General features: G+C 49.8%; 2 protein-coding genes and 1 long non-coding RNA gene across 3 annotated transcripts; 2 read left to right on the top strand and 1 right to left on the bottom strand.

Annotated features, from left to right (window-relative positions):
- Window positions 1-27,821: 27,821 nt before the first annotated feature.
- On the top strand, window positions 27,822-30,536 carry LOC147584872 (uncharacterized). Its single transcript, XR_015253968.1, has 2 exons — window positions 27,822-27,923; window positions 28,224-30,536. It is a non-coding gene; the product is annotated as an uncharacterized LOC147584872 (long non-coding RNA).
- A 10,188-nt stretch (window positions 30,537-40,724) lies between these two features.
- On the top strand, window positions 40,725-53,264 carry GTF3A (general transcription factor IIIA). Its single transcript, XM_086717654.1, has 10 exons — window positions 40,725-40,834; window positions 40,930-41,131; window positions 43,352-43,452; window positions 47,298-47,394; window positions 47,789-47,877; window positions 49,522-49,595; window positions 50,812-50,892; window positions 51,411-51,640; window positions 52,711-52,770; window positions 53,002-53,264. Exons 1-10 carry the CDS (start codon window positions 40,725-40,727, stop codon window positions 53,164-53,166), a joined length of 1,209 nt encoding a protein of 402 aa, XP_086573780.1. The 3' UTR covers window positions 53,167-53,264.
- Window positions 53,208-70,321, bottom strand: MTIF3 (mitochondrial translational initiation factor 3). The gene is given in 7 exon segments (XM_025924838.2): window positions 53,208-53,352; window positions 53,354-53,467; window positions 54,415-54,569; window positions 57,421-57,881; window positions 61,440-61,552; window positions 62,638-62,713; window positions 70,230-70,321. Coding segments are annotated over 5 exon segments (849 nt in total). The 5' UTR covers window positions 61,502-61,552; window positions 62,638-62,713; window positions 70,230-70,321; the 3' UTR covers window positions 53,208-53,295.
- Window positions 70,322-70,660: the final 339 nt, after the last annotated feature.

The following is a 70,660-nucleotide window of genomic DNA, read 5'->3' as shown; positions in this document are numbered from 1 at the left end:
TTCAGCTCAGGTCATGATCTCGTGGTTCGTAGGTTCGAGACCCGTGTCGGGCTGTGTGCTGACAGCTCAGAGCCTGGAGCCTACTTCAGATTCTGTGTTTCCCTCTCTCTTTGCCTCTCTTCTGCTCTCTCTGTCTCTCAAGATAAACTTAAAAAAAAAATTGCAGTAATATATGCACAAGATAAAATTTACATTTTAACCGTAGTTAAGTGTATGATTCCGTGGCATTAAGTCCTTTCACACTGTTGGGCAACTGTCATCACCATCCATCTCCAGATACTTTGGGTCTCTGTGAATTTACCTCCCCTAAGGACCTCCTAGAGGTGGAATCGTACAGTATACTGGCCTTTTGTGATTGGCTTGTTTCAATTAGCATAACGCCTTCAGGGTCCATCTATGTCCTAGCAGGTGCCAGAATTCCCTTCTTTCTTAAGACTGAGGAATAGGGGCGCCTGGGTGGCTCAGTCGGTTAAGCGTCTGGCTTCAGCTCAGGTCACAATCTCGGGGTCCGTGAGTTCGAGCCCCGCGTCGGGCTCTGGGCTGATGGCTCAGAGCCTGGAGCCTGCTTCTGGTTCTGTGTCTCCCTCTCTCTCTGCCCCTCCCCCGTTCATGCTCTGTCTCTCTCTGTCTCAAAAATAAATAAATGTTAAAAAAAAAAACATTAAAAAAAAAAAGACTGAGGAATATTCTGTTGTAGGATTGTCTATTCATCCAGCCATGGACATCTGGGTTGCTTCCTTTCGGCTGCTGTGAATAATGCTGTTCTGGACTTCGGTGAACAAACACCTCTTCCGATCCCTGCTTTTACTTCTTCTGGGTGTACACCCGAAAGCTGTGTTGTTGGGTAGATTCCTGAGCGGAGAGGACTCTTATTCAGCTCGGTGTCTCTGCGAACCAACTTCTCCATTGAAAATGTTATGTGCCTGGTGAGCAAAAGAATGTTTCACCTTTGCGTCCTGATGCTAAGCACATAAATACAGTGGGAAGTGAACATACCGTTCAAAGCCATTCTTGAACCAGGAGAGCCAGCAAAAGCTTACGCAGAAGTAAGTACACAGTACTGCACCAGAAGTGACTGGGAACCACACAGAAACATCCGGTAAACCCAGATAAAGGTATCCCTACTCAACTTCTCCTTAGCAGGACCCTCAAAGTGCCTGTCCCTATTCCAGTGCTACCCTACATTAGGGGGCCAGACAAGTGGTCTGTCTCTTCTTGTTGATCCGTGGGAGTTCTTTATATATTACGGATACATGTTCTTATCTGTTATTTGCTTACAAATATCATCTTATACCCTTGGCTTGTTTGCTTTTTCACTCTCCGTTATGTTTTGATGAACAGAATTTGTTTTTTTTTTTAATTTATTTAATGTTTGTTTATTTTTGAGACAGAGAGAGACAGAGCATGAACGGGGGGAGGGTCAGAGAGAGGGAGACACGGAATCTGAAGCAGGGTCCAGGCTCCGAGCTGTCAGCACAGAGCCCAACGTGGGGCTTGAACTCACGGACCGCGAGATCATGACCTGAGCCGAGGTGGGACGCTCAACCCACTGAGCCACCCAGGCGCCCCGAACGGAATTTCTTAATGTTAACATAGTTCAACTTATCTATTTCCTTTATGGTTTGTGATTTTCCCTTAGGGTGTCCTGCTTACAATATTTTTCCCCCTAGCTCAAGGTCAGGAAGATGTTTTCCTGTTTTCTTCTAGAAACTTTGTTTTATTTTTCACATTTAGACAGCCAATCCATCTGGAACTGATTTTTGCGTATGGTGTGAGACAGAAGCGAAATTTGTTCTTTTTTTTTTTTTTTTTAAATATAGATATCCAGTTGTCCCAGCACTGATTATTAAGAAGACCATCCTCTCCACTCTTCTGGGCTGGACCTTTTGACATAAATCCAGTGACTACTGATGTGTAGATCTTTTTTTTTTTTTTTTTGGACTCTATTCTGTGCCATTGGCTAGTTCTCTATTGTCCCATCAATCCCACATCATCTTAAATACCGTATGTTTATAATAAGTCTTGACCCTTCGTAGCGTAGAAACTCCAATTTTGTTCTTTATCATTGTCTTAGCTATTTGGGGGCCTTTCTATTTCCACATGAACTTTGGAAGCATCTTGTCGATTTCTAAAAGAAAATGAACCGCTGGTGTTTTTGTTTCGATTATACCGATCTATAGATCCGTTCGCGGAGTGACTCGTTTGCCTTTTCTTTTCCCAGATCCCTCTTCTACAAAAACAAAACGGAAACTCAAAAACCAAAACACAAGCCAACAATACTCACGGAGCAATCCTGAGCGTGACAGGAGACCATGCATTCGCCAACTGAAAACAACAAAACTACTACAGAAATGCAGGGCTTTTCTTATACCAAGAGAAGAAACGCATGCAGGCACTGGGGCAAAATCAGCCTACATGGGTTTCAAAATGTTGGAGCAACTCTGGAATCTGGTCACGGTAGGCTCCTCCTTCTTCCTTGACGCTGGCTTCCAACTCAGGGGCCGCAGTTCAGGGAGAGGGTGAGAAGGGGCCGCAGAGACGTTCGTGTGTTCGCCTGCTCACATCTTTCACTTCGTAGCCTGGACACTGAGGACGGAATCGCATGACGATTTAGTTTTCAACCACGCCTGCCGTGTGCCGGGCCCAGTTCTGGGTAGATCTGTCCTCGCACGGGTTCCGTGGAGAACGTCCCAGCCGGAGAGAAGGGGACCAGGCACTGCCCGTGGGGAAAGGACTTTCTTTTCCCACGTGACTGTCCCTCTTCTGTTCCCTGGAGCGTGTTCTGAGTTGAACGGGGGCCGTTTGTGTGTGTTCGTGGGACTGGGGCCCACACGACACAATCCTCTTTCTCTCGGAGTCGAGCTTGGTTAGAAACCTTGCGGGTCTGAAGCCTCCTCTCCATACCCTCACCACCCTCAGCCCTAGACCCTTCTTACAAAGGCCCTCTTTTGGACTCTCTTGAACAAATACTTTCTGCTAAAGAGGAATCCCCAGGCTGAAACAAAGGGAGGTCGATGGGACCCTACAACCTTTCCTTTTCATGGGTCATTGCCTTTCCTTCCGTCTGCATCCTTGGGGCCCCGGAGGGCCCCCCCCCCCGCCATCGGCATGGTGGGAGGTGTCCCCCAGAGCCACAAATGTTACCCGGGTCCACTCTCCCAAGTGCTGGTGAGCCCAGCGACCCCAGGGAACTTTCACATCCTCCGACCCTCAGGTTCCCTCAGTACCTTCTGCCCTTTCCACCTCACCAAGAGGCAGCCCAGGAAAGGGAATTCGCACTGACCTGAAAGAAATCGTCACAGCCAGTTCACGACTGGAAGGATGCCGGCTTGGAGCCAGTTTGCAGCTCACTCCGGGGGGAGCCTGTGCCAGTGTCTGCGACAGAGGCTGGGTGTCCCCGCCATGGGCACAGTCCCCAGCTGACCTTGGGGCAAGCAGCTGAGGGGAGCGTGGGTTTGCTAGGATAATGAGGGGACCGCATGGGGCTGGGATGTCTGTTTATGCAGGCACGTCTGGGCTCCCCCAGGCAGCGGGCAGAGATGCCAGAGGTTCCCCCCCCCCCCCCCCCCCCCCCCCCCCCCCCCCCCCCCCCCGCCTACCTCGACTGGGGGCAGGGTGTGCTGGAGCCTGACCTCGGAAACATTCAGGCTCCGGGGCCTTTTATCCGCCACGTCCTGTCACAGCCGCCAGCCTGCAGCTGAGGGGAACCAGACGGGGGTGGTGGGAACCCCCTGGCCAGCAGCTGCTGGAGGCCTCTCCTTAGAAGACCGGGTACCTGGCGGTGGGGGCTGGGGAGGAAGGAAGCCGGTGGGGGGAAACTGAGACAAAGGAAGGCCACCATAAAACCAGCAGCAGGCCTGTAATCACGAGAGCCCTTTGTTTAGAGCTGGTTTAAACAAGTTGCGGTCCCTTGGAAAGAGAGGCCATAAACCCAAGTGAAAATAAAAGTGTTTACAGCGAGGGAGAGCGGAGGGCTGTGGGGCTTGTTTGGCCAGGGCCGGCGGGGGGAGTTGTGGCCTGGGCGGCCCGGCCTGCGCTCAGAGAAGGGGCTTCCGTGGGCCCCTTCCAACATCACACACGGGAACGCCAGGCAGATGCTGGGGAGGGGGCGGGTGCTTCTCCCCCCACCCCGGGGGGCTGGTCCCCCATTTCGACCTAGGGGAGAGAAGAGGGCAGGGTGCCGGGCCTCTGTGACCTCCAGAGAGTCATCGCCTGGGGCCAGGCGAGCTCAGTCAGCTTCTCCACTCCTCTGCGACTTCCTTTATAATGGACTCGAGGGGGTTGCATTAATAAGAGGGTTGCAGGGCAGTTCTTTCTGGAAGAAATGCCTCTTGGGCCCAACGTATCAGGCAGGAAAGGCGTAAGGTGGGGAGTGTGGCCCCAGGGAACGACATTCCTCAGGGCAGTCTCTCGCAGGCTGTGGGCCCTGAGGCCCAAGCAAGACGTGTTTGTGAAGGCAGAAGGTGGCGATGCCTGAAACGGGCTGAAGGACCTCAGCCCGGAGCGGGCCTTGAACGCCTTTTGGGCCTTGAACACCTTTTACCGGCTTGCATCCCCCGCTCTGTGTACCGGCCTGCAACACATACACATCGTGTAGTCATTCATTCACCAAATGCAATGGCACACGAACCGTAGGCCAGGGAGTCGGGGCGGGGGCCACGCAGGTATAGGACGCGGTCCCTGACCTGAGGTGGGCCATCCCCCGCCCATACGCATCCCGGGTTTTTTCGCCCCAAGGACACTTGCGTCCCTGTCATCTTCTTTTTGGAGAATGGCAGTGCTAGACAAAGCCAACATGGTTCTTGGCGGTCCACCGTGCTGTCACACTCACAAGGGAAGGCCGCCCGACTCTTCTGCAGAAAAACCACGCTAAGGGGGCGCCTGGGGGGCTCAGTCGCTCAAGCGTCCGACTTCGGCTCGGGCTGTGATCTCGCGGTCTGTGAGTTCGAGCCCCGCGTCGGGCTCTGTGCTGATGCCTCGGAGCCTGGAGCCTGTTTCCGATTCTGTGTCTCCCTCTCTCTCTGCCCCTCCCCCGCTTGTGCTCTCTCTCTCTCTCTCACAAATAAGTGAACATAAAAACAAAATCACACTAAGGTCACCTTCATACTAAGGAAAATGAGTCACCAGGAAGATCCATCGGGTGGGTCCTTTTTCCCTTTACACGTTTGCTGTAACCCTTCAGCTGACAGCATGTGTTGAAGCTGGGTCCTCCCGAGTGCAAGAGGTCGGCTGAAGAGGTCTTTTCTTTTTTAATTTTTTTTTTTTAACATTTATTTATTTTTGAGACAGAGAGAGACAGAGCATGAATGGGGGAGGGTAAGAGAGAGGGAGACACAGAATCCGAAACAGGCTCCAGGCTCTGAGCCATCAGCCCAGAGCCCGACGCGGGGCTCGAACTCACGGACCGCGAGATCGTGACCTGAGCCGAAGTCGGAGGCTTAACCGACTGCGCCACCCAGGCGCCCCTGAAGAGGTCTTTTCTGACACTCATGTACTTTCTCCTCCATTCCTGGCTCAGTCCTGCCACTTCAAGAGGGGAGCCTTGTTCTGTGACACTCAGGACGTTCTCCCCATCAGGGGAACTGGCAAAGACAGTGGCGACGAAGCATGTCCTGTCTGCCGAATGCCTTCGTTTTCTGTAAATGGATTTCAGACGCTGCGATGTTTTCCCCAGGACTGCCTTTCTCACTTGTAAACTTGGCTGTTCTATGATCTGTGGGTTCCCTTCCAGGAAACAACCAAACTGAGCAAGGAAGATTCAAGGAGTAATTTATTTACAAGGAGTAAATAAAGGAGCGAGACTGACTGTACTGGGGGTGGGGTGGTGGGATCACCGTATGGCCACTTGCAGGAGGCATTTCACACCCTCTGGGCATTGGGTAACACACAACTGTCCCCGGGGGCCTGGCGGAAGCCGGCCGGACGGGTCCCCACGTCTCAGGGCTTGATACAAATTGTTTTGCTCTCCCAGAAGTCAGCTACCCCAGGGGGGACAAGGCCCCAAGACCCTCCCTCCCTAAACTGCGAGGTCCAAAGGGTGATAGCAGCTGTCTCTCCGGAGGGCACCGTCCGGTGGGTTTCATGAGGGGCGGCTCCCGCGGGTCCTTCATCCACGATGCCGAGTCATCGAGGTTTCCTACGAAAGGTGTGCGGGGATCCAGGACCAGGTGGCTCAGGCGGAGAGCCACCGACCAGGGAAGGACGCCACCATCAAGAGGCCCTGATGGAGGTCGGCTCACCGGGCTCAGATCTTAAGAGAAGCAAGTCCGTGGGGATCGCGCCCCCTCAGTGCCGACAAATCAATTCTCTGTTGGAGGAAGAAACAGGCAGGGGCTTTGAAATCAGAGAGCCGGTTTTGAATCCCATCCCCTGGACTTAGCAATGGGACAAGTTACTTAACATCTCAAAGCCTCTGTTTTCTCATCTGTACCAGGAGGGCAGTCATACCCTCCTCTGGGACCCAAGGTCTCATGAGGATTAGGTGAGATGATGTAGGTGAAGCTCCTGGCGTTATGGCTTCTCCCTCCCCCCCCCTGGTTCCCTCCCTCCCTCCTTCCCAGTGAGGGAGAACTTAGTGTCCCTCCCCACAGATGGTAAAAAATGAAAAAAATGATGGTAATCGAAGTACCAAATGCAACAAGGTGAGCCCTTCTTGTCTGTTTATGAACCCTTCAAATTCCTTCATCAGTGAGATCGAATTTCACTCTCCCATAAAATCCGAATGGAATTGGTTTGGGACGTTGGTACCTACCTTGTGCTCGCCCTGATGTAGAAAGTGGAGATACAGAACCCTGACATGGCCCCTAACCACAAGACAAATGAACACAGAAGCAAATTTTCTTTAAAAAAATTTTTAACGTTTATTCATTTTTGAGAGAGAGAGAGAGAGAGAGAGAGAGAGAGGGAGCATGAGTGGGGGAGGGGCAGAGAGCGAGGGAGACGTAGAATCCGAAGCAGGCTCCAGGCTCTGGGCTGTCAGCACAGAGCCAGATGCGGGGCTCGAACCCATGAACTGTGAGATCATGACCTGAGCCGAAGGTGGACGCTTAACCGACTGAGCCACCCAGGAGCCCCAACAGAAGCAAATTTTAAAGGCACAAAGGAATTTGGAGGAATTGGAGCAGGGGGCCACTTTTCCTCGCTTGGGGTAAAACTGGGGATGAGGAGAGGGGGCTCCTGGCTAGGAATCTTCTGGAGAAAATGATGCCTTCCGTGCAAAATAAATCTCTAGGGATGCCTGGGGGGCTCAGTCGGTTAAGTATCTGACTCTTGCTTTCGGCTCAGGTCACGATCTCACGGTTCGTGAGTTGGAGCCCCGCGTCAGACTCTTTGGTGACAGCGTGGGGAGCCTGCTTGGGTTTTTCTCTCTCTCTCCCCTTCTCTCTGCCCCTCCCCTGATCACACACTTGCTGTCTCTATAAATCAATCAATTACTTACTTACTTAAAAAAAAAAAAGAAAAGAAATCTCTAAAATTTCAAGGTGTGTCAAATACATTATCAGCAAGACTAACTTAGGAACACTTATTGGGAGATTGGGTAGGAATTATTTCAGTTGTAAGTCCTCTTGACAAACGCTAGCCGGATTCCTAGTTTGGAAACTGCCCAGATGTGGAGATGTGGTGCCGAGAGAGGGAATAAGAAAGTGACCTTTTTCTCATCGGGGCTTGAGTTCTAATAAATAAGTAAAAAGCTGACTGGAGAGCCAAAGCTGTTGGTGTTGTGTTGGCAGCACCTAAAAGGCATGGCGAGGATACGCGACTTCTCATTTCCAGAGCTCCTAGTGTTGGAGCCACTAAATTATTTTAGGGGGCACCCTCCTTTGCAGGCCGGTATTCCTCCGCTGACCCTACATATAGACCATCAGGGCGACAACATTTGGGTCTCGTGAGGCAGCAGCGACCTTTCTCTGGGGAAGCTTTGGACTAGTGCTTAGCAGAGCAGTGAAACTCTCTTCCTACAGAGTTGACGGGGAAGTGGGGTCAGGATGAGCAGGTTAGATGACAACTTTCGATATTCTTTTTTTTTTTTAAATATTTTTAACGCTTATTTATATTTGAGAGAAAGAAGGAGGGAGACACACACACACACACACACACACACACACAGTGTGCGAAGGGGAGAGGGGCAGAGAGACCCGGACAGAATCCGAAGCAGGCTCCAGGCTGAGCTGTCAGCACAGAGCCCAACTCGGGGCTCGAACTCACGAGCCGTGAGATCACCTGAGCCAGAGTCAGATCCTCAAACAACGGAGCCACCCAGGCACCCCCGATGTTCTTTCTTTTTTTTTTTTTTTAAGTTTATTTATTTATTTTGAGAGAGAGTAGGGCAGGGGGAACTGGCACAGAGAGAAGCCCAAGCAAGCTCTGTCCTGTCAGCATGGAGCCCAAAGCTGGGCTCGAGCCCACACACTGCGAGATCACGACCTGAGCTAAAGTTGGATGCCCAACCAACTGAGCCACCCAGGCGCCCCAGCTTTTGATATTCTCAAGGATGCTCGAGACCCAGAGGCCTTGCCTCACGTTGGCCAACTTTCTACCATGTTTCGCATGGTGATTTCTTTTCTTGAGCCTCCTCTGGGGGTCCCGGCCTGTGCTTTGACCTCCGATGAGCTGCAGGGGATAGAAGGAAACGAAGAGATTCAAGATTTAGTGACATCCAATATCTACCTACCGCAAGCCAGGTACGATCCCGCTTAACTGTCACATGGACCCTGGCGATGGGGGTGGGCCTTCCTATAGTCAGCGAAGCTGGGGCTTGGAGAGAGCTGTCCCCAAGACCTGGTGCATGAGGGGCAGCCGGGGAGCCAAGCCCAGACCCTGCCTGCACAGCCTACCCAGTGCTTCCCGAGAGGGGCACTGCCTACTCCTCAGGATATTTGTGCCGTGGGGTACTGTGCCGGGGACCCAGAAGCCAGCCGGCTAATGAGGGGGTGAATTTCCACGAACGATGTGTAAAATTAACTTTTGATCGATTCTCTTCTCATTCTGGCACATGATGTAAACTTACATTTTATACGAAATCACACGTGCCTGAACGTGGCTGTTAAAAGTGAAACGTAATCTTTCTTTTTTTAAAAAAAATTTTTTTTTTCAACCTTTATTTATTTTTGGGACAGAGAGAGACAGAGCATGAACGGGGGAGGGTCAGAGAGAGAGGGAGACACAGAATCGGAAACAGGCTCCAGGCTCCGAGCCATCAGCCCAGAGCCTGACGCGGGGCTCGAACTCACGGACCGCGAGATCGTGACCTGGCTGAAGTCAGACACTCAACCGACTGCGCCACCCAGGCGCCCCATGAAACGTAATCTTTCAAAGACAGTTCGAGTTCTCCTGACGCCCTCCCAGGCTGTGTCCTTCTCTGTACCCGAAGTGTGTTCCTGGTCCCCCGCTCCGGGACCTCTGAGTCAGAGCCATCGACCCACACGCTCACTGGGCCCTGAGCATCGCAGGACACACACATCAGCAGGGATCAGGCGTGGAGGTGACTTAATCAAGAGCTGAATGATGTGAGAAACATTAGCAAACCCCAGGGGACTTTGGAGAGCAAGAGATCTGGGGGTCAGCAATCATAAGAGCACCCCCCAGGGGAGGAGGGTGATGCGAGGACAGGCGGGTGGGCATTCTGGGTTGGAGGCAGCCTTCTCATCGTGTAATGTGTGCCAGGGACCGTAAGAGGCGGGCTGCAGGGGAGAAAGGGCTGTTTTGCAGGGGATGGGGTGGGGGGACGGGGGGAGATGAACGGCTAACGGCAAAGTGGGGAAGCCGGGCACGGAGCCGGATTTGGTGAGGGCGGCAGTGGGGACCCGCCTCTGGCCATGGGAGTAGCGAAGGGCTGGGAGCCTGAACTCTGGACCGAAGCCTGGTTCAGACCTTGGTTCCGCCACTTTCTGGCCATGCGACCTTCCAGGACCTCCCTGGGCCTTACTTTCCTCGTTCCTCAAAGGGTCCCTCAGAGGCAGGCTTGTGAGAATAATGAGTGCTCATTGCTCTGTGGGTTAGCAATTCCGCGTAGTTTACTGAGTTGTCCAACGTCGTCGAAATCGCATGATGTGTTGCCAGCTTCGTGTCAACTTCCGAACCGTGCGTGGCCGATGTGTCGTCGTGTTAGCCGGCTCGGGCTGCCGTCACGAGGTGCCACTGGTCGGATGGCTGACACGACGGACATTTGCTCTCTACACAGTTCTGGCGGCTGGAAGTCCAAGATCGAGGTGCCGGCATGTTCTGTTCACGCGAGGCCCGTCTCCTCGGCTTGTAGGTGGTTGTCTTTTCGCTGGGTGTCGTGAGATCGTTTCTTGGCTCGCATCTGTGCCCTCGTCTCATTAAGACATGAGTCACATGGGATTGGGGCCCCCTGGTGACCCCATTTAACTTAATCACCTCCTGAAAGACTTATCTCCAGATACAGTCACATTGTGAGATACCGGGGGATAAGACTTCAACGTGCCAACTTTGGGAGGACACGATTCAGCCATGTATCCATAAGCTCTGTGGGTTGCAGCCACCAGTGTGTGACTATCAAGGAGCTGGGGCAGGGGAGGGGGGAGTGTCATGTGGGTTGTTTTTTTAAAAATCTTTATTTATTTTTGAGAGAGAGAGAGAGAGACAGAGCACGAGTGGGGGAGGAGCAGAGAGAGAGGGAGACAGAATCGGAAGCAAGCTCTAGGCTCCGAGCTGTCAGCACAGAGCCCGATGCGGGGCTTGAACCCACGAACTGTGTGATCATGACCTGAGCCGAAGTTGGATGCTTAACCGACTGAGCCACCCAGGCACCCCTGTTTTTTGGTTTTTTTTTTAAGCTGCTTTCTGCCTCTTCCCTGCCTGGCTTCTTCTGCATGGACAGCAGTGGGTGTCTGCAGCCCAGAAGCCAAGGGTGGTCTTGGGGACACATCCTCACGGCCTCATGCTGCTCCCTTAGAGCCCACGGGGTTCCACTCCAAGTCCTGAAGCATCTCAGCGTGGCTTTCCTGATAATTTGTAACATGCCCGTCCCAGCCACAGTAACACCAGTGGCTTTAAACGCACACTCACACACACACTGGAATACTACTCAGCGATGAAAAGGAATGCAACTTTGCCGTTTGCGACAACATGGATGGAACTGGAAGTTATTATGCTAAGCGTAATAAGTCAATCAGAGAAAGACAGCATATCATAAGATTTCACTCATATGTGGAATTTGAGAAAGTCAACAGATGAACATAAGGGAAGGGAAGGAAAAATAAGACAAAAACAGAGAGGGGGGCAAACTATCAGAGACTCTTAACTACAGAGAAGAAGCTGAGGGGTGATGGGGGGCCGTGAAGGAGGAAGGATTCAACGGGTGACGGGCATTAAGGAGGGCCCTTTTCGGGATGAGCACTGGGTGTCATACATAAGTGGTGAATCGTTGGTTTCTATCCCGAAGGCTACACTGTATGTTAACTAACCTGAATCGTAAAAGAAATAAAAATAAAAATAAAAAGAGGGCGCCTGGCTGACTCCACCGGAAGGGCACCCGACTCTCGATCTCAGGGTCTTGAGCCGGAGCCCCACGTGGAGTGTAGAGACTACTAACACAAATGAATAAACTTAAAAAAATGAATACATGAAATAAAAAGGGGAAGGAAAGAAAAGAGAGACAAACAGATGCCGGAGCTGAGGGGCCGAGGCGCCGTTCCTGGACAGCAGAGTCCTCCCCTTTGATCTTGGACCCTCAGTGAAACATGCTAAGGAGAAACAGATACACAGAGAGAAAAAGGCTGAGGAACAGAGACCTGCTCTCGGGTTTGTGAAAAAGGTCCTTGAATATGTTTCCCTGCTGCCATCTTGGCTCAGGACCCGGGTGTGGAGGAAGGAGGGGAGGGGGCCGGGCTATGGTGCCCCTACTGATGTGGGCAGGGGGTGTGAGTAAAGACTGGGGGACAGAGAGAGGGGAGAGGTGAGGTGGGGGAGGAGGGGAGGAGGAGAGAGAGGAGGAAGAGAGAGAGAGGGGGAAGAGGAGGAGAGGGGAAGACGAAGGCACAGTGGGGAAGACGGGGAGTGGGGAGAGGGGGAGGGGGAGGGGAAGAATGGAGGGGGAGGGGGAGCACAGTGGAACAGGGGCAGAAAGTGCTGTTTCTAGCACCTAAAAGCTGAAACCGAGTTTTTGGTATCTATTTCTAAGGCAACTTTGACCTATTTTACCTCATCTGTAATCAGCTCCGGTATCTAAATAACGCATCTCAGTGGCTGAGCTGAGATTGTTATCCGAGCAGTTAAGGATCTGTTATCTCTTGATTGAAATATGCTAAGTGGGCTTCCCATCTCCACCCCCCCCCCCCTTGAAGGTCATTCCTTCATTCAATACTTGTTTGTATGTGTATTGATCAGGCTCTATGCTGGTCCCCAGGGAGCTCATCGTTTGTAAATATTTTAATAAGTATTTCTAAATCATAAAGACTCTCCAAGAACATAGCTACAGTAATATTATATCTACATCGTGAATAATAATCCCCCAGTATCTTTCAAATAGGCAGTCAGTGTTCACATTTCTCTGACTCCTTGAAAATTCGTTTACAGTGTGTTTGGTTTGGGATCCACGTGAGGTCAGTGCATCGAGATACCTCTCTTAAGTAGCTTGTAATCCGTAGGTCCCCACAACCTCTCCTGCCCCTCATTTTCTTTTCTTTGTGAAATGTCACTAACCATCGATGACCACTGTCTAGACTTATTAACTTATTTGGAGTTGTAAAACGCTGCTGTTCAAATGCTGTCTTTCCTTCTACATCTACTGGTTGGCGTACTACGAAGCAAAACCTCCCTCATCAACTCTTTGGTTATCCTGAGGTCCAGCTTATGTAGGAAATAAAGGACAAGTTACCGCTTTGGGCTTTTGTGACTCTGTGAGCTCAGGGACTTAAGCATATGGGACCTACTTCAATCCACTGCACTTTTCATCCGTGCCAGAAATATTTAAACTGTCCGATCTTTGGCCAATGAGAGCCTTTTCAACCTTGGTTCCAAGCACTTTGATGTCACCTGAGTAGACTTTGATAGCTTCTTTGCTTTCTGATATGAAAGAATAGGGTACATTTTCTGTCCCAGCCCTGCAGTGGGGTTCCTCAAGGATTCGTGGTTATTTTTAGTGGGTGAGTCTACTAGAGATTAGAGTCTGAGTGCTGGGAAAGCTAATCCCCCCGGGGCAGGTTTTTGTGTCCAGACCTTTCCTATGGACAGAGCTGGAAGACTTGTACTCTTTATTAAAGATTAACCACGGGGGTGCCCGGGTGGCTCAGTCGGCTCAGCGTCTGACTTCAGCTCAGGTCATGATCTCATGGTTCGTGGGTTCGAGCCCCGTGTCGGGCTCTGTGCTGACGGCTCGGAGCCTGGAGGCTGCTTCGGATTCTGCGTCTCCTTCTCTCTCCGCCCCCACCCCTCCCCCTTCCACTTGCACTCTGTCTCTCTCTCTCTCAAAAAGTTTATAAACATTAAGAAAAAAATTTTTTTAATGACAGCACTTAAAAGTCCCTTTGGTCCTCGTTCCCTTTTACTTTTCAGTTTCTCAGCATTGGTTTTTGATTTGTTTTGTAAAATTACATAAAATATTTATAGCTCCAAAATAAGTTTTGTAGAACTTGGCGTATGAAAAAAGTCGACCTTTATCCCTGCATTCTATAGCTTATCCTCTCCCTGCCTTTATTGGTAAACGTTGAAAATCGATGGCTTGTTCTTCCATTAAAAAATTTTTAAAATGTTTACTTATTTTTGAGAGAGAGAGACAGAGCGAGAGGAGGAGAGGGGCAGAGAGAGAGGGAGGCACAGAATCCGAAGCGGGCTCCAGGCTCCGAGCCGTCGGCACAGAGCCCGACGCGGGGCTCGAACTCACAAACTGCAAGATCATGACCTGAGCCGAAGTTGGACGCTTAACCGACTGAGCCACCGGGGCGCCCCTATTCTTCCATTTTTACATGCTTTTATATATATGTTTTGGTTAGAGCTGTATTGAGATATAATTTACATGCCACAAAATTCATTCTTTTATAATATATGTGCGTCGCCTTTTCTTAAGCGGCGCCATATAACAAACACTTCTCTCTGCCTTGTTTTTTGTGTTAACGATGCACCCTAAGGATCCTTCTGTGGTAGGAGGTACGGAACTTCCTCTTTCATTTGCATGGCTGCGCTGGCCCAGGGTACCATAATTCCATCAACCAATCTCCCACTGGCGGACATTTGGGTCATTTTTAGATTGCTGCTGTTACAAACAGTGCATATATATTTTCGTTTTTTTTGGCCGGTCTGCTCTTGGGATAGATTCGTAGAAGGGACATTGCTGGGTCAAAGGTAAACGCGTGTCATTTTTTCCCCACACATTTCCCGAGCCCCTCCCGACATGAGTATAGGAGAAGCTGTTTCCTCACAGCCTTGTTAGCATTGCATAGCGGCAAATGAACTTCTGCTAACCTGCTGGCCGAGAGATTATATCTCAGCACCACTCAACTTTGAGGTTCTCTGCATACGAGGGAGGTTGGGGGCCGCTGGATGACTGAGAGCCTCTTGAGGCTCTTGAGAAACGAGTTCTAATTTCCCCTCCATTTTCCCATAGACTTGTTGGCCTCTAAACCCTCTGGGATATGGGTGTAAATGTTTTTCCTTTTGTCTTCTTACTTTATGACAGGGTTTCATGCGACGTAAAAAGTATTTTGTTACTCCTGTTATTTTGTATAAGCAAATCTACCAATCCTCTAGTACTTCTGGGTTTAAATCAGAGTTAGGGAACTTTCTCCCCTTTCTGGTTTATGGATGTGAGATGTCTCCGTCACAGTTGGCTAAGTTCTCATATGCAGTTGGATCCGTGTCTGAATTTTCTTTCCTACTTCTTTGGTCTGCCCACCTATTCTTGGCCCCAAGTTAAAACTGTTTTATGATAGAGGCTTTATCATATACCCTACTATATGGTCAGGCTACCCTTGTCTTCTCCCTAGTGTGGATCTTTTCCAGCGTTTTCCCAGTTATTACTGCCTGTGTACAACCATATTTTTAAAAGTTTTAACAAGGATTTGCATTATTGCAATACACGGATCTTGGTTAGACCCTCACTCGAACAAAAAAATTATTAAAAAAAAAGCTTTGTATCAAAACCAGGGGAACGCCCATGCTGTGCATTTAATTAAGTTAAGGAGTGTGTGTGTGTGTGTGTGTGTGTGTGTGTTTGATAATGGTACTGAGAAGCTTTTTTTTTTTTTTTTTTTTAGTTCTTTTCCTGTGATGACAGATTAAATCATGATTTACATTGGCTTCCAAGTAATCCTGGTGGTGGTGGGAAGGGAGATACATGAAATAAGATGGCCATAAACTGATGCTTATTGAAGCTGAGTGATGGGTACTTGGAGCTCACTTTATCATTCTATTAACGTTTATGTTTGTTTAAAATTTCCCATAAAAAAAAGCTTTAAAAAGAGAAAGGGGTTTCAAGTTCTGAATTTTTTGAAGCGTGGAACAGTGTAAGACTTTTTTAGGGGCGCCTGGGTGGCTCAGTCGGTTAAGCATCCAACTCTTGGTTTTGGCTCGGGTCGTGATCTCACGGTTCGTGAGTTCGAGTCCCACATGGGGCTCTGGGCTGACAGTGCGGAGCCTGCTTAGGATTCTCTCTCCCTCTCTCTGCCCCTCCCCTGCTCATGCTCGCTCTCTCTCTGTCTCTGTCTCTCTCAAAATAAATAAATAAACTTAAAAAATATATATGACTTACAAAAATCAGATTTAGCAAAGAGTGGGCACTTTGTCTAAGGAAATTTGCGGTCAGAAGTGGGTACGACAGAAGTCGCAAGAAGAGAGGAAATGCTTTGCAGTGGGCAGAGTACTAACATGGCCCAGGGTCAGGTACATTTGCTAGTCGTTCTTGCCATTAAACATTTACCTGTAACTGAACTACATCCTCTCCTGGGACTTAAAGGTCCAATACAGGCCTGCCAGATGCACACACCCGATGAGCTCCCGAAAAGCTGGGTTTAAATATTCTGTTAGCCTAGCATGTGGCCCAGACGTTTGCTTTGGGTGGTCCTTGAAGTTTGTAAGTGTTTCAAAAGGACAGAACAAATAAGCATGAATGGGGGAGGGTCAGAGAGAGAGGGAGACACAGAATCGGAAGCAGGCTCCAGGCTCCGAGCTGTCAGCACAGAGCCCGACATGGGGCTTGAACTCAAGAACTGTGAGATCACGACCTGAGCCGAAGTCGGACGCTCAGCCGACTGAGCCACCCAGGCGCCCCAATTTTTGTTCAGTGCTTAAAACCAGCATTTAATCCCACTGATTGGTACCCTCTGTCCATTGCATAGTCTGGGGACTGGGAGATTGAGGTCTTAGCTCGCCAGAAGTTAGCACTTTGCCAGTCCTTTTCAAAACTTAAGAGATTGTGTGAGGAAAAAAAAAATACAGATGGAACTGGATAGTTGGAATTAGGGAGGAGGGAAACAAATACACTCCCTTTGATTCCTTTTTAAATTTAATCCTGGCTACATATATTACCTGTTAAACAGGAATAGATATAACTGCTTTGAGAAATAGCTCTGTATTGCCTGATAGTAAAGACAGAGATACGATGACCCACAAACCCAGCTCCGGAAACACACTTTGAAGATGCAATATAAATGCAACGAAAAGGATAAATACATACTTGAATATTGATGCATTGGACAAACACGCAGCAATGAGGATGAATAAACCATGGCTACACTCGGTAACACGGATCAATAGTACAAAAGTGATGTTGGGGGAGGAAGCGAGACAAACAAGAATATAGTTGAATTATTTCTGGACCGAGTTGCTGGCGGATCACGCAGAGATGTTACAGTAGGGAAAACAGTGATCAGAATACTGAAAAATAGAAACGTGTTAAACTCTATAAGTAACTACAAAGGATGTGATCATCATAGAAGACAGGATAGTGGTTGACTTGTGGGGAGGGGGAGAGAAACCAGAAAGGACACATAGACACATCTGGGGTTCTGGAAAGGTCCAACTGATCATCCTGGTTGGTAAATGCATGGGTCTACAATGTAGAGACTTATTAAACTGAACATTTATTTATATGCACCTTTGTGGATATGGTTTGCCTCTCTCAATTAAAAAGCTAAAATAGGCAGTAGGGGCACCTGGGTGGCTCAGTCGGTGAAGCGTCCCACTTCGGCTCAGGTCATGATCTCACAGTTCACAAGTTCGAGCCCCGCATCGGGCTCTGGGCTGACAGCTCGGAGCCTGGAGCCTGCTTCGGATTCTGTGTCTCCCTCTCTCTCTGCCCCTCCCCTGCTTGCACTCTGTCTCTCTCTCTCTCTCTCTCAAAAATAAACATTAAAAAATTTAAAAAAAAAATAGAAGATGAAAAAGCCAGCTACAAAGTGGGAGAAAATATTTACAAACCTTAGATCTAAACAAAAGACTACTATCTATAATACATAAAGAGCCCCTACTACTCAACAGTGAAAGAAGCAAACAATCTCCTTGAAATGTGGGCAAAAGACATTGCACCGAGGGCGTACAGATGGCAAACAGGCCCATGGGAAGATGCTCAACGTCATTAGCCGTTAGGGAAGTGCAAAGTATAATCGCAGGGAGATCCCACGCTGCATTTGCCAGGACGGTAAAAACGAAACTCAGTGCCAACACCCAATGCCGATGAAGTTGCAGAGAAACTGGATCATTCACCCACTGCTGGCGGGAACGTAGAATAGTACCACCACTCTGGAAACAGTTTGGCTTAAGAACTAAACGTGTAACTCACCTATGACCCAGCACTTGCACTCCTGGAAATCTATCCCGGTGCAATAAAGACTTACGTTCACGCAATACCCCGTACGCCAACGTCTATCTGTGATAGTCCCGAACTGCAACCGACTTGGATGTCCTTCAGTAAGCGAACAGACAAACCAGGTACATCCGTATCGTGGAATTCTACTCGGCAATAAAAAAGGAATACACCACGGAGACACACAGCAACTTGGATGGAGCCCCAGAGATTCATCTTTTTTGGTCAATGACCTACCCGGCTTTTTGCCATTTCCCCGGGCTCACTGGACTTCTCCAGTCCTTCCTTCTCTGTACGTCATGTGTCTCTGATTTCAGGCTTATTTTAAGGCTTTGGCTGTCAGGAGCCTGAGGACAAGTTTGAGGAAACGTGCTACTGTTTCGTCCACCGTCTTAAAAATGGAGATTTAGAGCAATGAGCCATGTTTACAGTGAAATGCTCTCGAGTCTTTTTCGTGCGCAGTGCTGAAACTATTTGGGCTCGGGACCCCTTTAGATCCCTATAGGTTACTGAGGACCCCAAAGAAGTTTTCTCTATATTGGGTTCTGCTTACTCATATTTACCATGTTAAAACAAAAACCAAGGCATTTAAAAAATATTGTATTAATGCGCTTAAAAATAACAGGCATCAATCCCTTACAATTTAGCGTAAGTATTTTTTACCGAAAAGAGTTCCATTTTCTGAAACAACCTAACATTTAGTGAAAAGAGTAGCTCTGCTTTCCATTTTTTTTTCCATTTTCCATTTTTCCATTTTTCCAAGTCTCCTTAAATGTCTCGCTTTCTAGTTTGCAAATCTCTTTTAACAGCTGGGTTCTCGTGCCTGCGTCAATCTCTTCTAATCTGTTGGTTGGGTTGATATATGTAAGGAAACCCAACCTCCCACTGCCACGCTGTTGGAAAAGGGGGGACACCCGGAGGACTCCCCGGAAGTGAGGGCTCCCCCAAGGATCCGTGGACCTCACTTTGAGAACCACGGATCTAGTGGCTTTCCTCACGTTTCATTTATGTTCTTCTTTCCTCCAAGTTGCAAGAGCGCACGAAAAGCTTGACTTTTCGTCCAGGTCTTTAGAGGGCTCTGTCCTCTTAGGCAGCGCAGGGGATAGCACACCGAAAATACGGTAATGAAGGAAAATGGCACCTCCTTAAGGCTTTTTTGGTGGGGAGAGGGGGTGATGTCTGTTTTTTTCTTAAAAAGAATACTCTGAAGACGAGGTCTGAGTGAGCCCAGGAGGCCCCAGCATTTGGCCGAACTGAACAATGCCACGAAGCCAGCCCGAGCCCCCGAGGGTGCACAGGTGACCCAGTCCTGGGAAAACGAGGCGTTTTAAGCAGCTATGTAAAAGCAGCGTCTATCTTAGCTTTCCTTTTAACGAGATTAGTCTTGCTTTTCCCCTCCTCTTTATTTCACTGTCGGCAGGCCACCTCTTGGCTCTCATGGTAATGTGATTAGCTGGCCTGTGGCCCACACCGGGACCACTGTCACAAAGATCTCTGCTTACTTGAGTGCACCTCTTTCCCGAATGCAACATCTTGTGTTTATAGTCACAGGGGTATTGTTAACTCTTGGATTCCAATAGAATGGGATATTTACGACCTCCTCTTACCTCCCCCACCCCCATAAAAGTCGATTCAGGGAGGCATTTCGGGAAGAAACAGACAGAAGACAGATGTGTTTCCTTCCCCAGATGCTGAAGAGCCTCAACCGTTCTGCATACGTAATGACTTTTTATGGCTCCTTGCAAATGCCTCTTCTGACTTTTAAAAAGGTGCCAAAGTCAAAGTCAGATATAGGTGGTTACTGAGAACATTTTAGCCATCTCACCGGACGCTCCAGCTGGCTAGAACCCCTCTGGCTGAGGATGTATAATAAGCGTGCGTGCCTTTCACATTTTTCCAAGGTTAACTGTGATTTCTTCACGTTTATATTTAAGACTGGGCACGTCCTAGACGAAACGGTACGGCGTCTTATTCGGCCACCAGCTCTCTTTCGTAAACGTATCATGGGTTCCGTAGTTGTTTTAAAAGCAGTTTATGTAAGTAAAGCAAAAAGGAAAGGAAATTAATGAAGAATGTGGACCCTCACGTTTGTTTGCTTTCACAAATATGTTATTATCGTGGTTCTGATTTTGTATGGCGCTTTACAAGTTGTAACTCTCTTTGACGTACGGTCAGCTCACGCGATCTTTGCAACAGCACTGTTTTGAAGACGCTTCTTTTCTTTTAATGCAAATCGTTAAATCCGATCATCTCTGAAGGGAGAGTGTGGTTTTAGTGATTTTGGTAATTTGGGTTGAACTGAACGGAAAATGTCCAGGAGCGGGAGAATTTTTTCCGTCCGGAGTGCTGCATTTTTTATCAGCTCTTTGCTGTGTTCCTCTCACCTTTGAGACGGTCCGCTCATAGTTTAAAGCACTTTGATCCCAGCGCACCGGGTCTTCAATAAGCACTTCTGGCTTGATTTCAGAGGGATACATACAAGAGTTTTGGGTGCTCCAAGATCTGTTCCTACTAGCATTTCTCCTTCAGAGCCAAATCAATCAAATTCATCATGGATAAAAAAAAAAAAAATGGCAAGAGAGAGCAGAGTCCATGAGTAGGTTTCACCAAGAACACGTATCATTCTGCCTACAAGATGCAGTTCAAATATCCTGTCCTCGGTGAAAGTCCTCGATATCCCCCAGTCCAAAAATGCTCTTTTCTGGGCTCTTCAATTACGTGTGCTCACTGGTAGGCTGACAAATGTCTAACAACCAGATCTTGGTGGCAGTGGCGGGTGGGGGGGGGGGGGAGAGGGGGATGGGTAGAGAATGAGCCCTGATTTGTAGTGTTTGTGATTCTCGTGGAATAAACACTCTGGCTGACTTCAAACCACCACTGAGACGTCACCGAACCCAGAGTTGATAAGATGGGCTGTTGCCCACCCAGGCCCTTGTTCCAGCACATCTCGGCGTGTCCTTGTGTTTCTTCTGCTTAAATTATGAGTTAGATGCCCATAAGTTTGTCTCTCCGGGGAGATTTATAGTTAGGGAGAAGGCGAAGAGAGTGCCCTATGTTTTTACATGATCCATTGTGCCTGGCACAGTGCCTCACAATAAAAACTCCCTGTAAATTGTCCCTTAATTGCGTCTTTACTGTTTTTAGTGTTGCTGTTGTTATTGTGAGTTCATATGTATCGACTTTAAATTTACTCTTAGGAGACCTTCATTCGTGTTATCTCATTTGCTGCCGACAAATACAAGGATGTATGAGAGACTACGAAAAGCGGTATGGTCGTTTCTCAAAAAATTAGAGACAGATTAACGCTACTGACCTGTATACTTAGAAATTGTTAAGTGATAAATTCTATGTTATGTGGGTTTCTTTTTTTTAACCACCATTAAAATTTTTTTTAAATAGAATTACTCTATGATCCAGGAACTGTACTTTAAGGTATATCCCAGAAGAATCGAAAACATGGACTTGAACAGATATTTATACACCCATGTTCATAGCAGCATTATTCATAATAGCCAAAAAGTGGACATAAGTCAGTTGTCCGTTGGCAGATGAACGAATAGACAAAATGTGGCACATATCCAATGGGATATTTATTATTCGGCCTTAAAAAGAGCATTCTGACACACGGACCTCATGGATGAACCTTGAGGGCATTATGCTCAGTAAAATAAGCTGGTCACAAAACAGCAAATTCTGTATGATTCCACCTCTATAAGTACCTGTATACTTTTTAGATGTTTATGTATTTTTGGGAGAGAGAGAGAGAGAGACAGAGCGAGACTAGGGGAGGAGCAGAGAGAGAGGGAGACACAGAATCCACAGCAGGCTCCAGGCTCCGAGCTGTCAGCCCAGAGCCTGATGCGGGGCTCGAACCCACAAACCGTGAGATCGTGACCTGAGCCGAAGTCAGACCCTTAGCTGATTGAGCCACCCAGGCGCAATCTATATAGGTGTCTAAAGTAGTCAGAAAGGAGAATGGTGATTGCCGGGGGCTGGAAGGAGGAGAGAACGGGGGACTTCGTGTTCACTAGACGCGGGGTTTCAGTTTTGCAAGATGAGAACGTTCTGGAGGTGGTTGGTGGTGATTGCTACCCACGATGTCTGGAGCCCAGCACGTGGTGTGAATTTCCTAATCTCTCCTCCTCTTGCTGTTTCCCACTCCACAGAACATCTCTCCCCCCCCCCCCCCTCGTCTTCCGCGGCCGTCACTCTCCTCCGTTCCTTGTTATGTGTGTGCGCACGCAATCCCTGGCAAATACTTCTCAGTCACCAGGGTGATAAAATGCATCATCTCAACTACAGTGATCGATGGCTTCCTTCTGCAAAAACCCATATTTTGTGGGTCCCGTTTTCAAGGAGTCGGGGGTAACCCCTGTAACTGTCTCCGGTGAAATCCATTGCCCTCCTGGCTTGGACTCCCAAGGACAGCGGACACAGGATGAGTCAGAGGGGGTGCGGGGAGGGCCACATCTCTTTCGGGCCACCACCTGCCTGCGAGGGATCTCGGGGGAGTGCTTTTGAAGCACCCCCGAGGCAGAGTGGGCAGTTCAGTGAACCGGAAGCCGGGAGATGTGGGTTATCATTTCGGCTCAACCACAGAATTGTGTGGCTCCCGGCAAATCATTTCCCCCACATTCATTCAACATTTAAGAAAACCTTCCGTATCTGAACTTATTGATCTATAAACCGGGAATCATACAGGTTCTCTAGTTTGGTTGTCTTTTTTTTTTTTGTATAAAGTGCAAATGTATGGGGTTGTGCATTAAAAGCACAAAGTGTTGGGGCGCCTGGGTGGCGCAGTCGGTTAAGTGTCCGACTTCAGCCAGGTCACGATCTCGCGGTCCGTGGGTTCGAGCCCCGCGTCAGGCTCTGGGCTGATGGCTCGGAGCCTGGAGCCTGTTTCCGATTCTGTGTCTCCCTCTCTCTCTGCCCCTCCCCCGTTCATGCTCTGTCTCTCTCTGTCCCAAAAATAAACGTTGAAAAAAAAAAAAAAATAAAAGCACAAAGTGTGATATATGCCCACATATGTAGAGAGTGTGAGAGCCCTATAGTAGATCTTGTAGACACATCGATGTGAAGTATTATATTTCTTTGCACCTTAAACTGGTGATCTCGTGGCGACTAGAGACCTATAGGTACTTTACCATGCTGATCCAAATGTAGAAACACTTATTGTTAGCATTAGCATGAAAAATGCGTGTCAAATATTTATTAAACTTCCATTTTTGTTGTGTGCTGGTCCTTGTAGTCCAGGTGGTTATTTGTCTTTGAAAACAGGGTGGCTCAGTCGGCTAAGCGTCTGACTCTTGATTTGGGCTCGGGCCATGATCTACCTACTCCTAATGTCTTAGGAAAGGCTCTCAATTCCAGGTCCTGGAGGTGATGTCTCACCTAACATCTCCCACATTTCTGAGTTCCGAAAAGTTACAGAAATCTCCGGTGACCATTCAAGTTTTCTCCCCCATTTTTATCCATCCAGGCCGTTGTGGGTATAATACATCGTCTTATCCTCAGAGATGAAGTCTGGCTAAAATGTAGATGGGAACATTTCAGTAAGAATTTTCTTCCAACTACTTTAGCCATTTGATCTATAATTATTGAGGGCATATGTTCAGAGGACAGGTTTCTCCCTCGGGTTAAGGATTATTGAGTCAGCAACTTCTTTCTTTCTTTCTTTCTTTCTTTCTTTCTTTCTTTCTTTCTTTCTTTTTTTAATGTTTATTTGCTTTTTAGAGAGAGAGAGGGCGAGCAGGGGAGAGGCAGAAAGAGCAGGGGACAGAGGATCCAAAGCGGGCTCTGTGCTGTCGGCAGAGATCCTGATTCGGGCTTGAACTCAGGAACCATGAGATCATGACCTGGGCAGAAGTCCAACGCTTGACCAACTGAGCCTCCCAGCCGATGAGTCAGCAACTCGTTAAACAAATGATGTTTTAGGATTCACAGCTAGTCCCCCCAAGGTGCTGTTAGTAGACTGTTTCACTCAGTTCCACAGCTGGGGAAGGAGTTCCAGCTTCCCCCTCCTCCTCCTTACCCACCAGCCTCCGAAGGGAACTTGACTTCTGGTGTTTAAAGACAAACATACTGGGCGCCTGGGTGGCTCAGTTGGTTAAGCATCTGACTTCGACTCAGGTCATGATCTCGCGGTGGTCGGTTAGTTCGAGCCCCGCATCAAGCCCTGTGCTGACAGCTCAGAGCCTGGAGCCTGCTTTGGATTCCGTCTGTCTGTCGGTCTGTCTCTCTCTCTCTCTCTCTCTCTGTCCCTCCCCAACTCATGCTCTCTCTCTGAAAAATAGATAAACATTAAAAAATAATAAAATAAACACATAAAATGTTAAAAATAAAAATGAAAAAATAAAGACAAAATACCAACAGGGGCCCAACACTAGACAACTGCATAAGCTCACGAGTCCTTGTTCAACTAGCTAGTTTTCCGTTCTTGGCTAGTTGTAGCACGCCGCCCCTGCCTGGGCTGGGGCTGCAGGAAATCCGAGAAAGAATGGAAGCCATAGTTTGTTTCAGATGATGCATGCCCACACACCCTCTCCTACGGGTCTCTCATAGCCTCTCCAGGAACAGGAGGGAAGTGACTGCTATGTTCGGGTTCCCATCAAACAGATGGTACAGAGGGGGCAGACCCAAGTGGGTCAAGACAGGGAGGCCCAGGGAGATGTGCGCCCTACAAAACCCCTCACTGCCTGTCCCCTGCACCCTGCACGCTGGCCACTAACAATAGGACACGAGTTGAGAGCTAGATGTACTAGGAAAAAAGGGGACATTTAAACCTCATCAATTAAGCCCAACGAGGAACGCTTCTTCCTTCTAAAACGAAAATGCTTTTGTCGTCAAAAGACCTCTTCGTGAACGCGGTTATGTCAATACGCCATCTGGGCACAAAGAAACGAGTTCATCCGAATGTACGTAAATGCTATTCGTGTTACAGTTATTCAAACCGCAGGTGACAGTTGTGTTCAGCCAGTGCTGCCTGCATTCCAACCTCTCCGGGTGCCTCTTGGAAACCAGATCATTCAATCTCAACATTGCCGTTTCCCCTAATAAAAAAAGGAAGTTTTGAGGCTGCCTACTTTTCTCCGGGTTCTTGGGTCAAGTAGAGTTTGTTCTTATTTTCATTTTGTCCCACCTGTTACGAAATATCACTTCTGGGTAGAAGGTGCTTATAGCATAGAATTACTTACTAGCACGAGTATCTCAATATATTTTTCCCATCGTGCCTTTCAAAGGGCAGAGTTTAGTGCTCAAAACTCTACGATGGCTTCCAAATCAATAATTTGTTTCTTTGGACTTTTTTCTCCCAAGAAGGGCAGGGTGAGGGTTCTTCTGAGAAGAGAATAGTTTCAAAGTCTAGAATACTTCCTTACCGGACTGGGGGTAGGAAGGGAGACTGGGAACAGATCTAAAACGGTCCCAGATGGGAGGAGGGCAGGGATGTAGCCTCCGCTGGGATCCCCAGAATCCTCGTTTGTTTCAACAAAAAAGCGGGGGGGGGGGGAGTGGAGAAATGCTTTTGTCTTGTTATCTTTTTCAGCGAATGGACCCTTTTCGAAAGGCATTTAAGGTCATCACTGAGAATTAGATATTGTGAAAAATGAAAAGCAACAAATTCCACACTTGACCGATGAAAGCATTAAAAAAAAAAAACCAAACAAAAGAAAGGACATGTTTGGTGATTTGATGAAGCCTTACAAAACGTAGAAGTCATTTGTGTGACTTCCGTCATATGTAGAAGACATATCCTCAGACATGTCCCCCGACACTGGAATTTGGGGTTTTACGATCTGCCTGTAATTGAAGTTTTGGGTTCAGTTTTTAAGGGAAAGAAAATTAAACACTTTAAAAGCCAACACCTTGTTTCTCAAGACATAACCCGGGGCAGATTTTTATGGCTGCTCTAGGCTCTTAGTCACTGGCTGGCACTCTCTTCCTAATTCTCTAACTGCTTCTAACACTTCCTCTTTATGGTGGGGGGCTGGGCTTCCGGCGGGGCGCCAGTGCGGACCTGCCTGGGCCCATGTCCCTGCAGAAGGGTTGGCTGCAGCCCTCGGGGAGGGGGGGGCGCCCAGGGCCTCCAGGTGGGGGGCTGACGCTGAGGGGTGGGGTGAGCCCAGGCCTAGCTGCTGGCCAGTTTACAAACTGAGGGAAGCGAGTACGAAAAATACAATCACTGTGTCTGAAAACAATAACTAACCTTCCTTAAGTCACAGCCGTCTTCGCGCAGGACATTCCCTGGTGCGCCAGGACGGCTGGTGCACGCTCGCAGGAACCTTCCAGCTATCAAACCGGTTATTGAACATAACCGTTATTGGGAACTAAATTACGTACAAACAAAGGACAAACAATACTCAAAGATCATCACTTCCTGGTTGGCTTTTACTACATTTTACTATCATCTGCGTCCCCCAGGTTGTTTGGGTCGCTGTGGCTGTACCGTAGACACCTTCTGAGGGTGTATAAGCGGGTATCTTCCCACCCGCTAGTTCAGTGACGTCACGGCACCGTCGATCGAAATCAGCCACGACGGGAGCGTTTTCGCCATAGAAGTCGGCTAAATGCTGTAAATCAGAGCTTGGTTTATTGTTTCCTTGATCGTCTAGGCTTAAGAAGCTGACGGAGAAAGCGCCAATGACGCGGATTAAACTTAAAAGTGTGTCAATGGGTTAGCCGCGCAGCTGCGGATAGCTGAAAAATTAAAAATCTGTTCTTCCGGTATTCGAAAACGTTACCTGATGCAGCAGTCACACGCATCCTTGGTAAATGACTGATGCTCTGACAGAGTCTTTGTTGTTTTACTCCCGTCTTACCCTTAAAACCTATCAACCAACATGTGTGTTGGAACCGCATTTGTTCGGTTGCGACTACAGTTTGGCCCCGGGTACAAGAGTTCAAGAAACATCCACTGAAAGCTTTCCGTGAGAACCCACCGGCTCTGTGGAATTTCCGATGGGGAGTGCTGTGTGTTTCCTTATTTGTACGTTGGGGTTGTGTACCACACGTCTTCTACATCGGTACCGTTTGTGATAAAGCCATATGTTGAACATAGGACGCACACCCATGCACGCACACACACACACACACACACACACATGCACACTGGTGCATTGTGACTCCAGACTCCCAGGACAGTGGCTTGAGAAATTTTTGGACAGCAGCCCACTTTGACAAGCGAAAGAACGCGGCCTGCCCACTTCAAACAGTTTCCGCACGGTATAGAAAAAGATCTCCTTCGAGTGCAGTCAGCAGAATTATGCGCATTTTTGATTTAGCAATCGGGACATGGGTGGTTTACATTTGACCCTCAGTGCATTGACGTGTGTGCGTGTAACTACTGGGAAAGTAGAGAAGGATGCTGAAATACGCCCACCCCACACAGCCCGGCTCATCAAACAACCCACAAGCCAAGCTGACGGTAAGGAGGCGAAACCAACAGTGGGTTATAATTTAAGAGCAAGAAAAGCGCCGCACTTGTAAAGCCTGACCAACTCAAGACGGTGCTGATAACAAAGTCCCCCAAACTGCAGGAATCCCAGCTATGCGGCACATGCTAATCCCTGCTGGGCAGCCAGAGCCCTGGGGAGGAGCCGAGGGGTCCTGTCAGTATATTCCAGTCCTGTGCTAATTTTGGTTCGTGAATGACAAACGATGCTCGCTCCTCGTGACCCGTGGCTTAGATCACAAATAATTAGGCGTTAGTCATCTATAAAAACGTAAGTGTCTTGGGGCGCCTGGGTGGCTCTGTCGATTAGCCACCCGACTTCGACTCAGGTCATGATCTCGCGGTCCGTGAGTTCGAGCCCCGCGTCGGGCTCTGGGCGGACAGCTCGGGGCCTGGAGCCTGCTTCCGATTCTGTGTCTCCCTCTCTCTCTGTCCCTCTCCCGCTCATGCTCTGTCTCTGTCTCTCTCAAAAACGAATAAATGTTAAAAAAAAAAAAAAAAACCCAAACTGTAAGTTCCTGTCATTTACAAGTGAGAAAGGAAGGGAGAAAGGAACTGACTGGTCACCTCAGTTCCTGGTTTAGCACAAGGGCCACGTGACAAGGTGAGCCCAGACGTCCCGCATCCTAGGGAGCCCTGTGGCGTCCGAGATCATGCTCTGTCCACCAAGGGCGACTCAGACTTTGGAGTCCTCCTGCTCTGTTAGGATCATTGCTGGTAGTTACTGGCAGGGCGTGGGGATCTCTGTGGAAACGTCAACTCCGTCAGGCCATCAGAGACTCAGCTGGTGCGGGGGCCAAGTCCGAGAGGCCACCCTCTTCCCCAGGCAGGCGGAAGGGGACCCTCCCTCCGGTCACCACAAAGGCCCGGGTCCGTGCCAGGCGCTTGGGCAGACAGGCCCCTATCAGATGAGGGCCCAGCGGACAGTTATCTCCTCTTGGGAAATTCTGGGTCTGCTTCATTCATGGTGCGCTTTAAAGAGCTTATCTTTCTGTTTATTTGTTCTCCTGATGGAAGGATCATCGGCCCAGTGACAGACGGCACCCGGAACTGACCCAGCGGCCCGATCTCCTCAGCCTCGGTCCCGGGTTGATTTGGGGGTTAAAGGTTATACTTTTTGAGAAAGGTAGTAAAACATTAATGGTGAGTAAAGTTCTTTCTCTTTCGCCCCGTAAGTTAACTGGGTGATCCTGTTTGCTCTATAAAGTGAACCATATTTGCCAAGGGTGATGTGAACTCTGAAGCAGAAATGACCTTGATTTCCTCCTGCCGCTGGGCTGCTGGGTCGAGGTGAGGGCCGCAAAGTGTTATCCGGCGGCCGGAAACAGCCTTGTCATGCCCAGGACCACTCTCATCACGTCCCTCCGGTAGGACGTTTGTGAGCGCCACTGGATTTGAGACCAGAGGACCTAACAACGTCAGCAAGGCACTGACTTCCCAGAGCCCATCCCTCGCTGCCAACGGGCTGATGCGTGTACATCATGCACAGTGGTGGTGCCCGCTGAGGTTGAAGGCTGACTCGCTTTCATCATTTGGAGGCTCTGGCGCTGTTCCCGCTGTCTGGCCCCTGGACTCTCGGGTGCCCTTGGACCGCGCCTCGGGTTCTACATCGTGGTTCGTCGTCTTCCCACTGGAACGGAAACTCCGTGAGAGCGGGACGTTGGCCTGTTTTGTTCATCACGGCCATCCCAGCGCTTAGAGCGCGCCTGGCACAGAGCGGGCGCTCGGTGAGGACTTGGCAAATGACCAGATGAATCCTCTCACCCGTTTCACACTTGTTGCCCCCCTGTCTTTGCGGCACTCACCACCCCCCCCCCACCCTTTCCCAGGCAGCCACGGGTGTTCCGGGGCACTCGTGAAACAATGAGACGGCAGGATGAGACCAGCAGAGCCGGGAGCTAACACATGGGCTGGGCTGGCACGCCTTGGCAGGAAGTCCTCAGGCTCAGAGGCCCTCGAGGGCCAAGGGCTGAGGTCAGGCAGGCGCCTGCGTGTCTGCTGGGCAAAGATCAGGTCGGTGCGGGGTGGCGGCTGGATGAGCTCAGATGAGCAGAAAATCCATCCCAGGTTGCCCTGAGGACATGGGGAAAAGTGCCGGTTTTAAGGATCGCGCCAAATTCTGTCTTCGCTGACTTCAAGAGCGCGGCCGAAGCCATTTCTAGAAGATCATCCCCCGTCTGGTCGGGGGCTGTTCCGTAGCGACTGGAAATGTCTCTCACCATGCTGAGGCTCTTACGGTGCTGCTGTGTGTGGTCCTGAGTCTTGGCTTTCCTAAACACAGCCCGGAAGCTGTCCTTTTCCCAACGTTGGGCAGGCTGCCGAGACATCGCCCAAATTGGCGGAAGCACGTAAGCAAGTTGAGGCAGACCCTCATCGGTCATCGCATTAAAAAAAAAAAAAGTCTCTCTCTCTCTCTGTCTCTCTGTCTCTCTCTGTCTCATTGAGCATCCAAGATGGGAGCATCCCCCCGAGCTTGGGCAGGAGGCTGGTTGCTTCCACGGGGCCTGAGGTTTGAAGGCGGAAAAGCGCACGTGTGTCCGCAGTCACAGCTGATGACCAGGCGAGGAAGCCCTTTGTCGCCGTCCTGGCCTGTTCGCAACAGCCCTGAAGACACAGGTGAGACTTGCAGCCGCGGGTGGCCGGGCTCAGGAAGCACCTGCTTGGCCGCCCACACTCCGAAAGCCCGTCCCGGCTGCCGGATGTCGCGCTCCACGCGCTCTCAGAAGGCAGCCGTGCGTCGCTGCTGTTTGCAACGTGACAAAAGGCCCGCATGAGATGACCGGGACGTCCGGAAGAGGCAACAGGAATCCAGGCAGCCTGCAAACGGACACCCGTGCCGTGCAGCCTCTGACAGATTAGGCTCATCCTTGGCACAGAGGGGTGGCTGCAGGGCGTTTGGCAGGAATCGGACTAACCTCTTATTTCCTAACAATATCAAAATCAAAACCGCATGGCTGAGGCAGATAGCCAACCTTTCAGGACCGCGATGACGCGATTTGGCTGTTGACTCTAATCAAGGCACAAACTAGTGATCAACTTTGGATTCGATGATGTGCCTGTAAAGATAACCAAGGAGCCGTCACAAGTGACGGTCAGTCAAAGGCTTTTCGGACAATAGCTGGCATTACAACATGCCAATTACGTTTTTATCAGGTAGTTAAGATAATTACCTGTGGTCACTGTGCTAGCGGGACAAGTACAGATTGCTGTAAACATCTGCTGACCGCGTTAAAACGCTGCCTGCCCGCCTGGGAGGGATCAAGGGTACGCGACTATGCAGGTGTATTCCCACCAGCTGATGTCATAAAATCCAGTGGTTTTTCACCCGGAGCCTGTGTGTCTTTTCTCCACCACCAGGTGGCTCTGTACCATTTCTCCTTAGGAGCAACGCGGGCTCCAGGGCAAAGTCGGGGGGCAAAGAGGGCGAGCCCTGGGCGGTGGGGGCGGGGTGGGGGTGGGTGGGTACCATTATCAAAGCTGGACCGGCACCTCGAGCCAGTGACCTCAGCCCCCTTCCTGGGCGAGTGAAGCCCCATCAGAAATCCCTCACTCCAGTCCCCGATGCCCTGGGCTTCCCTCCATGTGCTGGATCCGTGTTGATTCCATGTTGGCGTCAGCCTCCAGACGGGGGGTGCACTGCCCGAAATCCTCCTCCCATGTACAACGGTGGTGAAACTTTATATATAATTTTGAATATACAACTTACTCCCCTTGGCTGTTTGTATGAAGATGGTCCTTTTCCCAACCCCCCTCCCCCAACTTAACGTGATCACAACGTGCTTTCCATTAGGAATGTTAGCCTACCCCCTCACCCCTCCACCCCCCAGTTCCTAGACGGTGCCCACTGGTACTCGCCCTTTTTTTAAGGAGGTCTGGATTTATCTCATGATCGCCCAAGTATTTCCTTTCTCTCTCAGCCTAAGAGCCTCCAAAATGGTTTCACTGCATGTGACCGTTCTGAGTACTGAGTACATTAACCCACCTAATTTTCCCTTTGGCTTCTTGACTCTGCCGAATCAGTCACCAGCTGAATTTCTTGCCTCGCAGCGTCCCAAATTTTGCGGCCGCAATCTTGTCTCTTGTTCTGTTGTCCTTCTGGGGTAATGTGCTTTGGGGGAAGATGTCCGTTCAGTCTGTTTATTAGGGTTTCAGAAGCGAGCGGGAAATGCTCACACTTCGTGGGCTCCCTGTGTCCTGTATCTCAAGCAGTCTCCGTGCTGTCAGCCAAGAGCCCGATGTGGGGCTCAAACTCACGAACCGTGAGTTCATGACCCGGGCCGAAACCAAGCTTTGGACACTTAAGCGTCTGAGCCACCCAGGCGCCCCCAGAACAGGAATTCTTAACGTGGGCTCCAACTCCGTGACTCCATGAGATTGTTGGACAATTTTTTTCTGCTCAGATGTGTATTTACTTGGGAGAGGACCCTGGGGATGACCTCCCGGTGGTAGTGGTGGGCAGGAAGGCGACAAAGGGAGAGTTTTTGGTGAGCAGTGGAATATGTTTTTTGTACATTTGGTGGAGGAAATACCTGTATAAATCAGCTCCCTTAACCTCATCTCCAGTGGGGGAAAGAATGACAAAAGGCTGGAAAAGCCAAGCAGAACCATCATTTCATCCATTCTAGCTGCAAACGGATGAAGGCATTTCTCTTTATATAGGAGCAGGGACCTAGGCAGGAGAGGCGACAGCTGTCCCTACCTGTGCTCAAATCCCTATGCCTCCCGAACGCAGGGGACAGATAAGTGAGATCGTGCATGTAGAGTGCTATAGAATTGGGCCAAAAATTGACCTCAGTGATTGAGAAGAAGAGGGGGGAATGGTATTTCAAAGTCAACGTACAGGACACAGGGAGCCCATGAAGCACATGAGGGAAAGGTAGAAGATGAAAATGTCATCAGCATGCTAGAAAAGCGATAGTTTCATCTTTTAAAAGTTCAAGGCAAAAATTAATGTTTCCTATGAACTGCTTTCGGGAACAAGAGACGTTCCACCGAGCAAAATGTCACAACACGTCCCGCTGTTGTCTCTGCTGCTTCTTGGCATTAGTGGGAAACACACTGACTTAGCTCGGAAGTACCTGTTGGCATCTACGACGTGCCAGGCCGCGTGCCGGATGGCAAGAAATAAGGCTGGGAGGCTTCTCTTGCAAGGCTTGAGGCGTTGGGACTCTGTCCTGAAGCTAAGGGACACCGCGGCAATCCCTGACACGCGGGAAGGACCCGTTGGCAGTCATGCGGAGGAAGGATTGGAAAGAGTGAGCCTGGGTGCAGGGCGCACCTGGAGATCGGGTGAGACGATGGTGGGCTGGACCTCGAGGCTGGCAGTGGCGGTGAAGGGAGCGTGAGGAATTCTGCCCCTAATGTAAACCCCAAACCCCTGAATGTGTGCCTCCTCACCTCTGCCACAGGTGTGTCTGGTGGGGCAGGGCACAGAGCTGGTGGAAGGATTTATCAAACACAAAAACCTTGCATTGGGCTGTGGGTGGAAACCGCACTGCTCAAGCACCTGTCCCCGTGGGTAATCAGAGGGCAATTAGGCGTCGCTTGTCAGATGGAATCTGGCCACTCCAGACTAGAAAGGATTTGAAGTGAGAGGCAGTGATTAAGCCTGGCCTGTGGCGGTACCCCGGTGGGCCAGTCACAGCTGCGGGAACACTGATGGTCAGACGGAAGCTGGAGGAGGGCGAATTAGAGAAGCCAGCTTGGAACGGCATGGTGAGCACCCAACCAGGGAGGAGAAGGTACTGGGTTTAAGCCCTGAACACTGGATCGCTCCGGGGGGACATGCAAAGAACGGGTGCCGAGAGAGGGCAAGGAATCTGTTGGCACAGCACAGCTGGGAGCAAGGACGAAGCTACAGGTGACAGCCCGGGGGGACCTCTTTGAACTGGCCAATTAGACAATCAGTGACTCCTCAAGGCTCCCTGGGAGATGGCCAGTAGGGCGAGAATGTGGCCGAGGGGTGGAATGTCTCTTGCTCAATCCGAAGGCAAAGCGGAGGGACCTTTACCTAACCATTGACTTCCAGCTCACTTTGGGTTGACCTTGGCCAATGTAATGGTGGCCAGCCATCCATTCATTTTTTGTTTGAGCCAATATTTGAGAACCCAGTGTCAGGTTACGGACGTGTAGCGCTTCGTGGTGTTCACACGGATTGCAGGAATGATGGCGACAAGAGCTAACATTCGCTCTGAGCCATGCGTTTGGCCACATGCTTTATATGCGTTTTCTTGTTTAATCCTCACAACCTGTGAGGTAGGTACTGTGGTCCTTAATTGACTGGTGAAGAAACTGAGGTACGGAGAGGTTAATTAACCTGCCGAGTTCTCCTTACAACGGCCCCGTGAGGGAGGTAGGGCAGGGTCTCCTCTGTGTTATAGATGAGGCAAACTCTTCTTTGGGAAGAGTTTTCCAAAGTCAGACTTGAGTGGTTAGTGGTGATTGGGGCCCAACCCAAAGGTCTTTCTCACCACAAGCCTAGAAAAAGAAGAAAGAGAATGTGGTTCTACTTCTTTAAGTTAAAGGTATGTTTCAGGCAGGATGTTCTGGTTCCTTGCCTGAGCCAAAGGGCAATGGCTCTAGCTAACCACCTTGGCCATGCTGGACCGGTCCAAGAGAACTCAACCCTGGAGATAAGGGTAAAACTGGGATAAAAAGAACCACACGTTGAAGGTCTTCCAGAGCGGGACACATTTGGGCTATTTTGTCCAGCTATCACCACCACTACATCGATTCTTGTCACACCGTGCAACTGGCTTGGTTAGGAAGAGACTTGTACGATGGCTGGATGCCGTGTCAAGGTCCCCTCTCCGGTCAGGACCCTCTTTGTTCAGATGCTCTCTCCTTGTGTCAGTTCGGGACCACCAAACCTAGAGAAATCTTGTGCAGTGCAAGATTCCGACTCTATGTGTCGGTTATACTGCATCACAAATTACCCCCAGACTCAATGGATTAAACCAACACATATTGATTACCTTACAATTTCTGTGGGTCGGGAATCTGGGCATAGCTTTACTAGGTTGTCTGCTGCGGGGGCCTCTCCCAGGCTGCAGTGAAGGCGTCAGCCAGGGTTAGGGTCTCATCTGAAGGTGTGACCAGAGAAGGATCTGCTTCTATGCCCATATGGTTGTTGGCGAGATTCAGTTCCTCTTCAGTCCTGTTGGACTGAGGGCTTCAGCTCCTACTCGGCTGTTGGCCAGAGGTCACCCTCAACTGTTTGCCGTAGGCTTCTCCAACATGGCAGTGTGTTTCGTCAAAGTGTACAGGCCAAGAAAAGGAGGAGAGCCTGCTGGGAAGACGGGAGTCCCAATATTTTGTAACCTCATCCTATCCCATCACCTTTGTTTTATTCTTTGAGTTAGAAGCAACCCACAAGGTCCAGTCCGCACTCGAGGAGAGGGGTAATTACCCAAGGACATGAATACCAGGAAGCAGTGATTACTGGAGGCTATCACAGAGGCCTGCCAACCACAGGTGTATCTTGAGGGTGAAAGGCAGAAGTCAGCAGCAAATGGGGGAAAAAATTAAAGACTGCTATTTTGGGATGACCTATTATGGGCTGAGCCCTGTGCTGAGCACCACACGAGAATTAACTGCCTCATATAATTCTCACAACAACCCTGTGGCGTATATATTATTATTCCCATTGTACAGATCACACAAAGTTCAGAGGGATTCAACAACTATCTTAAGGTCAAAGAGGAAATGGTAGAGCCAGGATTCAAAGTTGGATCTGCCAAACTACAAAGCCCATCATCCGTCACGGAGTTTCCTTTTTGCCTGTGCATTCAGATGTCTCCTACTTGTCTCCTTGTCTCTGGTCTCATGGCCACCCCCTTGAGCCCGGACCTCCCGCTCTGTTGACAATAATACACCATAGGGTGCGCCTTTCTGACTCCAGGACTCTCCCTTCTAATCCTACTCTCTTTTGCTTTAGTACCATATTTGTTAGTGGTAGAAGGTCTGAGTATTGTTGCAGGAACTGAAGGAGAACTGGGGAGATCTGGAGGAGTTTGGGGGAAGAAAGCTCTGAGCAGAATTCTCTCCCCGTGGTTGGGGCGTGGCCCAATTTGATCCCCAAATACTCTTCTTCTGACGGGATCGTAGCTGACCATGGCAACTAGAAGGATCAGGGCCTTCCTTGGCCGTAACTGAAGATGGGAAGGTAAAATCAACGTTGATGGGCCATTTAATAAGTGCAGGGGGTGAGAGAAGGGAAGAAGCCATGGGTTCAGTCAGCTGGGGGGATGGCGGTCCCATTCATTGGGACCAGAAGACCCTGGAGGAGGGGCGGGGGAAGAGGAGAGAAGTTGTGAATATGCTGAGTTTGAGGGTCTGTGGGTGTTAGACAGTTTTAAGGGTCTACTGTTCATTTTGCTGGGTATGATAATAGAATGAAGATATAATTACAAAATTATAATAAGCAGGGTGGCTGGGTGGCTCAGTCGGTTAAGTGACTGACTTTTGATTTTGGCTCAGGTCGTGATCTCACGGTTGTGAGACTGAGCCCCACGTCGGGGATCTGTGCTAACCCTGTGGAGCCTGCTTGGGATTCTCTCTCTTACCCTCTCTCTCTGCCCCTCCCCTGCTCTCTCTCTCTCTCTCTCTCTCTCAAAATAAATGAATACACTTAAAAAATACTCCAGCAGACTCTTAAATACAGAGAACAAACTGAGGGATGCTGGAGGGGTTGTGGGTGGGGGGGATGGGCTAAATGGGTAAGGGGCATTAGGGAGGACGCTTTTTGGGATGAGCACTGGGTGTTATACATAGGGCCCAAATCACTGGAATCTACTCCTGAGATCATTATAGCACTGTATGCTAACTAACTTGGATGTAACTTAAAAAATAAACACACACATAAAAATAAAAAAATAAAGAGAAAGTCAAAAAAATACTCTAGCCAAAAAAAAAAAAAAAAAAAAAAGCAGGGGGGAGGTTGGGGCTGGGGGCAGTTAGAATGGCAACAAATGAGGTCCATTGGGGTTCTCTGTACTCTTCACTCTATTTTAATGTAGGCTTGTAATTTTGATGATGATGAAGAAAATGATGATGGTGGTGATGGTCAGGGAAAGAGGAGGAAAGGCACAGACTCTTCCTTTAACTTGGCTGTGAAGGGAAGAAGTGAAATCATGCAATGGTTAGGAGAGGCATAAGGACATAAAGGAATTTTGTTCGGTTGGTTGGTTTTGTTGTTTTAAAAAAAATTTTTTTTTAGTGTTTTATTTAATTTTAAGGGAGAGAGAGAGAGAGAGAGAGAGACAGAGTGTGGGCAGGGGAGGGGCAGAGAGAGCCAGAGACACAGAATTGGACGCAGGCTCCAGGCTCCGAGCTGTCAGCCCAGAGCCCGACACGGGGCTCGAACCCACAAACCGCAAGATCATGACCTGAGCCGAAGTCGGACACCTAACCGACTGAGCCACCCAGGAGCCCTGGTTTTGGTTTCAAAGATGAGATACTGGAGCATGTTGATTGGCGGAGGGAAAGCGCTCGTGAAGAGAATGTACAACTCAGCCATTGCCGCAAAATTGCTACCTAATAACTCGTCCCACGACCCAGTGGCTCGCAATCATTTACGGCCAAGATGCATAGACCGGCGGAGGGTCAGCTGATGTAGGCTGATCCACGCTGGGTTCAGCTGGGATGACTCAGCTTTGTTCCTCACGTCTCCCTTCTCCCTTGCCAGGCTCAAGCAGAAACGTCCTTTGTGGCAATGGCAGAAGCCTGAGACAGCCACACACAAGTTCTCTTGTGGCCCAAGCTTGGAACCCGCACGCTGTCACTCTCAGAAGGCCAGAGCAAGTCTCCCAGCTGAGCTTAGCGTCGAGGAGAGAGAAAATGTCTCCAGCCCCCTTCATGGGAGGAGCAAAGCCACGTGGCAAAGGGTGGCGAAAAAGCTGGGGCCAGTGAATGCAATCATCTAGCTAAGACAGGTATATCAGAATTCTGTCTCTGCTACCCTTTTGGCTTGACCTACAAGAGGCATAGTCTCATCCCTTCCAGGCTGACGCTGTTTGGGCTTGGGGAAGAGAGCCTGAACGTCAGGTGGGCCTGAGCTTCTCTTTTGGGAATGAGCAGCCGTGGGGAGAGAAGGGGCCAGACCACGTAAGGTCGGGGCTGCTTGGGTTGCGCCAAAGCCTTTGGAAAACCCCAGTTACAGGGGCAGAAACTCAGAGTCTCATCGAAGAGCTGATCTGCAGAGAAGAGTGAAGAGGCATGCAGCCCAGAGACGTGGGGCTGTGAGGGCATGAAGCCTCGGAGAGAAAGGGGGCAGGAAAAAACATGCACACACGGGCACACTTATACATAGGTGCACACGCAGGCACCCACGTCCACGGGAAACCAGTAGTTTCCCGGACTAGTCTAACAGATGCCCGGAGAGAGGCTAAGGAGGACAGCAGACCCAAGGAGCGACAGACTGAGAAACAGATTGCAGATGACTGTGATTCTTAGGCCTTTTTCTGCAGTCAGTGCGGAGAGATTCCCTTGAACGCTTTCCCTAAATCTCTTTTCACGTAGATTAGTTTGAGTGGGATTATGTTCCTTGTGCACAAAGATTCCTTGGTGAAGACGTTCATGCCGGACCTTTAAGATCTCACTTTGGGGCGCCTGAGTGGCTCCGTCGGTTGAGCGTCTGGCTTCAGCTCAGGTCATGATCTTGCGGTTCGTGGGTTCGAGCCCCGCGTCGGGCTCTGGGCTGACAGCTCAGAGCCTGGAGCCTGCTTCGGATTCTGTGTCTCCTTCTCTCTCTGCCTCTCCCCTACCCATGCTCTGTCTATTTCAAAAATAAATAAGCATTAAAAAAATTAAAAAAAAAATGATTTCATACAATGGTTCATGGCTGTGCCCATTTATTTATTTATTTTTTTATTTTATTGAAAAAAAATTTTTTTTTTCGACGTTTATTTATTTTTTGGGGGACAGAGAGAGACAGAGCATGAACGGGGGAGGGGCAGAGAGAGAGGGAGACACAGAATCGGAAACAGGCTCCAGGCTCTGAGCCATCAGCCCAGAGCCTGATGCGGGGCTCGAACTCACGGACCGTGAGATCGCGACCTGGCTGAAGTCGGACGCTTAACCAACTGCGCCACCCAGGCGCCCCAATGTGCCCATTTAACTAACAAATAATGTTAGCACCCAGGGCACACAAGTCACCTTGCCACTGGATATTCAAAATATGATTCGGACTCTGCCCTTATGGAGATTAAATCAAGATGGGGTAACAGGAAATTATATGCCTGAATAGTTAAAGATAACCCAGCACATTCGAGAACCGTCTACTCAGTGCTACAGAAGGAAAGGGTTGTAGAAGTTCAAAGGCAGAAAATATGGGTGGGGGCTTGAGTTATTAAATAAGGCTTATCTAGAGGAAGTAGGATCTTATCTGGGCTGAGAATTGTGTCCAAGGGAGGAAGGAGCCTGCCGGGGGGGCGGGGGGCTGAGCTCAGGGCCCCCATTTCCCACCTGAGTGCTGTTACTTGAACTACAGGCATAATAGCTAAGAGGACTCAAAATGCTTTGCAATTACCAGTCTTGCACACTGAAACCCATAAAATCTTAATTGTTTTAGGGAGGTGATGCTGGCAGCCTCATGAGAAGGGGTTTAAGGTGCCTAGGTCCAGAGCACAGAAAAGCTAGACAGAGCATGAGAAGAGGAATGGATAGGACAGGTGTATAAGTCAGCCAGGCCAGTGATGGGCGGAGAAAGGAGGACGACCTGGGGCTCTGATTTCACAAGCGTGGGCGGAGACCCCAGCTGTCATCATTTCCAAAAGCTCCTGGGTGACTCTAACGTGCAGCCAGGGTTGAGAACCACTGTTCTAAAAAATATATTTTTTTTATGTTTATTTATTTTTGAAAGAGAGAGAGAGAAAGGGGTGGGGGGCAGAGAGAGAGAGAGAGAGAGGAAGAGACAGAATCCGAAGCAGCTCCAGGCTCTGAGCTGTCAGCACAGAGCCCGACACGGGGCTCGAACGCGTGAACCGTGAGATCATGACTGGAGCCGAAGTCAGACACGTAACTGACTAAGCCACTCAGGCACCCCGAGAACCACTGTTCTAAGATTTCATGAGTGGGAGACAGAATTCTACTACTGTTGCCTGGGAGAGAGAGAGGGAAGGAGGTGTAAACAGAAGGAGATGGTAAGATTGTTTGCTTGGTGTTAAAATTTTAAAAAAGGTGCATTTGTCACTTAGAAACGTGGGACATTGGAAAAAACGCATTGGGGAGCAAACTGCAGAGAGCACGAGGTGGAGCAAAAGATCTGTTCACAGGAAAGAAAGAGACGGAAGAAACAAAGGCATGGCCTGGACCCTGGTAGCTGCTTAACATGCAGTGCTGTTGGGAGAACTGAAAGTTGGTGGTAAACGGGGCTAGCACAGGGGCATGTAACAAATGCAACTGTCGGTTCATATAATGTCATTCAGTCCCAAAACGGCGGTAATTAACAGTCCATTTGAAAGGCGAGAAAGATTCAAAGAGCTCAGGGAGGTACCCTGCCACGCCCATGCACAGTAGGAGCAGAAAGCCAGATTAAACACAAAGGAAACCATTTGAGACTCTGGGAGTTGTCAGACCGAGGGATGTGTGTGACCTTGTCCCATGGAGCGGGGCTAGAGCGGCAATCAAGAAAAGCAACAGGTGCACCCACTTCCCGGACGCCCTGGTACAGTCCTCTTGACATTCTGAGACAGGCGTTATGATCATCATCTTCACTGTACAGATGACGCGACTGAGCTCAGGAGCGAGTACGATGTGAGGATTCCAGATCAGGGCTGGGCGGCAAGCCCCGGGCTTGTTTTCAAAACTGCGCTTCTCTGCAGAGACCTGTTCATCACCTTCTGATAAGGACCCGCTTAACGATTTGGAATGATGCAAGATGTGAACAAGCCACACCCGGTGGATCATCAGACAATCCATCCTGTCATTGTTACCCTCATCCAAGGACATCCTTAAACAAATGATCCTGGTAAAACCAAGACACCTCCATTCACTCAAGCCTCTGAAACGGCGCTTCTCAAATTTGAACGTGCACCACACCCCCTGGAGATTGCGCTGATTCAAGTAGGTCTGTGGTTCTGATTTCTCATGATGCTGCCCGTCCGCAAACCACACTCGGAGCAGCAAGGTCTCAGGGCACTGGTTCCCCAAATTTCCTGCACACCGGAATCCCTAGGGAGTTTCCAAAAATTGTGGCTTAGTTGGTCCGGGGTATGTTCTGGGCTCACAATTTGTAAGAGATTCTAAACGTGCCGACAACTTTTGGAACCAAGTAGAAAGCATGCCAGGAAATCTATCCATTAAAAAGAGAAACTAATAATGTAATTTAAGTTATGCTTTATAGAGAGTGGTGGCGGGCGGAAAACAGGTCACAAATCAGGGGCGCTGGGGAAGCGGGCCCCTTAGAGCCCATCAGGGAAAAGCGCCTCTCGCTGGGGAAGAGGAAGCCGCGGCCGCAGGTACCGCGAGCAAGCTCCACCCAAAGTGGGCGGGCGCGGCCGGCGAGCGGCTCCCTGGAGCATGCGCAAATGCGGCGCCGGCGCGGGGCGGGGCCTGTTGTGCGCGCGCGCGCCGGCGCTCCAGTTCCGCCTCTCCGGGGTCGTGCTCCCGGAAGTCCGGCGGGGTCGCGCGTGGGAGCCTCCGGGAGTGGAAGGAGCGGGGTCCGGCGGCGGCCGCGCGCAGCCGTTCGTCGCCCGTGGCTCGGCACGTGGCTGAGCGCCCGCTGAGGCGTCCTGGAGCCGCAGGCCTCGGTCGCCGAGGCGGTGTCATCCCTGACCATCGCCGACGCCTTCACTGCGGCGGGCGAGAGCCCCGCCCCGCCGCCCTCCGCGCTCAGTAGGAGGTTCATCTGTTCCTTCCCCGACTGCAACGCCAATTACAACAAGGCGTGGAAGCTAGACGCGCACCTGTGCAAGCACACGGGGGAGGTAACGGGGCCGCCGGCCCGGCCACGGAGGGGTGTGGCGTCCGGGCCCGGGGACTCGGGATGGGGTGGCCCGCCAGCTGAGCTGTGTCCCAGAGGCCCCGGGGCAGCGTGTGGCTGCACAAGCCTGTGCGAGACCTATGCAGTCTTGGCAGCCTGGATCACAGAGGCGAACCAGCTCTGCCTTAGGTTAGGGAGGAGCCGAGGAGAGGTAGACAAGTTCTGAGACCCAAAGACAGCCTTGCCATGGGCTCCAAGCACCCTGAGCCGCTGCTTCTCGTTTGATCTTGAGGCTTGGTCCGTCACCGTCTCCTGATAATCTGTAAATAGGTGCAGAGGAAGGATTCATTTACTCGCATGCTTTCTACGCCCTCGACCCCCAGCAGACACCTGCCTTAATCCCTGGCCTCCTGGAACTGGAACGGGGAGCGGGGGGTGGGGGGGTGGGGGGGGTGGGTAACGTCTTAGTACTGGAGGTTCTGCAAGCAGCGTGCGTTCATTCCTTCACAATTCAGTACCTTTTTAGCTCTGATGGGAGTAGTCGACAAAACAAAAGGCTCCTGCTGTCACCGACCTTGTCCTTGAATGGGGACAAAGGAGTAAGTAGGAATGAGACGCAGTAAATTGAGGGCTCCTGGAGGATGGTCAGGAAAGGTCTCTTTTGACCTGAATGAGAAGGAAGGGATCCAACCGGGAAGACACAAGGGAAAACAGTCCCGGTGGAAAGAAACTGCAAAAGGATCTGTGATTGTGATCGAGTTGGGGGCCGTATAAGAGGAGGTCGGAGAAGCAGGTGTGGTGGGATCATTTGTAGGCCAGGGTGCAAACAGGGTTTGGAGTTTGGGTTTTCTTTTGAGGGCAGTAGGAAGCCTTTGGAAGATGGCAGTTGGGGAAAGGGAAGCTCATGGAGGCCAGGGAACCTGCCCAGTTTCCCAGTGTCAGTTCCCAGCTGACACTGCCTCAGCTAAAGCCCTTTACTTCTTAATCCAGGGACCCGCAGCCCCCGCCTTTGCTCCCAAACCTACCTAACTTCCGGGCCGTTCCTTCGTGTGACCTCATGGCTCCCTACCCTCTCTGCCATTGGAAGGTTGACCATTTCCTCCAGCTCTTTTCTACGCGGACCGTTTGCACTGCTCCTTTCTGTCCCGGACTTTACCCGTGCCACCAGCTGTCGTGGCAGTCTTGCCCAGTGACTGGCTCCCCTCGGAGCAGCCGCTGTGTTCTCCTTCCTGTCCTTTCTCTTGCCCATTCCGCCCCTCAGCTTCTGGGTTCTGAAACCAGTATGTCCAGGGAGAGAAGCACGTGGTCACTTTTATGTCCCTCTCTGAGAAACCCTGGGGCAGCGTGAGCCTCCTGTCCCCTCTGTGGGTTGCCCCCAGAGCCATGGCCCAGGGGAAGGACAGATTGTGTCCTCGGGGCATGGGAGCGGTAGCCCTGCACCCCCCTCCCTCAGCTGCGCCTCTCTCAATGAATTGCACTTTCTTTAAAACAAAAACAACGACAACAAAAAGAATGGCAAATATTGTGCAAAATTCTGTGGATCTTCCCCTGGTAATTCAGTTCTTCTGTCTTCCGGTCTACTTGCTTTGTTACTAGCACTGACATTTGAGGCCTCGGTACCTCCCCCCTGGACTGCCATGGGGCTATGTTTTTCATAGGTAAATAAACCACACTGGTTATTTGGGGGATGTGTTTCGACTTTTCCTGTAGGTTCAGAATGGAGACCCCCTCCTCCCACCTCCTGGGTCCCAAGCGGCGGTCGCAGTGAGGCTGCGAGCGTTTTCCTATGGGTGTGTCAGGCCTTCTCTTAGCACAGACCCTGGGATTGTCCGGGATGAGAGGGAACCCGCACCTTCCTCTGCCGTAGGCTTTCAGCGGATAAAAGCATGCAGTGGTGGCGATCTGTGCACATCGGCCAACGCTAACAGCACACAAGTCATCTGTAAGGGGCTTGCTGTGGACGCTCGCTGTCGGGTTGGGAGCACGTGAACGGTGCTGTTACCGTGAAGGCCACCCGCTAAGTTCGCGTGTGACTGACAGGGCAGGATCTGCTGCACCGACTTCGGGAGGCAGTTGTGGCCTTTGTGTAACTCAGTGGAAACCATCCCTGGAGGCAGAGTCCCTGCCTGGCTAAAATGTCCCCTACACGTTTTAGGTCTTTAAATGGTACCAGAGATACTGACTGGGGCAGGAGTGACATGTTTTTTTCTTGCCTTCCTGCTAGAGACCGTTTGTTTGTGACCGTGAAGGGTGTGGCAAAGCCTTCGTCAGGGACTACCATCTGACCCGCCACGTCCTGATTCACACTGGGGAAAAGCCATTTGTGTAAGTAGAGAATAGTCTTATGGCCTTTAAAGAGGTTGCTTTTGGCATACAGACCTGGTAAGAAAGTAGATTGTTAACTCGTGAGGCCAGGGATGTGCAGTGTCCTTCATTTGCACTTCCTGGTACAAGAGGAGCCTGGGTTTCGAACGTGTGGAAGAGAGGAGGGGTGTGTGGGTCACTCGTGAGAACTTCAGGAATGAGTCTGTCTGAAGTCCTCTTAAGTTGGCATCCTCTCTCCTCCCTTTAACGTGTGTACTAAGTGGGACACCCTCCTCGAGAAACACTCCGCTCGGACTAGATGGGGTCATGGTTCCCTGGCAGATTCTTGGCCCTGCACTGAACAGGGTCTTTATGAACCAATAAGCTGCTGGGAGAAGAGACAGAAGCATAAAGGAGTAGAGCTTTTAATAGCTGATCTTGTATTTCTTCAGATGGAGCCGCTTCACCTCTCCCATACCAGGCTTAATTGTATTTTCCTTGGAGTTGCTGATTATCTCTGAAAAGGGTGGAGGTGTTGCTTGTCTTTTAAATCGGCTTCTTTAAAGTAGCGGGTCTCAAATATAGGGAGCGTGAGAATCACCTGGAGAGCTTGTTAAGGAAAAACACATAGTATTGGATCCCACCCCGGAATTTCTGATTCAGTAGACATGGGGTGGGGCCTGAGAACTTGCATTTCTAGCAAAGGCTCAGGTGATGTTGATGCCGTTGGTCTGGCACCCACACTTTGAGAACCACTGGACAAAATGTTCCGTGAAAACATGGAGTTTTCATTGGAAAAAGAGTAACGACTTTATAGATCCCCAGAGCTACATCCAGGAGACCACGTCGAAAAACAGCTGTTTGGCACGTCCTGCAGATGTTAGAATTTGGTATCCCAAGTGTGTTCTATGAGACAGCTCCTTGAGCAGTGAGGTTTTCTAATGATCTGAGTTCACTTCTTCCAGTTTTAAGAGGATGACGAATGTGAAGTGTCTCACGTCTCACTAAGGTCCAAACAGTCTGAGGAAGGGGAGCTGTCAGTTGTTGGCACGGGATCATCTTCACTGCCCTTGTCCATGTGGAGAGCCACCTCCATGTGACCAGCGTGCTGGACAGCGGGAACGGGACAAAGTCCTGAGGGGGCAGACGTGTTCAGTTCAAGCACACGGCGGCGTATCACCGAAACAGATGACCCTAAGTGAAGCTTAACGTATTTCAGAATGTGGTTCGACCAGCCCAGCAAAGAGTAACGAAGCGTGGTCTGGAAAATAGGGCCGGGAGAGAGTCTTTGGCCTAGAAGTTTCCCTTCGGGGAATTTATTCTACAGATACACTTGTGGCTGAATTAAATGCCACTACGAGGTTCTGTGCACAGCGTTAGAATCAACCCGTGTGCTCATCAGGAGGGACTGAAAAGTGTGTCAACACGGTAGAATCCTAGACAGCCGGAAAAACAAATGCAGGTACCGTCTGTGAAGCCGTGAGTGAGTGTCCAACGGCATATTCATCAAAAGACCACAGTTCAGAAGAGTGGACAGAGGGCTGCCTTTTTGTGCATAAAAAGGAGGAGGGAGAAGAACGCGGGAAGAATCTGCATTTTTATCTGCTTCTATCTGTATAAAGCCGAACAGGTCGCCTGTCCTGGCTGGGAGTAGTGGGGAGTCCCGGGGGGGGGGGGGGGGGGGAGGAGGCAAGGGTGAGGGGTGGAAGGAAACCTGCAGCTGTGTCCCTTTTTATGCTTCCTGGTTTCTGAATTAAGCTACCGTATGCTCCTTAAAAAACTGGATCTTCAAGAAGAACTGGGGCTGGACAGATTCCCGGGGTGAACTGGAAAGGGAGGGTTCCCTCTGGAACAGGGCAGCTCGGTGTTACTCCCTTCCAGCTCGCTCTCTGGCCTCTTAATTCCACGTGGCCCAAGTCTCTTGAAGCGCAGCCTGAGCTCTGCTTCCTTCAGCCTTCCTGTCCCTCGTTCTTGTTGGTGGCATCCCTGTCCACCCGATGGCCCTCAGCGAAGGCGAGGCAGCTTCCCTGGACGCCCCGTCCTCGCGGCTGTCCTCTGCAGCTGGCGGGTCGTCAGGTTCTGTCCCTTCTGGTCGGACCCCTGCCCCTCCCCCCGTGGCCGCGGTCATATTTCAGGCTTTGACTCCGACCTGAATGGTGTCGTCTCTGCCCTAGACGGCTTCCCTTCTTAAAGCTGTGCAGGGTTTAAGTGTTGCTTTCATAACGAAGTCCAGGGTCTTAGCATATTGTGCAAATGACCTTTGCGATCTGGCCTTTTTGTGATCTTGCCCCATCTGCTTGACTCTAAGACATAAAACCCGGTCCGTGCACCACCCTGCAACTTTGCCCGCGTCTTCTGTGCCCCTGCGCCTGCTCTTTGCTCCCGGTCGGGACATTTCTGGGCCCTGTCCTCTTGCCCCACACTGGTGTTGGGTTAAATGCCTGTGTCAGGATTGAAGTCAAGAGTGACAGAAAACCCAGCACAACAGAGACTCAAACAACACCGTCTCTGTTTCTCTTGTGTAACAGAAACGCTGACATGGACAGCTGGGGGTGTTCCACAGTCAGTAGGACCTGGGCTCCTTGGAACTTGTCACTGCCGTCCTCATCTTGGGGCTTCGACGTCGCGGTCCAAGATGACCTTTGGAGTTCCAGCCATCATAGGCGTTCCGGCCACCAGGATGGGCGAAGGCGCAAAAGAGGCGTGCCCCCTTTTAGACACTTTGTGGTCGTTGAGCCGGATGGGCCAGAAACAGCCGTGTGGCCACCCCTGATTGCAGGGCAGGCTGGAAAAAGTTCTATTTCTGTTGACCGTGTACCCAGCTAAAAGTCAGCCTTCCGTCCCTGGGGTCAAAACCACCACCCGTTGGTGTCCGTCGTGTTCTCTGCCGCAGCCTCCCGCACGCTTCCAGTGGGATCTCCCGCTGCCCCCGCTCACGGTCAGCCCCCTGTAGACGGCACAGCGCCCGGCAGCGTCACCCCGTGTTTACTGGTCCGTGATGGCTGAGATTAGGGCCGTCATAGAAGTCCTGCTTCGTCCCTCAGGCTGAGGACTCACAAGAAGAGCACACGTTTAAAACACAACTTCACAAAGAATTTGGGTAATTCAAGGGCAAGATATAGAAACACTCATTAAGGGGAACTAGGATGGCTTGGTGATATGCCAGAGGGCATTATGGTTGGTGGTTTTGCTCTAAATACCCATTTCTACCTCTGAACAGAAGCTAAAAGTAGTGTTTTTGAGGGTTTTTTTTTTCCCCTTTGGAAATGCAATTTACTTTGACATTTCAAGCAAAATGAAGGTTTTGAGATTCTAAATTAAAAAACAATTTCGCTTAAACATGGAGTTAAGCCTGAGCAGGGTTTGGGTTTTGGAAGTAATGTCTTGCACCTTCTGTGTGCCCGGCTCATAAAGGACATGTGATGAACGTGCCTGGTTTCAGAAGCCTGGGTGAAGACACATCTCGTTCCCTGGTAATCCCGTCAGAGTGAGGCTGACGCTTCAGCTTTAATGCTTTGGAGTTGGTTAAAGTCTGTTTTATACTGTACTTTGGACAGTAGTTTCTTTAAATTTTTTTAATGTTTATTTATTTTTGAGAGAGAGAGAGACCGAGCACAAGTGGGGGGGCGGGGAGAAGGAGACACAGAATCCAAGGGAGGCTCCAGGCTCCGAGCTGTTGGTGCAGAGCCCGACGTGGGGCCCGAACCCACGAACCGTGAGATCGTGACCTGAGCCGAAGTCAGATGCTCAACCGACAGCCACCCTGGCCCCCTGGACAGTACTTCTATAAAGGAGGAGGATGTATACATCTTAAAACTTCTCTTCCCTCGGTTTGTTAATATTTTGATTTATGCAATTTCTTACAGTTGTACAGCTAGTGGCTGTGATCAGAAATTCAACACAAAATCAAACTTGAAGAAACATTTTGAACGCAAACATGAAAATCAGCAAAAACAATATGTAGTAAGTATGAATGATTTTCTATGCTTAAACTCTCTGCATATTTTTAGGCTTATTGTCTAATGTTCCTAAAGGGCTCATCAACCAGATTTTGTCTGGCAGATACCTGAATTTAGCCCAACTACTAGCTATCATAATAATGGCTTATTTTGAAAGCATCCTTTTTTTTTTTTTTTTTTTGCTAATGAAGTTTATTATGGTAGACTGCCCCAAATGAAAACCGTTTTGCTGTTTCCAGTGTGTTAAATCTTTAAAACTTCCTGGCATGGGATTTGACGGTAACTCGCGGGGAGCAGGCAGCAAGTATAAAATCTTCACGGTGTGTTTCTCCTGAGGGAATTCTCTTGTGAACCACTCTTTGATTTTTTCCAAAGTCTAACGAACCTTTATCAAACAGTGCACTTTTGAAGGGTGTGAGAAGGCCTTTAAGAAACACCAGCAGCTGAGGACCCATCAGTGCCAGCACACCAGTGAGCCACTGTTCAAGTAGGTTCTCCACATGGGTGAGGTCTCTTGCATTTCAGGTGGCAGGACGATTGACACGCAGGGGCGCCTGGGGGCTCAGTCCGACTCTTGGTTTCAGCTCAGATCATGATCTCACGGTTAAGGAGTCTGAGCCCTGGGACAGGCTCCGTGCTGAGAGCGCAGAGCCTGCTGGGGATCTCTCTCTCTCTCTCTCTCTCTCTCTCTCTCTCTCTCTCTCTCTCTCTCTCTCCCTCTCTCTCTCTCTCTCTCTCTCTCTCTCCCTCTCTCTCTCTCTCTCTCTCTCCCTCTCTCTCTCTCCCTCTCTCTCTCTCCCTCTCTCTCTCTCCCTCTCTCTCTCTCCCTCTCTCTCTCTCCCTCTCTCTCTCTCCCTCTCTCTCTCTCCCTCTCTCTCTCTCCCTCTCTCTCTCTCCCTCTCTCTCTCTCCCTCTCTCTCTCTCCCTCTCTCCCTCTCTCTCTCCCCCTCTCTCTCTCCCTCTCTCCCTCCCTCTCCCTCTCTCTCTCCCCCTCTCTCTCCCCCTCTCCCCCTCTCTCCCTCCCTCTCTCCCCCTCTCTCCCTCCCTCTCCCTCTCCCTCCCTCTCCCTCCCTCCCCCTCTCTCCCCCTCTCTCCCTCCCTCTCCCTCCCCCCTCTCTCCCCCCTCTCTCTTCCTCTCTCTCCCCCCCCCTCCCCCTCTCTCCCCGCCCCTCCTCAGCTCATGCATGTGCTCTCGCTCTTTCTCAAAATAGATAAAAAGTAAAAAAAAAAAAAAAAAAAAAAGATTGAAATGCACAGGTGGGATACAAGCGTTCTGAAGCCACGTCTTAACATTTTTCTGTGCAGCGAACGCCCACGTCTATATCGGGGGCACGTCAAAAGTTTAATTTGGCTTTTATTTGCTAAAAGAAATAGCTAACGTGTTCCAGAATAATTTGTGAGATCAGTACAGTTGTGGTTAAGCTTGAAGGGAGCGCTGAGAAGTGGCTTTATTCAGTCGTATGAAATGTCACGGTGCAGACACGAAGCGGTCCCTTCCGACAGAGCCACAGCGATCGGGCCTGTCGGCCTTGCATGCGAGGGGCCTTCAGGAGGGACAGGAACGGCGACGGGACACACGGGGGTGGACTCGGGGAGGGTGCGAAGGAGCACCCGGTGAGGTCTTGAGGAGCACGGGCTGGCGGTGCTCCTGGCCCACGCGGGGCCAGTGGGTGGCCACCGAGGGCTGTCACACGGAGCTGGGACGTGCCTCTGCACCGGTCGCCAGAAGGGTGCACCTGACGCTGCCTGCTCGCCACGCCGGCCCTCGGCCGCGGCGTTAAAACTCGCAGAGACCATGCCCAGTGCCTTAGGGGTTCACCCAAGGTGTGTTTTTGTAGCCAGGAAAACAGTGTATCTTTTCAGAAGCATAAAGATGAAAACTAATTTGATCACATCCTTAAAAAAAAAAAAAAAAAAGGTGCTGGCACTTGTCTCTAAGTTTATTTTGTCTCCAGGCTGGCCAGTCACCTGAATTTCACCTGTGATTCGGTCTCAGTTTTAAATCTCCTTTTTATGATTGGTTTGGTCGTGGGGAGAGACTCTGGAGCGGAAAAGGACGAAGTTCACGTCGACCCTGAGGGGCTGCCCCCCGGAAACGGATTGGCTCACGCCTCGTGTGTCGTTCGCCCAGGTGTGCCCATGAGGGATGTGGGAAACACTTCGCCTCCCGCAGCAGGCTGAAGAGACACGGGAAGGTCCACGAGGGTGCGTACGGGGGCCCCTGTGGCACCAGCTTTGAGTAGACACTAACCGCGACGCGTGCCGGCTGGCCTAACGCTTTGAGCGGAAAGCGCCTTCTTTTCTGTTCTACGGCCACGCTGAGAAACTCGGCACTGTCCAGGCGGGGGCGGCACGCCGCAGCTCGAGGTGTTAGGCTCTCGACCGGAGGCCCGCCTGTCGCCTGTTCACTCACCGCTCTTGTCGCTGTTGGCAGTGAACGCTTTATGCCCTGCGCGAGTGCCTGGCGGTGCGTTACACTTCTGAGTGCGGCGCTCCAGCCGAGGTTGGCTTCGCCACCATCATTTAAACGTCTTCACGACCTGGGTCATTCTTTTCCTTACTGGCACTCGCAAGGCTTGGGTAACAGTTTGAGATTCCGGAGGAATCAGGTCGTAACTTCTTTCAGAAAGACTGGATTAAATTACCTGAATCTGTTCTGTTTCCACGAGGGACGTTTTTATATCTGTATTCCGATTTTCTGAGTATAGAATATGTTTTTGGGTTGTTGTTTTTTTTAAAACGAGAGAGTAGTAGGTGAAGCCTGAGAGGTGGCCTCGCTCCTTTTGGTTTCGCTCTGGTATCTCGTGGGTGAAACACGGGCTGGCTGTTACCCGGACTGATTCTTCCAGCTGCGGTGCTTTGCACAGTGTCCGCTGTCGTCCGCAGCGTTTCCTCTGGGGTCTTATTTTCTCCCTTAGCCGCAGCCCGAGTCTTTTCTGCAGTGCAGAAGCTACCAGATGGTAAGACTTGAGGTGGCCAGGGATGGGCACACAACCACCGAGACTCAGTGTTGGTGGTCTGGCGAACGCAGAGGACCCCAGAGCTCTGAGGAAAACAAGAGGCGAGCACAGAGCAGGGAGGGAAGGGACCGTGAGCCAGCGGCCGGGGAGTGACGGCAGCCGGGAGCCCACGCGCGGTCTACCCAGCTCACTGACCACAGCGGGAGAGGGCACGGCATCCTTCCGTGGAGTCTGCTGAGGTGAAACCCTACGTGCAGTGAACGCCTTGCTGTGCGATCGTTGGGTTTTACTGCAAAACAAACCTTAGTTTTTATTCCCACCTCCGACGGCTGACAGAACAGAATGGTTTGGGAGGTAGGAGGGCAACTGCATAGGCTTGTAAGTTTCCTTTCCAATGACGAGCGGTGTTTACGCTGAATATTCACAGAAGGCGATGCGCCAATCTGCTTCTTCCTACACAGGCTACGTGTGCAAAAAAGAATGTTCCTTCGTGGCAAAAACGTGGACAGAGCTTCTAAAACACATGAGGGAAGCCCATAGAGGTGAGGCAGATGTGCGTGGCGCAGTGTGACATTTGCCCCTACGGTTTTGGAGAGTGAAGTGCTAGGCGTGTGCCTTAAGACAAAGGCGTTCCCGTGACGTTTGTGAAGCTGGTACCTCGGTGGCCTGGCAGACGCACGGGAGCCGGGGTCCCGGGTCGGGGAGGAGCCGCCGTGCAGTTAGCGGCCGGAAAGTCTCCGGCAGGGGGGGCGGTCTGGGAGGCGGTGCCTTCTGTACTGGAGGCCGAGGAAGGACACGGGTCTACTTCATCTTGTCCCCTGCCCACGGCCACCAGGCTGAGAACCCCTGCTCGCTGGTAAGGGAATGGAGTGACTCCACGTAATATCCGCACGTGGGAGCATCGAGACCGGCTTCCGAGCAACAGACACTGCAGCCGGTGTTCGGATTTATGATCATCGTGACCTTTTTGGCCCCAAATACCTGCCTTACAAGCTCAGCGTTAATTTTCCCGAGTGGCGATACCTGGGGAAATGGGTTAAGTGTGTGTCTGCTCCACCAGAGGCCATAAGATGTGACGTCTGCCAGAAAACCTTTAAACGCAAGGATTACCTGAAGCAACATATGAAGACTCACGCCCCGGAGAGGGAGGTGTGCCGGTGTCCCAGGGAAGGCTGTGGTAGGACCTACACGACGGTCTTTAATCTCCAGAGCCACATTCTCTCTTTTCACGAGGAAAGGCGCCCGTTCACCTGTGAGCACGCCGGCTGCGGCAAAACGTTCGCAATGAAAGTAAGTACTCGCCCTCACAAACGCGGTCCTCTAGACGGGCGGCCTCCCGGCGGGGTTCCTGGGAGCCCTGGGTCCCAAGACGGTGTCCCGGGGCCTGCCGATGGGGAAAGCTGGGTGGCCCGGACCTTCCCCTCTCGCCTCAGCAGGGGTGGTTCTGAAGTCCGCACAACAACCGGATTCACCCGTGCCAGTGGTTCTCAAAAGTGTGGCCCTTGACCGGGAGCTTCCGCATCACCGGAGAACTTGCTAGAAATGCATATCCTTACCAACCCCCCCCACCCCCCCCCCCGAATCAGAAACTGGGGATGGGACCTGGTAATTTGTGTTTTAACAAACCTCCCAGGTGATTCTTACGTACCTACATTTGAGAACCAGTGGCCTGTGGTACCACATGCCTATTAGGTGTCCTTTTAGACTCACCATCTAGGGATTGAGAAGTGGGCATCAGGACATGAGGGACCTTAGGACTGGAGTCTAGTCTAGATCTGGGTGAGATGTGAACAGGTGAGCACGTGACACTCACTGGAGGGCCCGTGCGGTTCGGCAGGCTCTCTGGCCGGGACTCTTCCAAGCGTGTGCCGTGCGCCATGGTTAAGACGGAACACACAAGTGAGGCAGGCCCAGCGTGGGTGCAAACCGACAGGAGCTCGGAGCTGATCACAGTCAGCATCATTATCAAGGGCAGGGAGACCGGTCAGGTGTTCCGTTGGTGTTTGGGAATGCTGCTGCCTAGATTCAGTTACAGGAAGCTTCTTCAGCCTGGAATAGCTCATCCAGAACTGGCTCTCCCCCTCCTCCCCCTCAGGAAGCAACTCAGAAGCCATGGGGGGGGGGGCGGCGAGACTGTCTAAATTCTGAACCTGAGTCCTCGGGAAAGGTAGTGATGAGGTGTAGGATGTGAGGAAGAATTCTGCTCTGGTGGGAGCATCTTTAAGTAGAGGTCAAATCCCTCAACGGTATGTAACAGAAAGAAGGTCGACCGTTTAAAGAACTCGTGAAGTTCTCATATTAATAGGCACCCAAATGGCAGCGTTTCAAAAACATAACTTTTTCTTTTCCCTTCATCGTAGCAAAGTCTCACTAGGCACGCTGTTGTGCATGACCCTGACAAGAAGAAAATGAACCTCAAAGTAAGTTAACTGGGGCCCGCTGTGGGTTTTAAACCCAAAGTGCCCCAGCCGGATGCAGTCTCGGGTACTTTCGGCTCGTCACTGCTGTGTGAGCTGCTCTACTGGGAACGCGGTCGCTGGGCTTCACTTTCTTCTAAGGGGGTGCTGGGTGCCTGTTGGGGGGTACAGCTATTAGGTTAGTTGGATAGTTTGATTTTGCGTTCTCATTGTCTCGCTTTCTTATTTCCAAAGGTAAAACCGTCTCGTGAAAAACGGAGTTTGGCCTCTCGTCTCAGTGGATACATTCCTCCTAAAAAGAAACAAGGACAAAGCTCATCTCTGCCTACAAACGGAGAGTCACTGAACTGTACTGAAGGCAGGGTGCTCTCGACGGTCGCGATACTTACCCTCAACTGAACACCAGATTGCTTTGCTTAAAGGACCACAGACCAGCCAGCTCAGTTCTTTCCTCCCAGAAGCACGTTTTTCTTTATTAAAATCACGGATGCACAACATCTGATTCTCTGCTGTTTCCATTTTCTTTGTTCAAAGGGTCCTCTTTCTGGGCTCCTTGGGTTTCTCTATATGCATTCTCTTCCTTTTTGCTTAAATGACGAAGAACACACATTACAGCTTTCCCTCCCCTAACAGGTTGTGGGCGGGTTGAGAAGGTAGCTATTCCGGGCATAGTTTGGAGTATTTGATTACATATCTCCTCCTAGAAGGGGAGAACGGCCAAAGATTAATTTAAAACCAATGTCTTCGACTCTTTCTAGTGCTAATGCTCTAATACCCATACAAATCTGCATTCTTGATTGAGTTGCTGTTACTTAAGTGATCAGCTCAATCAAAGTGTGCCTTTCTGGTTAAGCAGTCATTGAAACCTGTACCATAACCAGGCAGTTTTACAAACTCCATGGAACTATACTCCCGCACTAAAAGTTGATAGTTTAAAATCCCCGCTGTCAATGGCCCTGAGGGGCTGTGTTTGGCTCCAACTACCCTCTCGGAAAAGAGAAGTACAGAGCGGTGGGTTTGGGCATGGGCAGAGGACCTCCTTATCCCCACAACTGTCAGTCCTGTGCGGTTCCTAACACCCGCTCACAGAGTCATTTGGGAAACACACCCAGTTCAGAGATCCAGGATCAGCTGGGCTGGGTCCTAGGTCTCGGTGATTCTAACATGAACAAGGGTGGAAACCACTGGACCCATGCTGCCGTTTAGCTGCTGAGTTCTCGGACTCTAAAAGTGAAGTAGGTACTCTGTAGACTGACCCTGGGAGTGTAAACTGATACTTTTCACAAAGACCATTTAACTTTATATGGAAGAATTCTCAGAGGCGTTCATAAATCGTAAATAGACTTTAAAAAAATGAGTATGTTTTTCTACTTAAGTGTTAGATACCGTACAATTTGTCAAAGAGAAGAGTATACGTTACTCTTTCACTAGATCACGAAGTGCAGTGTTTTCACGTGACGATACTTACGCTTCAGTGGAAAAAGTATATGGAGCGTATGCTTGCATTTTGAAAAGCGAATTGGGAAGCTACTGCCGTCACGGGAGAATTCGCCAGCTACTCTGCCTTTACGTCACCCAGACTTTCTACGATTGTTCTTTTAGATCAGCAAACAGAATGAGCAGTTTCTCAGACCTGCTTTCACTTACCATTTTATTTTCTGGCTCTACGTTCTTCCCTTTCTTTATAGTAATTTGAACTCTGTATTTTTTCTCAATCCATTGCTGAATCTGTTTACTCTTTGTGTCCAAATCATGTCGTCCAATATTTGAAGAAAAAGTTAGCTCCTTTGTCAGGGTAGGGCCTAGTTTAAAACAGAGACTTTTTTAGGACTGTTGACTGGTCCCTTTGGGGGGGCCTGAGCTGGGTCACGCACACTTCGTGAGATCTGCGGTTGCCACAGGGGCCCGGACGCTCCTCTTCCTGACTTAGTCTGACAGACCGGTAAACACTTTTTAAACAAGGAAAATAGACATAAAGGTACCAGTTTTTACCTGTCAAGTATCTAGATATGAAATGCTTCCATTTATTAGTACCCTCATTTGATGACAGTACAAAAGAATGGTCCTTTAAAAGGAACAAGTTTAGCTTTATGATGAACTTCATTGGCCTTATTTTTCTTTCTGACGGGAGCAGTGTTTAGGAAGTACTCCTTTTTCAAAAATTTTTTTAAAATGTTTATTTTTGAGAGAGAGACAGAGCATGAGCCGGGGAGGGGCAGAGAGAGAGGAAGACAAAGAATCCGAAGCAGGCTCCAGGCTCCGAGTTGTCAGCACAGAGCCCGATGTGGGGCTTGAAACCCCAAACCACGAGATCATGACCTGAGCTGAAGTCGGACGCTTATCCGACTGAGCCACTCAGGCGCCCCTGGGAAGTACTCTTCTCATCTGACTCCTTTAGTGGTGCCCTTCTAGTGACAATGGGGTCACCCGGACTGCATCGGACGAGAGCGAGCTCTCTATGTCCTGTATCCAGCAATGGAAATCCTGACTTAGAAAATTACAGGGAAGGAACAGATTCCTTAGTAAAAGCTTTGGAAGATTCAGAGTTTTCATACGGGGGAAAAGTTAGGTTTTAATCCACACAACAATCTCCCTGGGAGCACTAACCGCATGTGAAAAAATACAACTTTAAAATAGAAGAAAAGACCGGGTATGTTTGTGACCTCAGGCTAAAAGGATTTTGTTAAGGGTCGGCTGGGTGACTCAGTTGGTTGAGCATCTGACTTCGGCTCAGGTCATGACCTCACGGTGTGGGAGTTCGAGCCCCGCATCGGGCCCTGTGCTCCAGCCTGGAGCCTGGACCCTGCTTCAGATTCTGTGTCTCCCTCTCTCTCTGCCCCTCTCCTGCTCATGCTCTGTTTATCTCCCTAAAAAATAAATGTTAAAAAAAAGAACGATTTTGTTAAGGAAAAAAATTGATAATTTCCTATGTCAAAGACACTATGGTGTAATTTTGAAAAGGGCAAAAAAAAAAGAAATCTAACTAGGATAAGGTTTTTTTTGCATCACACAGAGAATCTTATAAATTGGCGGGGGTGGGAGGGGGGACCACGCAAGTAGAGGAAGAGGGCATGTAAACAGGCAGTTCACAGAAGAGGCAACTCAAATGGTGAAATGAAACCCAAAGAAATAATAAGATCGGGTTTCTCACCCATTGGCAGGACAAAAATTAGATGAGAGTACCAAGTATGGGTGAGGATGTAGAGAAAGAAATTTTATATATTGCTGACAATTTGCCCCATAGACTCTGGAGACACTGACAGACATGCCCTTTGGTCTGGAAACGAGCCAGCTCTGGTCTGGAAATGAAAGGCTGGAAACGAGCCCAATGCCCATGGAAAGGCCCTGACCAATCCACGGTATCTGGTACATTCTGAGGATTCCATTGAGTAATTATAAAAAATTAGCTACAGCTGTTACCTAAACCTAGCTCTTGAAGACAGCATGACACAATTTTCATGTGTACAGAATCATGCCATATACCACGGATTTGTACGTCACTGAAGTTAACAGCACAGACTCACATTCATGTCCACGGCGGCAGGGAGGGAGGACGGCACAGGAAAAGGGAGCACGGAGACTTCGACTTTCCTGTAATGTTTTGTTTCGTTTAACAACCTTTCGTACGACAACGTTAACGCTTGTTCATTTTGGATGGTGGGTAACAGGTGTGTATAGTTTTCTGTACGCTTTCTAATTCCCAAAAGTAATTTTCCTAAAAGACCTCCTTTTAGGAACACCTCCTTGCTTCCTTCAAGCTCCCGCAGCTGGTCCTACGTCGCCACCGGAACAAAATTAATGCGTTTACCACCTTAGAGCTTCAACTGTCTCTGCAAAGAGCACCCCCGCCAAAGCTCTCCAGACTTCTCGGTGCTGTTCTGCGTTTTTTCTGCGATGCAATGTGATGCCCTTACCATCCCGGGTGGCCTCTTCTGAAGACTTTTTGTTTCCCAGCCAACATCCTCGTTGAATGTGGTGCCACAGAACCGAGCCACAGAGAACCGTGTGATTTTCCTAACACACACAACCTCGCTGTGGCAGCTCTGGGACCCGTCTCCTGCCCCCTGCCCCAGAGTGTTTTCCATAAAACAAGCTTTCGTAACCGTCAGCACTTATTAGGACTCATGAAAAATTTTCACTTGATGTCTAGTTCCTGGCTCCATAAGGCATAAAAGACAAGGCCGTGGTGAGGTGACCGGTAAATGTGTAAATGAGCCTTACTACCAACAGGGTGTGGAAGATGCTCTATGAATCCCTTCGGAGATCAGAAAGGGCTTCCGGCCAACTGGCCAGGCGCCTCCACGTTAGAGATGAGGGGGAAAGCGGGGAACAGGGCCCCCATCCCACTGCTTCCGAGGCTCATTTCATTCCGGCCGCCAGAGATGCTGCCACCCCCGGGCCAGGCCAAAAGGAAAAGGGGTCCCGTCGTTCTGGGGTGCCCCCATTTTACACGAGGGAGCGACGCCGACCACAGGGCATCGGGGAAAAAAGACGGGAGGAGGAATGGAAATGAAGTGAGAGCTGGAGAAAGATGCGGGAGATGTGGGGAGGCCGTGAACTACCCCGCTCCTCACCCCCCCGCTGTCACCAGGCACCTCGGCAGACGCCCTCTGCGGTCCCTGGGGCTCAGGGCATGGGCAGCAGGTCACCTACCGGGTTTCGGGTGGGCCTTTCCCAGCTCCCGGAGTCGCAGGCGCTCCTCGTGGATCTGTGCCCCCGTCAGGAGCTGGTACTGCGGGGGCTCCGCGCCGCTGTCCCTTGTCACGAGCCTCAGGTCCCGCTCGTTCATGAGCCTGATCACGTCTGCTCGGTGCATGTTGCCCAAGTCGTTGCCCGCCTCATCCAGCACGTGAATAACCCGCTCGTGAATTTTTCTTCCGATGTTGCTAAGAGCTGGTTCATTCTTCTTTTTCTTCTTCCTCTCGTCCTGGGTGTCTGCAACAGTACCGAAAGCTTTTGCGTGAATCGGGCAGGACAGTCTCGGGCCAGAAGCTCGGAGGGACGGCCGTGCTGGTGCGGTCTGGTGCAGGGTGTATGTACCAGGACATCTAATGCAATTATTTCCAGTCTTTACGGTATGCAACGTTAGCCTCTTTAGAAGAAGAGTGGCCATCCTAAAAAGTAGGGAGAAAGGTTTGTTACCGTGCCATCATTTCATCCCCGTGGTCTGATACGGTGCACGGAGGGTGTGCGTGTGAGGGGCTGCAGGCCTGTGTCATCTGCAAACACTGTGGACCCGTGCACAGGAAATTTCCACCAATGACATGGACTGTCAGGTGACTGTAGTCACACTAGGTCACGGTGGTCCCGGCTCCAGTGCAAGTTACTGTCAGAACAAGCCGTATTTGCACAGTGCTTTCCTTTTCCATTGTTTCCTCCCCCAGTGCTGCCGCATTTGATCTATTTCCCGAGGATCTATTTCCCGAGCTGCCTCATTTGATCTATTTCCCAAGCACTACAGTGCTGACTCTGAGAGCAAGTATCATCCTACAGGTTTATTTAGAAGGCAGTACATAACATCCTCGGCGATTCACAAATACCAAGTCATAAACTGTGAATACAGTCAGCTGTTGAGAACTTATCAGTGTATCTGGAGGTATCCAGAACACAAAAGCGCTATTCTGGGAAAGCTGGGAGCACTCTGGGAGGACTCTCAGAGAGGAAATATCCCGACAGGAATCAAAGTGCCGCCCTCATAAACCGAACGGATGACTCACGAGGTAATAAGGCGTGACGACCAAGCGTTAACTAAGCGTTAGGCACACGGGGTGAAGCTGGTTTACTGCATGGGAATAACCGCTGCTCTTATTAACGGCATTTTGGCTTTTCACTTGCTTCTCTCGCCCCCTAAGTGTCTCTCTCCTTCCATTTGCACGTTAGGCCAAGGCCAGAGGTGCGGGCTGGAGGGATGAGAGGACCCACGCACATCCTCTGGGGTTTGCTGAGCAACACAAGAACTCAGGGAGGGGGCCCTGTCCACGACAAAAGAGGAAAGGACGAGGTGCCTTCAGCAGTGCTCCTCAAAGAACGTCCCCGGGTCACCCGCAATGACAGTCACCTGGAGTGTTCCCTAGAACCGGAAACCGCCTCTGGTCGCTAGCTTGGATCTCACTGGGCTGTACGACCACCGATCCTGCCCCCATCACCCCCGCCTCACGCCTCTGGTGGCAAGTGATACGACCAAAAAAAAAAAGACACGGTAAATCGAGTGAAAGTGAAGGGATGCACGCAATCTCACGGTCCTAGCTGGATAACACCCGCCACGGGCTGCCCTGGCTCCGGCCTCTCCCCTGACTCCCCAACTTGTAGAGTTGCCTGCCCCCCCGACCTGTCCGCTAAGATACCGGACGTCACCCACAGGGAACACCACCGCCCCCGCGCTCTCGCTCCTCCCTCGGTCTTCCCTAGCTCATAGAAAGGCCGCGTGCCCTTCTGGCTGCTCAAGGCCCCAGACAGCAAAGGCATCCTTCCCTCGCCTTTTTCTCTCAGCGATTCGTCGGTCCGGCTCTGTTCACCCTCTACAAACCTCCGGGATCCAACCCCCCCGCCCCCCTTCCCTGTTGCTATCACCCGGCTCCGAAGACAGCATCCTCTCTCACCTGGTGTACGGGTCCTGGCCCCCCTCCGGCACTCGGCTTCTGCCCTTCCCCCCCTGTAACTGATCACCCACGTGACTGACGCCCAGCGGTCCTTTTACAAGGTACACGGCAGATGACGCCCCTCCTCTGCTCATCACCCTCCACCGGTTTCATCTCACTCCGGGGGACAAAGCCAAACCCCTGAAGGGGCCGACAGCGGCCCCCAGCCACCTCTGCCCGCAGCACCTGCCCCGCCTCCGCGGCGCGGTTCCAGCCTCGATGGCCTGTGAACACAGTGAACACAGTCCTCCTCCGGGTGCATGTAACGCGGGTAGATCCGCCGCGCAGCCGGCTGTGTGCTTCGTGAACCCGGGGGCTCGGCCCCAGGGTTACTGCTCAGCGAGGCCTCCCCGCCCGCTCTGTAGAATACCGCACCCTCCATCGCTTTCAAAGCCATTGCCTTGCCTTTACAGACGTCCCCTGCCGGACATACTATCTGGTTATTTGCACACATGTTCACAACCAGTCCCATTCTGTTCGCGGCTGCGTTCGGAACGCTAGAGCCCAGAGCCCAGCGCAGCCTGGACGTGCTCAGTGAATGTCTGAGACAAGGGGAACAGCCGGGAGCGACCTCTGCGCATCACTCCCTAGCACTGTACAGGGACGCTGGGGTCCCCCGGCTTCGCATTCTGGCTGGCACTTCACGTGTCCGCTGACCTTAGTGAGATCTACGGCCAACGCTCCAGCCCCGGTGAATGGGATGAATTCCCTTTCGGTCATTACCTGGTTGGGGACTAACAGCCCCCCCCCCCCCCCCCCCCCCCCCCCCCCCCCCCGTCCTTGTGCTAAAGGCTCTAAGACAGGAGCAAACTGGATTTTATTTTTTTTTATTTTTTTTTTTATTTTTTTTTTCAACGTTTATTTATTTTTGGGACAGAGAGAGACAGACCATGAACGGGGGAGGGGCAGAGAGAGAGGGAGACACAGAATCGGAAGCAGGCTCCAGGCTCTGAGCCATCAGCCCAGAGCCCGACGCGGGGCTCGAACTCACGGACCGCGAGATCGTGACCTGGCTGAAGTCGGACGCTTAAGCGACTGCACCACCCAGGCGCCCCGCAAACTGGATTTTAAATAGCTGCCATAGCACTGTTTCACCAAAAAGCCATGTATTTGTTGCTGGAGGAAGCCCCCAAACCCAAAAAGCAGGACAGTCTGAAGAGACCAGATGACCTTTTTTCCATTTATCGTCAGGAAAACAGCAGCCGCACCAAATTTCACAGTGAGTTAGGGCGGCCCCGGCAATAACACATGAAAGCTGACGTGTCCTGTGTAATGAATCCTCAACACATTAAAACAGATAATATTAATTCCAAATGTAGGATTTTTGACAAGTAAGCAAATAACAGACAAGGCATAGGAAAAAGATGAAAAGAAATTTATGAAGACCCTGGCTGTCTGTGGTCGAAGACCCAAGTGATTTTGTCCCCCTATCCTTCTTGCCATTTTTTTCCTCAATCTTTTACAGGGAATAAGTATTTCTATTTTTGTTTTAGTTTTAATTTTATTTAAAAAATTTTTTTTTTTTAACGTTTATTTATTTTTGAGACAGAGAGAGACAGAGCATGAACAGGGGAGGGTCAGAGAGAGGGAGACACAGAATCTGAAACAGGCTCCAGGCTCTGAGCTGTCAGCACAGAGCCCGACGCGGGGCTCGAACTCACGGACCGCGAGATCATGACCTGAGCCGAAGTCGGCCGCTTAACCGACTGAGCCACCCAGGCGCCCCTTAATTTTATTTTAAGTAAGCTCCACGCCCAATGGGGGCTTGAACTCACGACCCTGAGATCTCCACGCCCAATGGGGGCTTGAACTCATGACCCTGAGATCAAGAGTCACATGCTCTACCCACTGAGCCAGCCAGGAGCCCCTGGAAGAAGTATTTTTTATACTAGCACATTTATTTACAAAATAAAGACGATTTCAGAATAATGATGGGGAATTGTTTTTAAAGCTTTAAAAACACTTTCCAAGAAGAGGAAAAGGTAGAGAAATACCGTAACCACGTTTTTCTTTAAGTTCTTTACCGTTACTTACATTTTAGAGAGTTTCAAATTTCCTGGATTTACGCAGCAATTAAGCTCCAATACGAGCTCCATTTTGGCTTTACGTCAGCAAAGCTGAACAGGTACACATTCCTTCAAAATAAGCTTTTCATAGATTAAAAACATAAATATGCAGTTAAGAAAAAAAGCTGTGAGATTACTCAATCTGAACCGCAAATCCCACCTTAGGTTCAAATAATTAAAAAACTTGTCATTAGGAAAAGTTTCAAACATGTCCCGGAAGACTAGTATAATCAAACCCTAAGCATCCCTCACGCAGCCTCATAATTAATAGAATGTGGCCAAACCCACTTCCTCTCAGCCTGGGCTATTCCCCTCCCCCCACCACCCTTGCTAGCTACCCATGAACTACTTCAAGGTAAATCCTATCTTGCCAACAAATACTTCAATATGTCATTCAATATGTCGTCTCTAGGAGGTTAGGACTCTTTTATCTGTTTTTAAAATTTATTTTAGAGAGAAGGGCGCCCGGGTGGCTCAGTTGGTTGAACGCCCGACTTCAGCTCAGGTCATGATCTCACGGTTCGTGGGTTTGAGCCCCGAGTCGGGGTCTGTGCTGACAGCGTGGAGCCTGGGGCCTGCTTCGGATTCTGTGTCTCCCTTTCTTTGTCCCTCCCTTGCTCATGCTCTATGAGTGGCTCTCTCTCTAAAATAAACATAAAAAAACATTATTTTAGAGAGACAGAGAGCTCTTGAGTGGCGGGGGGGGGAGGGGAGAGAATATCTTAAGCAGACTCCATGCTCAGGGCAGAGCCCGATGTGGGGCTCGATCCTATGACCCTCGGATCATGACTGGAGCCGAAGTCAAGAGTGGGATGCTTAACTGACTGAGCCACCCAGGCGTCCCTCTTTTATCTTTTTAATAACCATGATAACGCTACCCCAACTAATAATCATTCCTTTAAATATCCAGTTTTCTGATTGCCCCAATAATACTTTAATATCGTTTGTTGACATTTCATTCACAGGTTGGTAGCATGGACAGATTCCCACTGGCCAAATGTGTGGTAATTTCAACATTAAAGAATAATGGCTGAAAGTTATTTCAACACACTGAATACGCAAAAATCTATCAAAAAGAAAGATCGTTTGCCAGAGCCCTGCGTGACTATTACCCTGACTCCTCACTGTGAAAATTGGTCAAGAAAAAGAACGAAGCATCATCCTACCTCTTTAGGGAGAACTACAATCAGTAATCATCCCCAGTTGGTGAAGGAAAAGCTCTTCGTTAGAGGAGAATGCCAGCTAATAAATGGAGAAGAGAAGTAATTTACAAATCACCATTTTGCCACCTTCAATCAAATCACGGATTCAGGCAAGGATGGAGGCAAAATCATGAGGTAAAAAGCTAATGAGGAAACGAGGTATTCATATGGTGCCGAAGGGCGGCGCAAAGATTACCTACAAATCGAAATGGGGAAAACACACTTTGGCCGTCACCCTGCCTGACCTAAGGTCAGACTCAGCATCCCGCCGGTGGGAAGAAGCCAACATCCTAGGGCATGCCTCCTTGTGCAGTGTGGCACCTGTTCGGTGCCTTCTGCAAAGCAGTCCTGCTGGAAAAGGTCTAACAGGAACCTGGTCTAGCCTCTACACTTAGCTTCCAGTTTCCAAGGAATACAAGGGCCAGACTCAGAGAGGAACAAATCAGATGACAGCACAAGGAAACAATCGGACAGATCCAGACTGTAGGACAAGACAACTGGCTCGGTGTCTTTAAAAAAAAAGTCAGTGTTATGGGGAATAAAAAGGGGGAGGGGGGCTAATCTTGATTTAAAAAGACAGAGGAGACATAATGATAAAATACAGTGTGTTTGAAAAAAGCAACTGAAAAGGTATGTTGAGATATAGGGGACAAACTCTCACCGCTGTTGTTTAACACAGTGTTGGAAGTTCTAGCATCAGCAATCAGACAACAAAAGGAAATCAAAGGCATCAAAATTGGCAAAGACGAAGTCAAGCTTTCACTTTTTGCAGATGACATGATATTATACATGGAAAACCCAACAGACTCCACCAAAAGTCTGCTAGAACTGATACATGAATTCAGCAAAGTCACAGGATACAAAATTAATGTACAGAAATCAGTTGCATTTTTATACACCAATAATGAAGCGACAGAAAGACAAATAAAGAGACTGATCCCATTCACAATTGCACCAAGAATCATAAAATACCTAGGAATAAACCTAACCAAAGATGTAAAAGATCTGTGTGCTGAAAACCATAGAAAGCTTATGAAGGAAATTGAGGAAGATACAAAGAAATGGAAAAACATTCTGTGCTCATGGATTGAAAGAATAACTATTGTTAAAATGTCAATACTACCCAAAGCAATCTAACATTCAATGCAATCCCAATCAAAATTGCACCAGCATTCTTCTCGAAGCTAGAACAAGCAATCCTAAAATTCATATGGAACCACAAAAGGCCCCGAATAGCCAAAGTAATATTGAAGAAGAAAACCAAAGCAGGAGGCATCACAATCCCAGACTTTAGCCTCTACTACAAAGCTGTAATCATCAAGACAGCATGGTATTGGCACAACAACAGACATAGACCAATGGAATAGAATAGAGACTCCAGAATTGGACCCACAAATCTATGGCCAACTAATCTTTGACAAAGCAGAAAAGAACATCCCCAACAGAAAAAAGACAGTCTCTTTAACAAATGGTGCTGGGAGAACTGGACAGCAACATGCAGAAGGATGAAACTAGACCCTTTCTTACACCATTCACAAAAATAAACTCAAAATGGATAAAGGACCTGAATGTGAGACAGGAAACCATCAAAACCCTAGAGGAGAAAGCAGGAAAAAACCTCTCTGACCTCAGCCGCAGCAATTTCTTACTGGACACATCTCCAAAGGCAAGGGAATTAAAAGCAAAACTGAGCTATCAGAACCTCATCAAAGATAAAAAGCTTCTGCACTGCAAAGGAAATGATCAGCAAAGCTAAAAGGCAACCAACAGAATGGGAAAAGATATTTTCAAATGACATATCGGACAAAGGGCTAGTATCCAAACTCTATAAAGAACTCACCAAAATCCACACCCGAAAAACAAATAATCCAGTGAAGAAATGGGCAGAAGACATGAATAGACACTTCTCCAAAGAAGACATCCAGATGGCCAACAGGCACATGAAAAGATGCTCAACGTCACCCATTATCAGGGAAATACAAATCAAAACCACACTGACATACCACCTCACGCCGGTCAGAGTGGCTAATATGAACAAATCAGGAGACTATAGATGCTGGCAAGGATGTGGAGAAACGGGAACCCTCTTGCACTGTTGGTGGGAATGCAAACTGGTGCAGCCACTCGGGAAGACAGTGTGGAGGTTCCTCAAAAAATTAAAAACAGAACTACCCTAAGACCCAGAAATAGCACTGCTACGAATTTACCCAAGGGATACAGGAATACTGATGCATAGGGGCACGCGTACCCCAATGTTTATAGCAGTGCTTTCAACAATAGCCAAATTATGGAAAGAGCCTAAATGTCCATCAACTGACGAATGGATAAAGAAATTGTGGTTTATATATACAATGGAATACTACTTGGCAACGAGAAAGAATGAAATCTGGCCATTTGTAGCAACGTGGATAGAACTGGAGAGTGTTATGCTAAGTGAAATAAGTCAGGCAGAAAAAGACAGATACCATATGTATTCACTCATGTGGATCCTGAGAAACTCAACAGAAGATCGGGGGGAGGGGAAGGGGGGAAAAAACGTTATAGAGAGGGAAGGAGGCAAACCATAAGAGACTCTTAAACACGGAGAACAAACTGAGGGTTGATGGGGGTGGGGAGAGGGGAAAGTGGGTGATGGGCATGGAGGAGGGCACCTGTTGGGATGAGCACTGGGTGTTGTGTGGAAACTAATCTGACAATAAATTATAAAAGAGAAAAGAGAGATACAGGGGACAAGCTGGATATGGACGAGATTCCTGATGGACCAGATACTATCAGAGAAGTCCTGTGGATGGTCTCAGGGACAATGCCATTCTTGGGAGGGGACTTGGTTGTTTGCGGGGTAGAGGACTGCGACATCTGCCACTTACTCTGACAGGATGTGGCGGAAAATACACGTGCAGTATGGCAACACTTGCTGAATCTACGTTATGGTTACACGGGTGTTCTGTTACCAGTCTTACAACTTCTCTGTATAATTTTGTTCATAATTAAAAAGTTTTTAGGGGCACTTGGGTGGCTCAGTCGGTTAAGTGTCCGACTTCAGCTCAGGTCATGATCTCACAGCTTGTGAGTTCGAGCCCCGCGTCGGGCTCTGTGCTGGCAGCTTAGAGCCTGGAGCCTGCTTCGGATTCTGTGTCTCCCTCTCTCTGCCCTTCCTCCGCAAAAACAAACAAACACCCGCTGGGTCAGGACCCCCTCAAAACAAGATGACATAAGGAAATAAGTAATAAAACATTATTATTTTTTTTTTGAAGCTTATTTTTTTATTTTCAGAGAGACAGAGAGTGCAAGCAGGGGAGGGGCAGAGAGAGGGGGAGAGACAGAGAATCCGAAACCAGGCTCTGTACTGTTAGCACAGAGCCCCACGCGGGGCTCCAACTCATGAACCTTGAGATCACAACCCGAGCTGAAATCAGGAGTTGGACACTGAACACACTGAGCCATCCAGGCGCCCCAAGAATAAAACACGATAATGTTAAGTGGGTTGAAATAGTTTAAGCTATAGGATGTCTGGGGTTATGAGAACAAAGGTTAAGAACCCTTTCAAGGTGGACGTAAAATAGGAAGCCTTGCTCTCTCATAAGATTTCTCTGATTCAATGTCTCCGATACTCTGTCAAACAAACAGTAGGCTGAATGAGCCAGTGATCTAAATCGAAATAGAAATGGTTACATTCTCATGACAATATCGGTGCATTTGGTTACTTTCTGCCACAGCTATCCCTTCTGAGACATCCAAAACTATTTTAAAAGCCAATTATCTTAGGGGCGCCTGGGTGGCGCAGTCGGTTAAGCATCCGACTTCAGCCAGGTCACGATCTCGCGGTCCGTGAGTTCGAGCCCCGCGTCGGGCTCTGGGCTGACGGCTCGGAGCCTGGAGCCTGTTTCCGATTCTTTGTCTCCCTCTCTCTCTTCCCTCTCCCCTTCCCCGTTCATGCTCTGTCTCTCTCTGTCCCAAAAATAAATAAAAAACGTTGAAAAAAAAATTAAAAAAAGAAAAATAAAAGCCAATTATCTTAAACTCGTTTACTTAAATCCCACAATTTTATACTATGGGTATCCATTTCTGGTCTCATGGTAACTCAGACCTTACTAAGATCATCCTAAACTGGGGGGATCTGCATCTAGTTGTAGTTTTTAATTCGGTAGCTAACTCTACCTCTAGGGGGGAAAAAAGCAACCATATAATTTTTTTTTTTTTTTTTTATTCCTTATTTACTTGAGACTGGATCGCCCAAAATGTATCCTGCAAGCACTGGAGGACAAACTGACAAGTGCCCTCAAACCCTTTCACCCCAGTAATTTCGGTCCTCTCTCCACCGCTTGGATCTCTTCAACACCATCACTAACCTGCCTGGGACCATGGGAGGTAACTGACAGCTGCATTATTCCAAATGCACACAACGCGGAGGAGCTTTAGGGTTTGACCCACATCTTCCATAAGAAATTGAAATGATTTTAGATATTAAGCCGTAAAGCGGGACATGATGAAATAAACACGTGGCTACTTCCATACGCTGTGTACTTCTGGTGAGCTTAGGGCTGCGTTATCTTTTCACATTGGTCTGCAGTTGTTTAAAATGAACACTGTTCTTTGAGGACTAGTTTCTTCCCATTTTTATTATGAAAATGTTTAAACATACAGAAAAGCTGAAAGACTATACAGTGAACACCCAATACCCATTCATCTAGATGCTACATGTTGTTGTCCTTGTTTTATTTATCTATTTATTCCTTCTTCCATCCCTTTGTGTTTGGATACATTTCAAAGTAGATTGCAGACATCGGTACACTTCATCCTCAAATACTTCTGTATGCATACCATGAACTAGGGTTCACTATGTGTCTATGATTCCTTTCACTTTGGGGCAAAATTTACATACAATGACATGTGCAAACCTTAACTGTATCTTTTAATCGGTTTTGACAAGTACAAGCATCTCTGGAACCGAAACTCCTGCCAACGTGTAGAATATTACCATCACCCCAGAAAGTTCTCTCGTGCTTCTTCCAAGTCAGTCTCTGTCCCCAGCCAGGGGCAAAGACTGTCCTCATATTTTCCCACCAGTCTGCCCTAAGATTTCATATAAAGGGAACCATGCAGTATGTACTCTTTGTTGAAAGGCATCTCAGCATGTTTTGGGGACTCAGCTGTGTTGTTGCAAGTATCATCAGTTTTTTCCTTTTTATTTCAGAGGATTGTCCCAGTGTATGAATATACTCCAGATTTTAAACCCAGTTTTCTGTTGAGGAACATTTAGACCGTTCCTAGTTTGGGGCTATTATGAGGAAGGTTGCTAGTCATATACAAGAAAAAAAAAAGTGGCCAAGTCATTACTGCTCCGAAGGACAGCTGCATTCCCCTTGATAGATTATTTTGCATTACTTTTGGTGGTATCTCTTCAGGAGGTACTGTCACGAACCTTCTCGGAAAATGACTTAAATATGTGGTTATGATATGTGGATACGATACAGGTTATGATCCTGTCCTGTAAGAGATTAAATTGCTTGCACCCTCACTGATATTTTGCTGATATTCACAAGCTCGTATTTACTGATGTTATTTCCAGAGAGGTTGGATCAAAGTTACATAGAGTCTAGTGAACTAAGTATTTGTGAAATTAACTTCGCCAATCCCTAGGGCTTTAAGAAGCCTCTCACACCTCTCACAGGAGTGTCACAAAGTCCTTGTTTCTGCCTGTCGACCTGCCAACTATCCATCTGCCCCATTCTAACGGGTTTGAGCTGTACAGCTTTAATCCCAGAGGACTGAAGCATGGTCACTGAGCTTGCCCGCTGCTGTCCCTTGGCTCTGGTTTTGCTCTTCCATAAGGAGAACAAAGTACTCTCCATACTCAGGTTGGCTTTGTAAGAGCTAGAACGTTGATTTGCAACACTGGAAAAAGCCAACACATGTCTCTGGCCAATTTCTTAACCACATTTCTTTAGCTACGACATTTTTCATTTATTTTATATTTTAGTTATTTTACTGCAATAGCTTAATAACCAACCATCCAGGAAACTTTTTTTTTTTAAGCCTTAAAATCCAGAGCTACAGACTCAATATTAACGTCGGACTTATTCCTGTACATGAATCTTCTACACGGTCATTTCCTCTTCCACAACCGTCATCTCAGGGACCAGCATCACAGTCCACCCAGAGCCACATCGTTTCCGTTTTTGCTCTCCCTCACTCTCCTAGCTAATCCAACACCAAGTCTCACAATTTTTACTTCCTAACACCACTCAAAATCCATCCACTTCTCTCCATAGCCACTGCCACCAATCTAGTTCAAGACATCTTGAACTTGGACCTCTCTTGTCTGGATTCCCACCAGTCTCCTAACTACACACTTGAACCCTGCAATCCCTTCCCGTCTCTGCGTTGCTCTCACCACACCCCATGCCCTCCTCACCTCAAAACCGCCCCAAATTACAGGTCAACATCGTTCATGAGGCCAAAGGCTCTTGCCACGTCTCTAGCATCGTTCTATACCAAACTTCTTCCTTGTCTAAACAACACTGGCGGTGCAGGGTTGAAATGCTCTTCCCTTAAGCTTAGGAAACGCCAGATCATTGCTCAGTGCTCCCTTTCTCTGGGCATTCTTCGGATTACCTTCCAAACTACGCCCATCAGCCACTACTCTCCCTGCTCCCTCATCTGTTTGTGGAGCTCAACATCAAGTGCTTGTACAGTACAGTTTCTCTGTCCTTTATGACCCTTATCGCAATTACAATTTTGTGATTTTCTTACTGCTGTTTCTCTCCTTTACTAGACGGCAAGTTCTCGGAGGCTGGGAACGAATCTCAGTTATCTTTTACTGTATCGTCCGCGACACAGGAAACAGTCGTCGACTTTACAGACTCCCCTCCACTCCCTGTACTTAGACGGAGGCCTTCCACGAACGTGGAACTGAGGCTTTTCAAGTCGGAAAGCTATTTACTTCTTTCAAGAGTCTTAAGCCACGGAGCCTATTAAACAGTAAGTAGGGAAAACCGAGATCCCTCAATCGCTCAGTAACCCTCCCCGCCACGGTCTCCTCCGGAGGCTACGGGTTCTAGAAAAGGCATGTGGCCGAAGCCAGGGACTACAGTACAGAACGCGGAGCGCTTCCGCAGAACGGACCGCTGTCAAGTGTTTCGGCTGCGGCCACGCCCACGCCGGGAAGCGGGGGGTGGTCTCTCGGCGCGCCTCTGCCAGAGAAGGGGCGTGGGGACGTGGGGCGTGGGGACGTGGGGCGTGCGTGCGTGCCCGTACGTGGGCCCCGATGGCGGGGCGGGCCGCCCAGGGGAGCGGGAGGAGGCCGGCGTCCAGCCTCGGTTCCGCGGTTTCCGAGCGCAGGCAGCCTCCTGGTCCCAAAGACGGCCCTAGAGGCGGGCCGGATCCCCGGCCCCGCGGCAGGGCCTGCGGCGCTCCGCTCGGCGGCTAGGGCGGCACTGACCTTCCAGGGACACGGCCGAGCGCGAGGCCGCTCCCTCCGCAGGTCTGTGCCTAGGCCCAAACCCTTCTGCCACAGGTCTCCTCACCCACTCGGCGCCCCTGGCCTTTAGCTGTACCTGTGCCGGGCCGACGATTGTAGGTCTGGCAGAAGCAGCCGGGGAACGGCCCTCGCGGGGAGGCCCTCTTCGCCCTCCGTAGTGGGCGGGGCTTCGGCCCGCGTCTTTTAAAGGAAAGGTGACGTAGGGAGGAGCGCCTTCCAGCCGGCGGGCAGAGGCCCTCCGACAGAAAGTGCAGAGGGCGAGGGGCGGTTCCTGCGCCTCCTCTCTTTTAATTTAACGTTGACTAAAATATTTCGTCAGTGTTCTTATAGTTACCGTGATTTAAGGAGCACTGCCCCCGGTTTGCAGGTGAGCAAACAGATCCGGGAAATAAAAGATCGTCTTAGGTTCCCGAGCGCTGGGTCCCAGGAGACATCCGGAGATGGGGCCGGGCGTGTGAGATTCAATGGATGTAACTGGGAGAGCTTCCGGCAGGCCGTCGGTTTTAC

The sequence above is a fragment of the Puma concolor genome, chromosome A1 (genome assembly GCF_028749965.1).
Source record: "Puma concolor isolate L17-30 chromosome A1, mPumCon1.1.hap2, whole genome shotgun sequence".
In the NCBI taxonomy this organism is placed as follows: domain Eukaryota; kingdom Metazoa; phylum Chordata; class Mammalia; order Carnivora; family Felidae; genus Puma; species Puma concolor.
Note: the sequence above shows the minus strand (reverse complement) of the source record. Positions and strands in the feature narration are given on the sequence as shown.

Excerpts from the sequence above, each read along its gene's own strand:
- GTF3A (XM_086717654.1), top strand. The coding sequence starts at position 40,725 with ATGCGCAAATGCGGCGCCGGCGCGGGGCGGGGCCTGTTGTGCGCGCGC. Across the intron at positions 43,453-47,297 it reads ACTGGGGAAAAGCCATTTGT|TTGTACAGCTAGTGGCTGTG; the intron begins GTAAGTAGAGAA and ends AATTTCTTACAG. Across the intron at positions 49,596-50,811 it reads ACACGGGAAGGTCCACGAGG|GCTACGTGTGCAAAAAAGAA; the intron begins GTGCGTACGGGG and ends CTTCCTACACAG.